A 58,488-nucleotide genomic window follows, 5' to 3' on the forward strand; every position below is an offset into this window, starting at 1 on the left:
AGGATATTATGAAAGTGAGCAACGACAAATGTGATACTTGAAACAGAAATTCAATATACAAAGCGGGCTTATACTTATCCCAATTGGCATATGAACGTATCCTTTCATAATACGCGGCTGAATCATTCAACGTCGTGTTCTCTTCGTCAATCTTATTAGTTACTACAGTCCCGCCCCCCTTTCCCCCCAAGGAAAAGAAAATAGCAAACAAAATGGCTACCGTCTTTTATTGCATTTTCCCCACTTTCGATCTTGTTTATTGTTTTACTGCACGGAGTGAATGATCTTCTACCAGACGTTTCAGATTGCTGTTTTCTAGAATAGGTCTTCGTTTTTACTATATCTTCCCTTTCTCAAATGTAAAGCACGTCCACCTATTTATGACGACTATCAGAACCATTCAGCATATGGAAGGCACATTCCATGTTTTCATGACATACCTTATAGTTTTGTATGTTGTTACGAACGAGTAACGGTCTGCAATTAGAGTAGAGTCCCATTTGGTATTCATAAGCATAAGGCGGTGTTGACTTGCGCCGTCTTTAATATTTTCCCTCCAAGAACGGCTAGCACCTTTCATCGTGTTTAACGCGTCTTACCAACTGGTTAAATGTTCGACCTTGTTATACTTTTGCATTTTTTGCTGTTGCTGGGATAATAGTTCAGAGATCCATTGTTGCAAATTTGGATGGATGGAATAACGAATGAATGATTCCTTGTTGTGATGTTTCATCAGTTGCACCAACGAACTTTGACGTACATACTTTATAGTCTCCACAGAAACGCATGCATCGACTTGCGCAATTCTGCTGATGAGCAAGTGATGTTGTCCTGATGACAGTCCAGTCCAGGCTCATCTTTGGAACTACGTTCACTGTTTGTCTTTTTACTAACAAGTAGATGTTGTTTCTTTCCTTATTTTATTTTAGCTTATCACATTTCTTACAAGTAATGATAAAATCTTCTCTACTACTCATTGGTTTGTAGCTTAATTATAGTTGTTATGGCGCAGAAGAGGCTCATCATGTCTGCATTACATGTGTTGAGGTAAAGATCGAAGTTGAAGACCAACTGTTTTAAGAGGATTTATGATTTGGAAGTTCTGTTCAATATCAGCGTTTTCTCAATGTCCTAGGTTGACAGTCACAACATCGATGATTGCCCAGCTACCGAAGTTGTGGGAGCTCGATTAAACGGTTCACATAGGAAAACACTACAAAGTCCGTATGTACATTTTCTACCTGATTTAGACCAATATTCTTTTTTAATTGCAGCCACAGTTACCGTGAAATGAATATTGAAACCCGTTGTTTAGCCCCACCTGAGACCGCTGCACATTTGATGCAGTCCTGGCCGTCTATCCCCTGAAAGTAACGACGAAGAACTACCGGCATTTGATGCATCCGCAGGGGTTTCTAGTGTTTACCTTCTTTTTTTGTGTAGTTTCTTTGGATATTATGGGGATGTTTCGGTTTAAGACATGTCATGAAGGCGAGCACATGCTTTCGCGCCATCTTCCTGAGTTGATGCTGTGCGCGAGCAGTGGTACCAGCAAGATGTCTCACTCTCGCATAACATAAATATTGCCAAATTTTTTTTCCCAAAAATATTTTATGTCGAGGCGACTCGTTTTGTAACACAGAGTGTGTTTTATCAGCCGAATTTAATGAGAAAACCGTCACTAAGGATCGTGACGTCGTGGCGCCATGGTGTCACGTGACATCACACTGTGACACGCACGTGACACCATGTACCACCATGGTGTCACGTCACGCCGTGGACATCTCGACCTCAAACGACACCGTGGCGTCAGTCATGTGACCGCGTGACATCACACACATACATTTCGAGCGTGTGCCCAGCTCTATCACAACATATTTCGTGCTCACCGGTTTTTTTTTTTTTCTTGATGATTAAGCTAGTGTAATTATTTTTTTTTATTTCCTCCAACAAACGGATTTCACCGATTTTTTTTTCTGTCATTTAACTATTATTGCTGATGGAAGCTAACATTCTTCCTTACGTGCCAACGGTAATAATATGAAGACCGTATTTTAAAAGGGACCAATGAGAGACAGAACGTTCCCTGAACAGTCAGCATGTCGTCAAAGGTCTTCTCTGCACCCCAATAGAAAGTGGAAGTTACTTCGTTTGACCTTGACGAACCACAGGGATTTTGTAACCCGCGACCGGCGCAGACGAACCACCGTAAAACAATACATTTTCCGTTTTCGTAGAGCTACTGCTGCAACGCAACACAGCTCCCTGGTCGCGCTGATTGTCTACACTGCCGTGGGGCGATGCGCAGAGCGCTGCACGTCCGGTTTAACTTACGTGACTTTCACATGACGCAGTTCCGTTGGGCACATTGGAGCCAGAACCGCCTTGTTAACAAACATGTTCTATGTTACTATATATCTGACGAAGTGGCGTTGTTTCATCATGGACCCTACGTCCGTCTAGATGGACCTCAGTCGCACAAGGTCTGTAGGTCGGTTACGGTTAACTAAGTCATTGGTCGCAATATTATACTGCAATGGGAGCGAGGCGTACGCCAGGAGCCCCGAGTCAAATCCTTGAAAGGCGACAATGCTAAGCGTTGGCTTTTGCGGCGAAGACACTAAAGCTAAGGAATTGCAAAGATGTATAGCCGTCGTGGCTTGTAAGACTGCCAATTTCGCTGAATACATTTGTTTTCCTCTCTAAGGGTATTAAGGTTTTGGCAGCGGCAAGTTGGTCTTTGTTCAAGTGGCGTCTCTACTGTAGATAGGCAGCTTCGCCAATGCGTTATGACTACTACATCATGAGTGATTACATGATCGTACACCGGTACGATCCTGATCCGGATCACCTAGCATTCCCTGGCTACCCTAACCTACTCAGTGAACACAAAAATACCAATCTTTCATAACCCCAAAAAAGCCCTGCATAAAAACAAAAATACCGTGCGTGTGTTTGCGAAGGTTCAGTTACAAGCCCGTCAAACGCGATTCAAAGTGCGCCGACGCCATTGTTTGATTTCGAAGCGACAATAAGTTACTTTGCCCAACACTTGATCTAAGCCTTGCGGCAACTTTGTGAAGCAATAAAGTAAGAGCAGTGAAAACCTCTGGTTAGCGGTGACATTGAACCCTTATTCGTTTCAGCATGGATTACGCTTTATGCGAGATAGGCGAGAGGCAGTGTATGTAAGGAGCACGGTGGAATAGCTCGTATAGTTATTGTGTGCTCAACACCTACACCGTTTTGATGTAAGAAATCATTGCATTGTGTGTATGTTTAGACATCGTAAAGTTAGTCAACCCCAATGGGCGATTGGCATCTTGGAGCTGAATGTCTGGCTAAATGCCAGTAGCACTGCACTGACATTTTACCAGTGCGGTGCCATTGCTCATCGGGGTCTTCAACGTGCATCACGCAGTGGTGATACACGACCGCACGCTAGTCTAGATCGAAACGGGCAGAAGTGGGTATTCTTGAGGTTGGCGTTTTGATTTGTCGGTTAGAGAAGATTACATCCTGCTGACGACGTCATAGCGGTCTTGGGACGGTCCTGCAAAGGCTACCACAGCAACGCTCTCGGTCGCACACGTCTCGGCGCTGACCCAGAAGAGATCATCGACGTCACCATGAGTCCCGGTGACCGTAAATGGCTGCCGGCCGATAATCAGCGGTTCTCCCTGGTTTGGCCGCCATCGTACTGGAAAGGGAAGCCTTGGCGAGGAGGGGAGATATAGAATGTCGTTCCTTCATTGCGCAATAGGGCGTTCCTCCTTCTCCTCCTCTCAACGACGGCGTGTGTATGTGTGTGTGTTTGTGGTAACTGGAGGCAATTTCCGGGCTGCCGCTACTCTGTTCCCACGGCCGGCGAGTCCAACGGCTGGGCCGTCTGCTAAAAAAACAGGTTTTTGCGTAACGATCAAGGTCAAGCTGTATTTAGGGACAGCCGTCCGTCGACCCAGTTCGACGTCTGCTTCCTCGCGCTCTTTTGGACTTCTTTTATTGTTTTTATTTCTTCGTATTATTATTTTTTGTTGTTCGTCCGCTTCCTTCCTCCGTCGCAGTCTTCAAGTTCCTACCAGGTTCTTTCCCATCTAACCGTTAGCCTCGTCGGAGGGGGAGCTCCCACAGCGAATCCGGTCGCCGACTCGCAGACGAGAAACACCCAGACCCAGTTTCCGCCATTTTCTTCCTCTATTATGTCTTCTGCTTTTCTTTTTTTTTTTTTTTCGTGTGTTTTTGTGTGTGTGCGGCGGTTTAGCTGAGGCGATGCTTCGCACTTTGCAGAAACTTCTCACGAGTGCTCGTCATTCCTTTACCAGTGTGTCCACTAGAGTATGCACGTTTTCGAGCAGCTAAGCTTCAAAAGCTGGTCTGGCTACTGTGGGTTAAATTTGGAAAACGCTTTGTTGGGGAACCAGTCTGGTAACCGCGGGCACATCTTGGAAAGGCTTGACTATCTGACTATGCAAGATAGCGGCGCCCAGGCCACACTTTCAGACGTGGATAGTTAGGGTTCCTGGTGTTCGGCGTCTATTCCTGACAGGATACAGCGTAAAGAGAAATCGGCGTTTGTTGCGTTAAAACGAATAGAAACTTATCGGTGTTTATTTTGCATGGTCGTGCTTTAAGCTCGTAAGAGAATTGAGAAAACGACCTAAATAGGCATTTAATAAATGATATAGCGCTTGAGACAAGGACAAAGGAGACTGTACAACACAGGGAGCTGACATCAACTGTTCAAACATCGTGAATCGTGAATCCGCCCTTGTCATCGTCTTAAGCGCTACCATGTTTTTGAATACCCCGTCCCAATTCTCCCAACAATCTGCCCTAAATGAGCAAACTGCGGCGCAGAATATCCAACGAAACTGCAGTGCTATATATTTAATGTAAAATTCCCCTCAGTTATAGCTTTTTGATCGCATATCGTGCTTAAAAAAAAAAAAAAAAAAAAAAAAAAAAAGAACCTGTCATAACCCGCGTCTTAATTCCCATCAACTCTAGCGCAGTAACTTATCGACATGTCATGAACAAAATGACATAAACGCCGAATAACCGATGAGATTTTCGGTTATTCTTGTTTTATCCCCCGATTTGTCGAATAACTATCCGACGTACATCTGTCGTTAGTTCTGCAGATCTTATAGTGGCGCGCCTCGTGGTGCGCAGTGCGAGTTCGTTTTGCTTGCTTCTTTGAAAGCGACCTTGATGTCTCGTACTTGCAGCGATTACTTCGGCTTCTTACGTTTGGGTTTCTAGGCTTGCTACCGCCCGTTATAAAAGGTACATACATTAGCTTCCATCCATTCGTCAAGCATACCTGTAGTCACCTAGCATCTCATTTTCGCTCAGCAGCCAATCACGCTGCAGCATTGGTCGACAAAAACACAAAAGAACCAATCGCGATGCAAGAGGTGTAAAGATCACGTCATGTGTTTCTTTATTGATCAATTAATAAGGCTTCAATTTTTTTTTTTTTTTTTTTTTACAAACGGATGTTGCGTTTTTTACTTTGGTTTATACACAAACTGGCTGGTGTATATTAGGAAGTATATTAAGATGCACAAATAGGTTATTTGAAATCTTTCTTTCGTGCTAGGTTTTACTTGAACCACGTTCTGCTTCTCAAATCGGCCACTAGTGTCGGGCGGTCGATCTGGTTGCAATTATTTGTCGGAATCAGCTCCTCCAAAATAGCATACTTGTTGGTAAAAAGGAAAAATGCTAAGAAAATATTAAAAAAAGCTTTATCATGCTGACAAAGAGTGGTAAGTACAAAATGTATGATAGGCCTTTCAGGAAAAAAGAGAAGAGCGACTGAACGGCACCGCCTATTGAAGATTCGTTGTTATTTTTGATCACACGCCGCAAGACGGCGCAGCATGACAGGAAAGACCGCGAAGCGCGCGACTGCGCCTTCGCGCGCCGTGCCAAAAAGTTTCTTTTTCTTTTTTCTTTTTTCTTTTTTTTTTTGCGTGTTTTGGTTACCGTTTTTGGGTAGCTGGGTAGCTCAGTCGTCAAAGAACTTCGCTCACAATCTCGTGGTACTGAGTTCAAATCGAAAACATACGGTTCCCTCTTATGGAAGTAGCGCTCTTCCGTGTCGGTTTTTCTTTACAGCCGGCTGTTACATCCAAACGTTACAGAACTCCATTGAAATGGGCCGATAAAGCATATTCTGTGTTAAAATGTGGCTGCTGGGTTTTCTTCGCGCGACCCATGTACATACCCCGCGCTATTGCTTCTCCGCAGTGCACACGTTTAAGAGGTGAAGCATGCTTGGCGGGCGCAGCCGAGACCCTCGGGGCGCACACTGCATCAGTCCGTATTTTGTTCCTGTCGGGGCGCCATCCACACCAGCCAGCCAAACAAACAGACAAACAAACAAACACTGCTCGAAGACACCACAAAAACACTTCGTCACTAACCTTGTTGGACGCGCGACAAGCTGTCCACGAAACAAGTTTACCGACAGTGGGTTCCGTGGAAGATTGCTTGGAGTCTCTGAGGAAGGCGATCTTTTTTCTTGTCCGCGAACAAAACGTCGGTGCGTGTTCGCATGGTGGGGCGTGCTCTTGCCCACAAGCGACTATATATATATATATTTTTTTAATGTAACTAGCTTTTTTGTAAGTAAAAAAAGCAGGCACTTGTCGACGTTTGCGGTGTATGAGAATTTTTACACCGACAGCTGTTGCTGGGAACTTTACCGGGGAATGGCGTGATCGTTCTTCGCGAAAACACCCGGTGCTTCGAGCATGCACGCGCAGCCAGAGCACTCGTCGAAAAGAATCGAGCGCGTACTGGATGACAGACGTTCGAAAAAAAAAATAACGTGCGCGTGAGGCAGATTATGGCGTTCAAAAGAGTTGTCCTGCCGCTCCCACTTTCACAGTTTCTGTAGCAGCCGACACCCCATTGTGCGGGCGCGTGCCCACGGTCATCGAGCAGATTTGCAAGTACCCTATGGCTATAAAGGGGTATCCACACGAAGAAGAAATCCGCCCCTTTCCTCCGCGGAGCGCGCATCACGTGAGACATACGTCATCCCTTTTTGACGCCTCGCTGGCCTCGCGCCGCCATTCTCCTCCGTGGCGGAGGCGCGGAGCCTTCGTACTCTTAATAGCCGATTCACACGACGGACCAAATCGCGATTTTCGTCCGCGGACCGTGTACCACGTGACCGGCACGTCACCGATTCCTGCGATCCGCGCCTCCTCCGCGGAGGCGCGGACTGATAAAGTCGAGCGCCTTTTTCACTCGCGGACGTTTGGCGGCAGACTGACTTGGAAAGCATTTAGTCTGGCAACGGTACATTGTTTTCTTTGTATTTTGCTTCTGTGGTTGCCGTTAGAAGTTAAATATAATGGAGTTACGCTCAATTGACTAAAAAGATCCCAAGCCATAGTAGAACGCTTTCATAAATTAGTATAGAGGAGGTTGCGTCGTTGCGTCGTTGCGTTTTGTGCGTTTGTTGGTTCATTTTGTCGTACGGTTCTTGGTTCCACGCGTGAGAGAAACTCCAAAAACTTTGTCCGGCTGACGCGACGCAGGTTCCGGTGCTCCTCCGGGTCCGTGTCAAGAAGCTCCCGTCAAAACTCGTCTAGCACGCCGCGATAATTCTTGCACGTCCAATCAGGATTTCACCGAGCGAGCCCTCTCTTGTGGATGTGGTGTGCTTGAGTGTTGTGCACGAGCGCGGAGTGTGTGAAGGCATCTCCAAACGCCCCTCCGCGAGCCGAGAAGTTCGTCGCGTCTACGCCGAAGCTTTCTCGGGCAGGATCATGCCTGTGTCACTGTCATGCTTTGGGTTAGTAAAGTTAGTGGCGCTTCGCGCGAAGCCTGTCCCGGTGTTTTGTTCTCGATCTGTACGTAGCAGCGGCGTACGATTCTTTATCGCGGTAGCAACCGTCGATTTCTCTCTTGGACAACGGTGCTACTGTGCGATGTGGGAGTTTCGCGGCACTGTGGGGTGCGAACAGGTTCGGTCCGTCCTCACTGGCGTCTGCTCGTCGTCTCCCTCGTGTGGATGCGCTTGCGAGACGGACGAACCGCGGATATGTCGTCACGTGATCAATCCGTCCGCGGATCAGTCCGTCGTGTGAATCGGCTATAAAGGGGTATCCACACGAAGGAGAAATCCGCTCCTTTCCTCCGCGGAGCGCGCATCACGTGAAACATACGTCATCCCTTTCTGACGCCTCGCGGCGCGTTCTCCTCCGTGGCGGAGGCGCGGAGGCTTCGCGCTGTCAGCACGAAAGCTCCGCAGGTGCACGCGGCGGAGCCGGGGACGGAGTTTCCCGGGTTGTTGACGTCATGACATCCGTCCGCGGAGTTCTCCTTCGTGTGGATACCCCTTAAGGGGTATCCACACGAGGGAGAACTCCGTGGACGGATCTCGTGACGTCAACAACCCGGGAAACTCCGTCCCCGGCTCCGCCGCGCGCACTTGCGGAGTTCTCATGCCAAGAGTACGAAGCCTCCGCGCCTCCGCCACGGAGGAGAACGAGAGAACGGCGCCACGAGGCGTCAAAAAGGGATGACGTATGTCTCACGTGATGCGCGCTCCGCGGAGGAAAGGAGCGGATTTCTCCTTCGTGTGGATACCCCTTTAGCATGAGAACTCCGCAAGTGCGCGCGGCGGAGCCGGGGACGGAGTTTCCCGGGTTGCTGACGTCACAACATCCGTCCGCGGAGTTCTCCTAGAACTCCGCAAGTGCGCGCGGCGGAGCCGGGGACGGAGTTTCCCGGGTTGCTGACGTCACAACATCCGTCCGCGGAGTTCTCCTTCGTGTGGATACCCCTTAAAGGGGTATCCACACGAAGGAGAACTCCGCGGACGGATGTCGTGACGTCAACATCCCGGGAAACTCCGTCCCCGGCTCCGCCGCGTGCACCTGCAGAGCGTTCGTGCTGTCAGCACAAAGCCTCCGCGCCTCCGCCACGGAGGAGAACGCGCCGCGAGGCGTCAAAAAGGGATGACGTATGTCTCACGTGATGCGCGATCCGCGGAGGAAAGTGGCGGATTTCTCCTTCGTGTGGATACCCCTTAAGGAGCAGTCACTGGGCACCATATTTCTGGGTGCTGTTTAGAGCGCATGCTCAGAACAAGCCCACATTAACAGGCTGTTAAGACCGTCAATCTTGCGGGTGCGGAATGCACGCTCCAAGAGGACTGCGGAAGCTCGCCGTGAGCACGCGCTCAGCAGCAGCGCACACGGATATGGCCGCCAGTGAATACTCTCTATAGACGCTTTGCAGCAGCTGTGCATGGGCGCCGCCATAACTGACCTTCAGTTTTTGTTTTCTGTTATTGAATTTTCTTCACTTTATCATTGCCATAGCAGGCCAGATTATGGCCATCTTAAGTTCTATTGCGTCCTTCTACCCAGCATTGGCCTTTCTGGAAGCTCGTCAACACCCGTTTCAGTGGCTCGGTATCTCCATAAGACAAAAGAAGGTCAGCAATGGCGGCTGTAATCTGGCGCATGTGTAAAGCGTCTATAGGGAGTATTCACTGGACGCCATATTTGTGGGAGCTGTTTAGAGCGCATGCTCAGAACGAGCTCACATCAATAGGCTGCCAAGACCGGCACTCTTGATGGTGCGGAATGCACGTTGCAAAAGAACTGTGGAAGCTCGTCGTCAGCACGCGCTCAGCATTCGCGCACACAGCTATGGCCGCCAGGGAATACTCCCTATAGAGCTCGGAAAGTTTGTACACTGGTCCGAAGAACGCGACTTTCATTTGCGGCAGAAGGACTCCCAGTAACGACAACGACGCAAATAATTGCGTTGTGTGTAAGCTTATTAAGTGGCGGCTCTAGATGATAGTCGGTGCAGTACAGACCGCTAGCCTGGGGTTTTTAAGGTGCACCACCCAGTAATGATACATGACCGCACGCGGGTACGATGCCCATCCAGATCGAAACGGGCAGGGATGGGGATGGGACCCAGGATCCCTGGGTTATGCAGCGCGAGCTTTCGCTCCATGTGCTCCGAGCTGATGTGCGCTAGCTCACTCGGCCACCGATCTCCCGACCACGACGCCACAATGATAGTAGATTATACGTAAAGGCCGAGCTGCTGCCGCTGTAATACACGTGGCGCAATAGCGTAAAGGCACTTTTTTTTTTTTTTTTTTTTGCGGGCTACACATTAGGGGCGAACCTATCTCAAGTAACTTTTATTTTTCAACCGAAATTATTTGTTTCTGCGGAAGTATTAGCGCCAAGATGTTTCGGTGGCGACCTCTTCTGGTTTCCGTTCGTGACGTCACTACCAGAGTTTGCCTCGCCATGTCGCCATGAGTTGTAATCTTGACTACTTATTATCAGTTTCGAACTAAAATTTCGATTATATGTCTAAAAATAACACTGGAAAGGTTGGAGTCCTCGCATTCTTAAACCAACATCGTCACGGTTGGCACTTTGCGCTGATTTCCGTCCATGAAAAAAAAAAAAATTAAAATAAAGACGTCACAGTGAGCGTTTGGTCAGCAACAGTATGGGTCGAGCAAGTCGCTAATATACCGGGTGGAAACTATATAGTCAGAAATATACGGTATTTAGAGTATAACACTTTTTTTGTTTTCTTCCCGTCGTTTTCAGGGACAGCGTCATGAGGACATTCTTTCTGTTGTGCCTGGTGGGCGCGTCGCTGGCGGCGTCCCCGACGTCCTCGTCGTCTTCGTCTTCGTCGGTGTCCTCCTCGTCGTCGGTGTCTTCGTCGAACGGAGCCCCGTCGACCAAGCGGGACGACTTCAGCGTGGCCGCCTCGGCGAGCCATCCGGTCTATTCGCCGTCCGCTTCGTCGGGCGCCGCGGGCTACTCCGGCTCGTCCGGGTACGGAGCCTCGGGCTCCGGCTACTCAGGCACGGGATCCGCAGGGTAACCTTATTTTTACTTCCTGTCGTTCGACAAAGAATATACACTCTACCACGGTCCTTAAATCAACTACAAAACGCCCCTAAAATTTCACGAAAGCAATGTACAGCAGAAGGGTGTGTACTTGGGCTAGTTGGTTATTCATGAATAGGAGGTAAAAGCGCTAAAAAACGACGGACAAGTTGAAGAATGACGAACACCACAGAGCGCTATGGTGTTCGTCATTCTTCAACTTGTCCGTCGTTTTTTAGCGCTTTTACCTCCTATTCAATGTACAGCAGCGAGATTTAAACAATAAAAAAATCGTTCAGCCTTTCCACTCTCGTGAAGAAGGAAGACCAGCAGAGCTGTACTCGATACCAACTGTGTGCTTCTTCTTCGTCGTTGTCTGTTTTTCGCGCTGTTTCCTACGATGAATTCCCACCAACGCGCCCAACTATCCATTCTTCTATTATAGCTGGAAATGTTACCGCCATCTACGAGCGACGGCGGAAACCATACTGGTTGTGTGCTTGCCGCCGTCGCTTATAGATGGCGGTAGCTGTCCAGGCAGGTTTGTGTCGACATACCGGACACGATCCTGGGGAACTTGGCCCTTAACAGCTCCGCTGTAAAAGGAAAAACCAAATACGATGTTGTTGTTTTTTTGTTTTTTTTTTTTTTTAATTAGATGCCAAAGGTTCAGCGCTAGCTATGATCTTATTAAAAAGTTATGTTATTTTCTTAAACTTTTAATAAAAAATGGAGCCTATTTTTGCCCATTTTTTGTAACTGGCGCCCACCATGCTGATGCCATAGAGCTCCATGTATTTAAGAGCTGTGTCGGCCGCCATTTTTTTTTTTTTTTCATTGAAAATCTAAAACAAAAAACTCACATAACTTTCGAATAAAATAACGGCTAGTGCTGCAACTTTAGTGTCTACTTCGGACCGCTAACGCTATATTTGGGCAGAGAATAGGGAGTTTTTTGTTTTTTTTTTTAGATCGCTTTCGCTGTCCCGCAACGTTCTCCGCAACCCACTACGAGATCCAGGACTCTGCAGGCGAGGCTAGCATCGCGCATGCGCAATAGTGGCGTCTTCGTTCCCGAGAGCGTACCGGAGTTGCAAAAACGGTCTACGAAAAATTCCTAATGAGCACTGTGTGATGCATAGTTTATTTTTGCGTACAAAAAAAAATTTTTAATTCTTTTGAAAGCAAACTACACATTGCCGAACGCTCAGTCTTCTTCCAAAGTAATACGCTAGCGGTCCGGACCAATGCCAACGGTTGCAGTGCTTCCCGTTACCTAAGTCAAAAGTTATTTAGTTTTAACGAAAGATGTCTTCTTGCGAAGCCCACGAATAGGTGAAGACTAATGACGTCAGCTATACCGCGGGAACGGGCCAGATTTTCCCATTCAAAGCTACAGAAAATAATTTTTGAATAAGATAACGATTAGTCTTGAAATTTCGGCATCTGGTTTTGGCCGTTAGTGCTCCATATGGGCGGAGACTAAGTATTCGGCGATGCGTGATTTTTTTTTTTTTATGACACCTTGTACTTCTAACAAATAATTATGAACACGCCAAAATCTTTAACAATGTAGTTCAGTTACGAACTGCCCGTTTTGGCTTCGAAGTCCGACCGCAATCGGATCTGATAAAACCAATCAAACGGCGCCAAAAAAAAAAAAGTGCACCGTCACCGCGCTCCTTGTTTTCTGTGGCTTTGCAATGACCTGCTAAATCAATCGCGCCCCAATTAATGCGCCGTGAACCTGCGTCTTTTTTGTTGCGCGTGATTGATTTAGCCGCCGATCGGATTGTAGCATCGGCTACGCGGTCAAACTTAAATGTGAAACGGAGTCTACCGGTAGTTCTTCGCAGTATATGGAGCGAAATTCCATGCTTTGATGCGGTTGAACGACTGCACAATTTGGCCAGACAACTGGTTCGCTTCGAATGACCGATATTAAGGCGGAAGTATTTGAACCGCATTAAAATGCGTTTCGTTTCTACAATCTCGAAATTTATTGAGAAATCACGTTCTTGTTTCGATGCTTGGGAGTATACAACCGTCACGCCACCCTTTCTGATTATCTCCATGACTCGCCCGTTTTATTACACGACACAGTCTGTGATGGGTAGCCAGACATGGGTGGTTAGTCATGCAGTCCCTCTATTACATACTTTCAGAAGTATACATTCCAGACAGCTCCGTAAATAATTTTATTTAAAAAGTAGCAGATGCGCCTTCGTTCCTTCACCTGAAACGGCTGGCTGAGAAGTTAGCTCTTCCTCTGAACACTAATGCATGCGGTAAAGCTAGCTTGCCGTTGCCCACGATGCCTCACAATATGGAGACGTCAAACACAAGATCCATTCGAGCGAAGATTGTTTGTTTATAATAATCATTTAATGCATTTCGTTACTTACAACACAAATCATTTGCATTATCGTTTCATGACGTCTTTCTCTTTTAGAATGTGTTATAACACTAGTGACAATCACAGATTTGATGTGCCATTCACGCCAAACTAAAAAATAATAAAAAAAAAAGTATGAAGGACGCTTTTAGTTTTTCCAATCGGAAACCAAAATATTTGGTTCACTTATATTGCCCAATGTCCACAAATAACCCTCCGGTTTGCCACTTTCCCTGTAACGCCTTACTCGGTTCCCGCAGGTACGGTTCCTCGGGCTCGAGCGGAGGCTACGAAGCCGCAGCCTCCAGCACAAGCTACCAGAGCCAGGCGAGCCCCAACAGCAACCTCTACTATTACTACTACCCTGTCTCCAAGAACAACCCGCAGTCCGGCGGCGGCGGAGCCGGCAGCTCCGGTGGCTCCGACGCCGACTACCAAGCAAGCGCCGCCCAGAACTACGCCGGCGTGTCCTCGCCAGGCGGAAGCTACGACCAGAGCGGCGGCGGCGGATCCTCGTCCTCCGGCTACGGCACCGGTGAGGGCAGTTCCGGCTCGGGCTACGACGGCGACTCCAACGCCGCGGCCGCCTACAACGCAGCTGCTGCGGCCAGCTACCAGCAGCAGCTCCACGCTTACGCTGCTGGACAGGGCGGAGGCTCCAGCTACGGTCCAGGACAGTACGCTCACCTCAGCCAGCTGGCCCAGCAGTACGGACCCCAGCTCGCGGCTGCGCAGCAGTATGCGCAGTACGCTCAATCTGGAGGCGCCGGCCATCACTACGGTGGCGGCGGAGGCGGTGGCGGTGGACCTTACGCGTCGCCAGCGTTCCAGGGGAACTACGACACGTCGAAGCGGTACTACGGTCTTGGTTCCATGATCATGCCGTTGTTGGCCCTCGCGGGTCTCGGCCTGCTCATCCCGACGGTGACCAGCCTGAGTGGAAAGAAGAAGAGGTCCGTGGACGACGACCGGAGGGCTCACTTGGGGGACTACGCCGAGCGGCTGGAGAGGTACTTCAAGATCTACAGAGCGGCCGTGGAGAGCGAGGAGTGCATGAACAGGATCATCTGCGAGCTGGGCGACGCCATGAGCGGGGTCCGCGGGAAATCGGCATTGCTCACGTGAGTTGTCTGTCTTTTTTCTTGGGGTATGTCTACCACCTCGATCAAGTTGGGTCTTCAACTGGGACCAGTCGAAACCAATCTAGACCTGTTACAAAAAAAGTATGTTTAGTACGTTGTACTTACTTCAAGTGGGCTAAGAAAACTTCTGCGTTACTTGAAGTCCGTTCTCTGGGTGTGTACTCAGGGGCGGATTTAGAGGGGGGGGGGGGGGGGTCCCGATGTCCTGACCCCCCTCTTGATTTCTGCATGTGTAAAATTTGGGGCGTAAAACGAAGGAGAGGGAAGGGGTTTCTAATAGGGGTGCGGGAATAGTGGTTCGAATCGAATAGCGCAGTGTCATCCCTAGCATCAACAGCGCAAAGAGAGCCAGTTGCATCGGCTTTCCTTTGTACCACAAAGGCCATGAATGACGTCGTGCTATTCGATTCGAATCGCTATTCGCACACCCCTAGTTTCTAAGCATATGGTACGCTGACCAACACCTGACCCCTCCCTCAGGAAATTCCTGCATCGGCTCCTGTGTGTACTTGTACTTTACTCAAAAGCACTTCTTTTCCAGTACTTTCCAAAGATAGTACAACTCCCGACATTGCCCAAATTTGGTCTTGTTAAATTTGTATCACAAAATTATGATTTGTCAACAAATAAGCGCGTTATAAGTTGATTGTGTTCAGTAGTATGTCAGTGAGAGTAAAACAACAACTCTGTAGCCATTTGACTTGATCCAATATTCGCCGCCATTCCTGAAAATAACTGGTGCACCCCCGACTACCCCTGGGGAAATGCATTCCCTGTTAGGATAAATAAAGAAAAACACCGTATATGGGTGTGAAAGGGCATCATGAAAAATTGTGTTAAAATGTACTTGTACTTTACTTTGAAAGTATATTGTATTTGTAGTAATTCAAGTGCATTGCGCCTGGTGTATTTACAGTTGAAGTACATAACCTCTCACTTACTTTGTACTTCAAGTACTTTTTATGTGTAATTTACTCAACACTGTGCAAAACGTAAAGCGCCGTCCGCGGAACCAAACGGAATGCCGGGAACGCTCTGTACAGAACCGGTTGTAGAAGACGGTAGGGGCGATGGAGGAAACGCGGGCGAACGGGCGAGGACAGATGTTTAACTACGCTACCTTCTCTCGCTTTCTCTCGCTCCTTTCAGTGTCACGTGATAGATCAATGGTGTATTTGGTAGACGCAGCGGGAACAACGAGGAGCTTACAGAATTTCGCTCGCCGCCTTCGGGGATTTTCGCAAAGGATTCATTTGGCCCAGTTGAAGGCAGTTGCATCATGCGAGAACCGCTGTCCTGCATTTTATAGCAACTGTGCGTACCATTCTCGCTCGCTGCTCAGAGCTCCCCGAAGCGCGCCATGCAGTGGTACGGCATTTTATTTACATAAGTTAGGTACAAGAGACGAGCGTCCGTACTTCAAACTGCTAGTCTTTTGCAACGTAAAAACTGCGTGACAAACCCCGCCCATCAAAAAAGAAAGGACGCCTGATTAATGCGCTGACTGATGCTCCATCCGTTCCGTGATGTCAGAAAAATGGCCCGCCCGTACTGGACGGCGTAGTGACGCCATTGTTTTAAAATTGGAAATTGTTTCTTGCAAAACCCGTGCTCCTAGCTTTTATACACAATAAACAACGCACTATACCAGTCTTCGGTAAGCTAATATTTCAGGGTACTACAGGTCATGAGCACGTTAGGGTGAGGGGGGGGGGGGGGGGGGTGAGTTTGGAAGTTTCGCTAAGAGTAGGAAGTATTCTCATACAAATTTACTTTTAAGGAAACATTTATGCGAGTTTGCTTTGGCGCGGTTGCAGGCAGTATCTTGTAGTTACCCCTGTTGAATTAGTAATTTTTATTATATTGGGGACATATGGTAGGAAGCTATGGTGACATTCCGGAGTTTAGGACCATGGCATGTTTCTCGACTGCCCTATTATTTTAGGATGCATGTAATAAATGTGCATGTTGCACTGTGCAGTTAATATTTGAGGATGTAGCTTACATATTGTAACTGCCTCGTTTTTTATTGTATATAGTAAATCTGTGTTACTCACTGGACAGTAAGTGATACGTGCAGGAAATGGCTTACCAAGGCTCAGGATAGGCACTACCCTAAGCCGGTCCATGGCATTGAAAACGTCCATCGCCTAGGGAAAACTACTATGTTTATGATGTTGATAGTGAACACATTGGTAGGCCTTGAAGTTTATGAATCCGTTGTAAAAGCAGCTGATGTAACAACGTGTGTTTTCTTTCGTGTTTCTGTTCTTCCGGGTTTTAGCCCGTCCGGTTTTTATTTTTAGTTTTAATGAACGGGACATGCTTACAGCAGATATGGGGCCGCGCTGGTGTTTGATTTTATAGAAGTATACAAGAAACCTCTTCTAGACGTCTTGGCTAACCCAAGACGTTAAACGTGTCGTAAATATGTCTTTTAGACGTCTCATGGAGATATCTTCTAGATGTATACTTCGAGATGTCTTGTAGACGTCTCTGGAAGGTGTCTTGCAGACGTCTCGCGCAGCCCAGTTGGTGTATAGCCCATTATGTAACTGTTTCAAGACGTCTTGTACTCAGTGGGAACATTTCTTGTGCAAAACGTTGATCTCGGTATGCGATGCGTGTGTGTAAACATTAATGATGCCAAGAAAAGAACGAGACGTGTGCCATGGGCCAACATGTCCTAATGCTTCGTCCTTTCTCTGACGACAGCTCTTTCTCTCTGTCGAACAGGGTCATGGAGAAGTTTGCTCCCGGATGGATGACCAACAAGATGGGGGTCTTCAAGTCCGCTGCCCTCACCGCAGAGACCAGCAAATGCGTCCGGTACAAGTGTTGACGGCCGCAACCTAGAACGAAAGCAGACAGACGACCCCGCACCAGGCGATTGCTCCCCACCATCCTAGACTGCACACTAAGGACCTACCTGTGGGATGTAGTCCTCAGGCCTAACCGGGCGCAATCATTACTTTTATGAGACAGCAGGATCTGTCACAGATGCCCCCTGGAACAAATGAACTGAAGGATGTTGTAGTCTGGTTAATTGAGCCGTCATGACGATGATGGCAACCTCACGTTTGATGAGTGCCACATTCTAAATCAGTTTTGTCCTGGTACAGAAGCCATTGGCATCAGGGTCAAATCTCGATAGGTCACTCTGCAGAACCGTGCCAGGTGGCCAAGCCTACCTTGGGGCGGTCCTCCGTGCGACTAGGTATGCCAGGTTAGCTTCTTTTTTTTTTTATATATAGCATTAGTCGCCATAGTTAATTTGAAAATCCCCTAACTTTGGCCAAGTCCACCCTTCAGTGTCGTCGACTAACCGAAACACATGCCCCCATTGTTCATTCATAATGCGGTACACCATTTCCATCATTGTCAGCTCCAAGTCTCTAGTAGTCCTAACAGTTACGACTATCATCACATCAGCAGCTCTTTCTCTCCCCAGCCCATCCATTGTAAGTTTATTAATGCCTTTCCTTAAGACTTTTCTCAAGCGCTCCCTAAGGCACTTCCGAGGACCTTTCCGCTTGTTCCAGAGCCACAAACGACATTTTTCCATGCGCAGAAAGCTTTCCCTTCTAGGCAAGGAACTTGGCAATAACGTACATAAATGGCCATAGCAGATTAAACTAAAACCCAATGTTTTTCAGTCGCTTAGAAAGGCTCGTGGCAGCGGATAAATTCCGAGGCGGTGCGAAAATGTTTTGGCATCTCGCTTCGACGTTACTTTGTCCTCAGCACATCATGGTCAGCGTTTTTGTCGTTGTGTTAGGTCTTGGGTTTAGGCTCTTTTCACAAAACAAGCCGCATAGACGGCACCGGAACTTTCCTTCGATAAAATACGGTCAAACTACAAGCGGGCTTTGGTTTCCAATGCCACCGCCCCCCACCTCTTACAATTTCCTCACGGGCATTTCATATTATGGTAAGCTCATTACTTAGGGTGTATTTATTTATTCACGTGACTTAGCTTTTTTTTTTTTCGTCCACATCTCCAAAATACAAATGACACGGGGAGATGCGCAATAAAAAAAGAAATGAACAAACAAACAAGTGGAAATATGTGAATGCATCTTCTTACTTCATAGAATGCCCCACCAACCACACTGACTCTTTTTTTTTTTTTTGATCCTATATGTGTGTATACTATACAATGTGTTTTCTATACCTTTTTGCCAATGTAAGAGTTACTGGAGAACTCAACAAGTGTTTGGTATCCGAACTTGTCTTCTATTTTCTTCTTCGTGTTTTGTTCTTACACAAAGTGACCTCTACGGAGAACTTCGAGATAGTTGCTTTTTCTTGTCCGGAATTCGCCTTCAAGTTTGGCAGCATGTTGCAGTAGTTACGACACGGATGCCGACACTTCAACACCGAGAGCCTTTGCAAAGGCCTACTCCATTTTTTTTTTCTCTGGAACTTCAGGTACGGTTCGTAGAACAAAGTCAATAAATACTTTTTATCAAAAAAGAAAACGAAATTGTACAGGTATTTACAAATGCTTCTTCTTGTAGTTTGTATTACTTGTGGCATAACAAAGGTAGTAGTAGTGGTAGTAGCAGTATTCATAGCAGTAACGTCATTCAAACTGCAAGCCGAAAATTTCCTCTCTTTTAACTGTACAACGGCAAGTCTCGAGCAGTAGCTCCATCATGCCCGTTTATAGTAACGTGGATTACACTAGCCCTTGTGCTTCAGAAACTACAATATGGCTGCTGACTGAAAGTGGAATAGCATATTTCAAAACTTCGAAAAGACTTTCTTTCTTTCTTTGAGCCTCAGTGTTTGCAACAACTTTGTAAAAAAGGGAAGACAAAACAAAAAGACCTCTGCTGCAGGATGATACAAATGACTTGTCCTGCTACTGACATGAGGTTGTGAGGCGGCCACCTTACAAGTACCAAAATCGCGACGCGTTTTGGATCTAGTAGTAATAGTAGTAGTCTAGTGCAGTGACCCGAACGAGAGGTCACTGGGCTGTCATTGGCCACATTTTAAAGACGCACGATAAGGCGACGAATCAGATTCGCCCTACCTTTGCCATCGGCACACGATTGGTCACACTTCGGTGGCACATAGAGGGGCGTACAACCAATCGGACTAGTCGTGCATTTCAGGCAGCCATATTGTAGCAGACTGACTCTAAACAACGGCGCAACAGAGGCACCAGAACGCAAGACTCAAACCCCGAGGTGCTAGTGCAGTTGGCAAGCGCGCACCATTACGAGCATCAGGAGTATAAAAAGGGGGGTGAAGACTTCGGAATAGACGAGATGGCGCTGTCCTTCCAGCTTGAGGCAGAGCAGCAGTTTGAAGAGGAACATGAGCAAAAGCTGGACGAAACTCCAGAGCGCACGGAACGCGCCCGCCTTGTACACGCCTTCGATGTACTGGCGGATGAAGACGATCACGCAGAAGTAGGCGTTGAGGCCGTCGCAGATAAAGAGCGACACGAACACCGTCCACCACGAGATGTCCAGGGCGCTGTCGAGCTTCAGCACCACCATCAGCGAGAACAGCATCACGGAAATCAGGTGCACGAACATCTCGAAGACTGTCATGCCCAGCCATCGGGCCAGTTCTTTGAGGGTGAACATAGTCGGACGGTCCGAGGTCTCAGGACGGCTCGGCGCGGATCTCCTGGTCCCAGTTCATGGTGGGGCGAGCGGCGACCCTCAAGAACGTAGTAGAGGTTGCCTGTCCACGTGAACATCGAGGATAAGCCCGTAGACCTGCCGAAACTCGGCAGCCAGGCACATCTTCCGCAGCTTCTCGAGAGTTTTTTGCATTTTATTGTTTTTTTAGGGAGGAAGTTGCACAGTGTTGCCGATTTTGCGTCGCGGTTGTGCCAGAATTGGTGTTGCGACGACGAAACCAGCTGAAAAGGATGACGAGGGTTCCCAACGTAGATTTCGGTCATTTAGGCGATTCAGAGCGCATTCTTGCGCGTAACTATTTTATTGCGTTAATTATGTAATTTTTTTAATTTTTTTTAGCCGACTGAATGAGTAGTTTGAGGATAGAAGCGATTCCGGAGCGCTGCCAAAACCGAAAAACATTTTACGTCTGCAAGCGAGTCCGACGAGGTGGCGTGTGGCGTGTTTCGTTTCATTTTTCTTTTTTCTCTCTATTTTGTTGTTTACTGACGGCGGCATGGCTGCGGTTTTCTTTCGCACGGTTCCGAAAAATATTCTGGTGGTTGGGGCCCGTCAGTTACGACACCACTATGCTCTTCGAATGGTAAGTTTGGTTACGTTCGTCTGCATAAATCAAAAGTGACAAAAGAATGAAACTACCCAAGACATTCGTGGCCAAGGTTGTGGTATGAATGAGCTGTGCAGACATACCGTCTGTCTGCGTGCCTTATCGGAATAACAATCTAATCGGTCTTTCCCCTTCGTCGTGCACCTTTAATGTGGAAAATAATGAACAGATTTGACCAGCCACCTCTCCCAAGGTAGCCATCAGTAGTTTTTGCGTTTTGAACATAGCGTCTAATGGGCAATTGTGCTCCATTAATATGATGTTGCCATCGTAATAATTAAGATGTCGAAAGTTTTAGTCGTGTTTAAGTTGAGCCTATCTGTCAGGCTTGGAATTATGTCAGTTGTCGTTGGGGTTTGCTGACTGACTGTTTGTAGTTTGGAATCAATATCGAATTTTCTTACTGCCTGTTACACTGCTCACAAGTTAATCAAATGAGCTAACTATAACGCACCTGCCAAAGTAGTGTCCCATAATGCTCAGTAATTACAGCAAAAATACTTCATGTGATGTGGAACAACATGTGGCTCGCAAAACTTGTTTTTTTAAGCATGCAACAAAATTTTAGAAAAACTAGCAGCAGACCGACGACTGAGCTTTAAATTGCTTCCACATGGTAAATTAGTCTTGTAGCTATAATTTAGGCTGAAGTTCGCTTAAATCCTAAGATTTACGTGTACAGAGCAAATCTTCTAAAACCAACACATACGTGTACTTGGAGCTCAGGTGACGTCTGCACTGGCATATATTTTGCTACCAGACGCTGCCCGAGGTATTTGGTTTTTCGACAGCATGCTGCTGCTTAGCTTGTGCTAATAAAATTGATGACACAAATGCTGTTCTCTAGCCGTTAGACAAAAGCAAACTTTTTTTCGAAAACGATGGCGAAGGGCCAAGTCTCAAAGACTAAAGAGAAAGACGAAAATCTCCCGTCAACGCAAACACAGAAATCGGAAGCGCTTTTACAAAATGCTAGGCACCACATTATGATCTGTTGTAGGTTCAGAATAGCAGGGCATGCTCCTTTCTGAAAGCCCTCGGCTCGCCGTGATTGGTGGTCTCCTCCTCTCCACTTTCCCCTTCTCCAGCGTTTGCTCTGCAAAAGTGGAAAGAGTGGATGGCTTTGTGGAACGAACTGGTGGCATTCTTAACCTGAAACAGACTAATAAATGGATCAAACCTACCCTAGCAGACCGACAGGACAAAACTGCCGTGGGAACCGCTGGTTTGGGGTGATAACCAAGGGCGCTGTTACACCCGCAACCAACCAAGCAAAGACTAACTACAGACTCCTCCAAGCAATGACCACAACCTCCTCCGGTTTACCTCTGCAGTGTCTGGTCACCAATTTGAACCTATGCTAGGGTCACCTAAAGTCCCTCCATACTGAAAAGTATCACTAAGCTTTGATACAGCCGCCGCGCTCCGCGAGAGGGGTGGGTGGGGGGTTAGGTTTAGGGCATGTGACCACCTGCAATCGCTTTGTCGCTTTCACATCCACGATGGCACCAGCAGGCAGAACAGCCAGGCAGGGGAGCATGTATCGAGATAGACTGAATACCAAAGGACGGTTGATTAAAACTAGGAAGTGGCCCTTGCATGTTTCATAATTATTTACACTTGAAATGGGCAGAACAATAACTCTTCTAAAAATGTTTGGTAGGGACGGGATACCCATGAAAAATTTACATGAGAAAAACCGAGCATTCGTAGCAGGTTGGCTGGTACGGTTCGCATGAGCAGAGTAGAGGTTTTGTGAATATGTTTTGCAACCTCAAGCCCATTGGTGCCTACTTTCTAGGCAGAGCATGCTTCGAAAGAAAGAAGTGAAAAGAAAAAGGAAGGGTGGTTGTCACTATCTTTTTTAATAGGGGTCCTTGTGCTACAATGCCTTATTACTAGGCCTCCATGTTTTGGAGGTTTATTTTTCCTGGAGTTCTCGGGGGTTTTTTTTTGGGGGGTTTTGTTTTTCCCTCAGATTCCATGTTCAATTTCGGTGTCGGTCAAGAAGTAGGCAATTAACGGGACTTGCATTGAAGAGGGCAAGACGTCAACACATAGTCCCCCCCCCCCCAGGAGTCATTCGCTTCATCCAAGCCCTCAAAAGATGCCCCGGTATTGATCAGAGAAGGAAACAAAATAATGGGTGCCATACCCAAAGAAAGAAGCATCCTCGCCAGCAGTTCAGTTAGGGCTGCGTTTCAAATGGCGCAAAATAATGCTGTGGGCCATTAGTTGTTCTTTTGAAGCTCTGGATGGGATGGGATGGATAGATGGAAGAACGTTAATGGCTGTGCCCTTTATAACAAGTGGTACCTTGCGCCACCTAGCCTAGAAACCAAAAGTATTTTTCCTTCCCTCGCCCTCTTAAGCCAATTTGCTTTCACTCTGCTTTTTTGTAACTATCACCAGGCAGTGTGGCGTATCGCCAGGATGACCTTTGGGGGATCAGGCAAAAAAACAACATCTAGAAAACATCATCCCCCCCCTTCCACCTTGTCCGACTGGCGAGGGAGTCTCAAATTTTCCCCTGGTCGAACCTAGTTGGCGCTACTCCAAATCTGGGGCCCACAGGGAGACAGAGTTGAGACTTCGGGCTGGAGCCATGCGGGATGGAGTCCCAATTTTCCTCTGTCCCGCCTGTCCCCAGCTATGCTAGATAGTTTTACTTCATTCAATTTTCCCTAGATAATTTCCACCAATCTTGTGACGTCCTCTTTGTGACTGTAATCCTTTTCTCCTCCATTCTTCCATCCTCGCTAGCAAAACCCAGCACCCCCGCCAGATCCGTTACCCCTTAGGAAGGGCAGGGCGAAGCCCCGTGCACTTTAAAACAAAATGTTCTAGTCTCACTCTTATTTATTACACACGGCACGTAGGGAGTCTCTCTCTTGAAATTTAGCCCTATGCGCCTCTGTTCTTAACACTCCCGTTCTCGCCTTGAACAGCAAAGAACTTATAAAGAACTTGTTGACGCGTTCACCGCCACTCCCGAGTATATACTCGTTTTGTGTTTTAACAGCTCACTCCCTGCAACTCTTACACAACTTGTGTAAAAAAAAAAGTTTTTTTTAGATTGTATATGAAGAGGTCACCTAAATACATAGAACTTGTCGGTTATTTTTAAGCGACAAGTGGAGCGCATGGTCTTTCATCTGCTCCATCACTTCACTTCGGCGGCGCAGCCATGGCGCGTCGGCATGGCATGTGTGTCTGCTTTTTGACGGACAAAACAATTTATAAACTTTTGATTGATTCCGACGAAAGCGATAACAATACGTGGGACGTCGTAGACGCAATTGTCGATCAGACAAACCTTTTCGGTGCCGAGCACTCGCCGCATTTACGTTGACGGAAAGACGCGACTGCACGCAAATTCAACATACTTCTAAGTTTGCATAACGCCGACGGCGCATGCAGGGAAGAGCTTCATCGCCGAGTTACTAGCATAAAAGGACCACAAAACCAACATGCAAACAAAGAAAAAATAAAATAAAACGGCAAAGTGTGGAAAGCAGTTGGGGGGAAAAAAAAAAAAAGACAACAGCTAGCAAACGGAATAAAAGGAAGTTCTGATTAGGGTTCTCTCGATTTTCCCCTACGTGCATAAAACCGCTCGAGGATCACTTTTCGGAGTTTGTCGGCATGCCGACGGCATGAAACTGAAAATGTAGAACCCCACCATAGTTGCTGTCGTCTCAAGAAACGCACGGTGTGGCGTATCTTCAGCATCTTGCTACCGCTCCTCAGCCAATGAAGTTTCTGTATTTGTTGACGAATTTGTGGTGGAGCGATTTGCAAGGCAAGGAGCTTGAATGCAATGAGCCGCGCCCATCGCTCCGTAAAGGGTTACTGAACCGAAATTTCGAGCTCACAAAACAAGGGTGGACTGATAGGTGCGCCACTGCAGAACCTAAAAACACCACTCGTACTGCGATATCTCTAACGGATTACCATATTTTTGGAAAAGAAGTGCGTGATTGAACACAGCCGATGAGACAAGTCACGTCACAATTCTCATTCCCTCTTGTCCTCGCTTCGTCACATCAAGCTGGTGAACCGAAGCGAGAAGGCAAGGCCACTTCCCCTCATTTTCAACTGTTCCAGGAGGATTGTGACGTCGTATCCCTCGCTTGATTGCGCCGTTCTTTTACAAAAGTATGGCCATCCGTTTAAGATACCAATGGATGAGTGATGTTTTGGAGTTTGTAGCGTCCTGTTCAACGCTTCTGCGGCCTTATTTTGCGAAATCCAACTTTCGGTTCGGTGTCCCTTTAACCTGTTAGTGAATATAATTACCTTGGCTAGGAAGACTTCTAGACATTCCTTAGACCACACACGAACGCTCATTGTCGTCTTCCCTGTTCCAGCACGCTTGTAGGTGTCTACAAGTTGCACAGGCCAATAGCCGCGTTCTCGAACGTCACAATGTTGGTCTCGGTGCCGGCGACCGTCTCAAATCCAGGGCTTTCCACGTCGGCCAGCAGCTCCAAAAGGTGGTCTCGTTCAAGCTCTCCGACATTGGAGAGGGTATCAGCGAAGTTCTCGTCAAAGAATGGTGAGTGGCAACTCTCTTGCCAGCTTGAAAGGGCAGTTCGAAGCCGACTTCGAGGTTTTTACTTTACTGTGGTCTTAACATGCGCTGGGGCTATCGTGGGAAATGGTGACCAGCTGTGGTTCCACAAAGACGTTTTGACCGTGCAAATCAGTCGAAACGATCGGCGAGCCGGTGACAGATAATTGCTCGTCTTTAAAATCGATTGGAACGATTGGTGAGCCAATCAAGCCGGTTACACAGCCTTTGATTGCAGAAGTAAAAGAAGGCACACATGCTACGCATTTTCCTTCTGTGGTTGGCCACAATGGGTGCGCAACATTGTCGTCGTGTCGGCTCTCCGATTCTTTACTCGAGTTTAGGTTTGCGCCCACCGATCGAGCCGAAAAATTTTTTTCGGTCGAGATCGAAAAAAAGAAAAAAAAAGATAATGATTGGCATCATATTTGGATGTTGCTGTGAAAAGCTTGGCCAACGAATACGACTTTTGGATCGACCATGTAGGCTAAGAAAAGCAAGACGGGCTCCCCCCACGAAGTTCTCCGCTCTTTCAGCTTCAGCGGAGCAAACGCCGGAGAGGAAGAGACCACCGGGTCATGACGAACAGGATAGGCTTATCCTGCTTTTATTAAAAGGGTAGTGCAAGGATTTTAATGTTGAAAGAATTTGCAGTTCATATTTTTTATATTGTTTATCTAGGCACAAGTGACAAAAAAAATGTGTCCCCTTTCCCAGAAAACTACTATTCCACTGCATAATCGCAAATTCAACAAAACCTGGCCCCCTCTGCTGCTACGCTCGTCGTTAGCCTCGTGACAAATCGTCTTTTGTGTCGATCACTCGCCGCGACCTTCGATGACGCTAATCTTTGAAAAGTAGATAATCGCGGAGGAAGCGGCTGGGGTCTCTGAAGAGAGAACCCAACGGGAAACCAGGCGGTCCCCTAGAGTATGTCACTCAAAAGGTGACGCATCAGTTGAGTGGCACTTTGACCTTTGATTTGTTTCATATTTTTAAATAAAAACGAGTGCGCGGAAGAGATTACAACTGTAACAAGGTGTTGACCTGGGCGAGGTGGCAAAAGTTTGACATGGTGGGTGTAACAGCTTCAAAAAACGAGGACGATAAAAGCAACAGACTTGACAGGAAAACAGCTGTACTCGCAAATGAAAGGTTTTATTTGAAAAGGAAAAGAGAACACATACATCAGTACCAGATAACGCAGTATATAATCAAACAATACACCCTCCACGAGGCCTGTGTCATCAAAAAAGGTTCACTAGATGCAACCCATGCCAGTCATGGTCTGGCGCAAAAAGGACAGCTCCTTATCACATAAGGCGACCGAGGACTCACTCACGCATCTTTATCCGAGGCACGAAATATAAAAAGCCTCAATAATTTTGCGGGTGGCCCAGACACGTAGCGAGAAGGGGAAGGGGGGAAGCGGTGGCGGCAGCGGCAGCGGCGGCGGGCCCATGGCCCTCTTTCCCCCACCCAGAAATCTTCCATTTTGCTGGGACCTCCTCTCTCCCCTCCCCCTCATACAGCATTTTGTCATGGGCAGGCCCCCCCTCGAAACAAAATCCTGGTTACGTCCCAGGGGTGGCCCTCTCTCTATGTCACCCTTCAACCATCACCTTATCAAAGGCAGGCTGACACATGCACTCTCTGCAATGCAAAAGGAGGGGTCCCCGCATCGTGGCCCTCAGCGAGTAAGCATGCTCCCAGAACCTATCGTTAAGGCACCTCCCTGTCTGGCCTGTGTAGAATTTTCCACATGACAGGGGTATCTTGTACACCATACTCGAGACGCATGACACAAAAGGTTTTGCATGCCTTTTGGTACACTTTGCCGTCACCCGATAATCGGCTCTTGCGCCCACCTTTGCACAAATCTGGCTCATTTTTTGGGGGGGCCGAGAACACTACTGGGACTCCATACCGGCCTCCAACTTGTTTAAGGTTGTGGGAGACACGGTGAATGCAGGGTTCCACCATATTTCGCTTTTTATCTAATTCGGCCCTCACCCTCTCTATCCCTTTGGCCTCCTTCAGAAGGGCACTTGCGACCTCCGTTAAAAGCACTGACGGGAACCCCGACGCCCTGAGTCTCGTAACCTGCGCTAAGAAACTGTCGTTCATCATGTGAACACATGACTTCCCAAGAGCAGAGCCGAGACAGGAAACTGCTATGCCCCTCTTCACCTGCTTGGAGTGGGATGATCTGTAGTCCAAAATCGCCTTCCTTGACCACGGACTGAAGGACCAGCATGCCTGTGTGTCCTTGAGACACAGCGCCAGATCCAGAAACCGGAGAACCATTTGGATACCATATTTTTCAGTTCTTCAAACGTAAACCTAAGTCCCCCACCACACTCACCGAAAGCACGCAAGACATTAATTAGCCTGCGTCGCCTCTCCATCCACTTTGTCAAATACCATTAGAAAATTGTCCACATAGCGAAACACCTTTTTTACATTGGAATCTCTCAGAGCAACATCAATTGCACTGTCCACAACACTGAGGAAAATGTCACTGAGAATTGGTGCCACAGTCGAGCTGATGCACACTCCCGTGTTTTGTAAGAAAAACTTATTGCGCCAGCCTACCACCATCGAGCTAAAATCGAAGCCTAAAAGCTCGAGGAACCCTTCGAGGGTGACACCACTAGTATCTCTGAATGCCACCTCCCCGTTGAATTCAATGCAGGACCTCAGTGAGGAGAGCAACTGGTCATGACGAAGAGAATAGAACAGGTCATCTACGTTTACACTAAAAGCCGACCAGCTCATTTTTTTAAGCTGTTACACCCACCATGTCAACTTTTCTGTTCTTCATTTCACAGGTGACACAGATTAATCCCACAATTAATTGCCCAAAGTCCAAAAATCGTTGCACCGCCCCTTTAACCTGCAACAGACTATAGCCTAATCGGGAAAACCTCCGCAAGCAGTCAAACACGTTAAAGTAGCTCTTCTGGATGCAACATGAAAAAAAGCCTTGTTTGCAAACTACTTTCTTCCTTTTGTTCTGGCGATCGGGCGCACGAAGCGGCGATGGACGACATGCGCTTCTCGAAGTGTCGCAGTCTTTTCTAACAGCGGCCGACGCCACTTTTTCATTTGGAAGGTATGTAAATGTCGGCGACAAGGTGAGCCAGTTCGACAGCATCTGCGAGGTCCAGAGCGACAAGGCGTCGGTGACGATCACGAGTCGCTACGACGGACGTATCGTGAAGCTCTACCATGAGGTGGACGGGATCTGCAAGGTGGGCTCTACCCTGGTGGACATCGAAATCGCCGACGACGGCGCAGGTACGTCGCGTCTTTCCTCTCTCTCTCTTTTAACGTGGAACGTGTTTCATCGGCCGACTTCCAACGTCACGTGACATTAGGATGTCACGTGACACCCCGACGTCACATTGCATAACATTGTGCTGGTCTCATGCAGTTAGTCTGCTTCTTGCTCAGGGGTTGCGATGATGTCAGAACGCCGAGCTCTTATTGGCCGATTGAAAAAAATATAGTGGGTAGACTGCTAGGGGAGATCTACCCACTATCCTTTCAATCAAAGCCAATCAGAACTCTCCGTCGTTCTGACGTCACCAAAACCCCTGTGCAAGAAGCAGACGACTTGCTCTCCGCATAGTCGCTTGCTCGCTGAAAGTCTCGCCATTCTTGTAGAGCTGGTTGACTGCAGCTCTTTCACGGGGTTTAGCACCGACTTTCTCTGTAGCTCAAATGCGGGTCACGTTACCGAGTTGCAGAGGATCTTCTTGGAAGCCTCAGAGCAGCATACAACCCTTAGTTTCCCTAAGAGCCTTTTAGCAACGTGTTGACTGCTGCTCCATGGCTTCATGTTTGTCACATTACCGAGCGTTATGTTGAGTCAGTCGTGCGAGACGTGCCTCGCGTTGTGTGATGGCTTGAGTGAGGTCGCTCGGCATTTGAACGACCTGGGAAAGGACTACCAACTAGTAAACGTTCCCACTAGTTTAACCTGGTTAAAGGGAAGCTGAAGAGCTTCTTGAATACAAAAATTAGTTTCAGGGAGTTCTAGCGTATTTTTGTCCCGCGAATAGGAACATCACGAGAGTTTGACCCGAACGTATCGATAGATAGACGCTAGAAAAACCTTTAAAAACAACAGCTGGATGCGATGTCATACGCAGAGATTTCAAGTGCATCGCGCTTGCCGCTTGTGAGGGAGTGCGTGCAGCGTTTTTTACTGCTCGGGGAAGGCTTGCTGAAGGCGCGAAAATGTCAAGATCTCTGTATAATACGTCTGGGCTCCCTCATCCCGCACCTGATGCGCCGAGAAGGAGGGGCTTCGGCACTATTTCAAAAGCACTGACTTGGAGCGTCAATCGGAAATATCGTTTTGATATTCGTGATCTCGGAGGCCGAAAGAAACTATTCAATTGCTTTTACTCAAATACAAAACTGCTCCGTTTCCCTTTAAAAAAAAAACTAAAACAAAAAAAAAAAAACAATTTCAATTTTGTTAGAACAGGAATGTCTCAAAATAAATGTTTGCCAAAAAAAATATATTATGCCCAAATTTTATGTTACAATACGAATATTTCGATGTGCAGGTGAAACCGAAATTTTACCCTTGTGGGATAACGATGATAGCGTTTACTGGTGTGCGCTCCGAGTTCGCTGGACCTCAGAGCACACACTGGTTGGGTACAAACGCTGTCATCATCATCCCACAGGGGTACGATTTCGGTTTCGCCCTCAAATCGAAAAATGTGTATTGTAACAAAAATAATGGGACAAAAACAAATGTTTTACAGCGAAGTTGCTTATGGCTAGGGTTCCGTGGATTCTTCATCCGCACCGCCCTCTCTGTCGTCGTTCCAAGCACTTGCGTGCCTAGTCTCCTTTCCCTCCACCGGGTGGCGGCCCTCTCGCGCGTGTCTAAATTCCTCCGGCTCCTCACGGCGGCGATAGTCCTCGGCATGTGTGTGCATATTTTTCATCACAATGACCGTCGATAAAGACAATAAATGTGTTCGTACCTTTGTTCAAAATTCTGTGTCACGTCTGTGTCAAGTGCTAAACAGCTTCACTGGTCATCCACCTTTGCAGAGTGGAATGGCTCATGATTTTTTTCTACAAACATTTATTTTGATGAATGTCCGTCATGCCAGTCCTAACCAGCTGAAAAAAAAATTTTTCTTCTAGGTTTTGTGTTTCTTTAAGTATCTCGTATTTAAATCCTTAAAGTAATCCGTTTTCAAAAATGAATGCTAATTGCATAGTAATAGATTTGTGTTGGTGCCTGCAGTTTATGAGAAAAATAAGGGGGAAAAAGATGTTCTATGCAAACATCATTAAAAATATCTACTCCGGCTTAAAAGAGGCAACAACCAAAGTACAGACGCTTCGCCACCTATACAGGTGGCATCTTCGATACTAACCGACACAAATGAGGCGAGAGAGGCCAGACCTGTTCAGATGGGCGGTTTATTTGGCACATCCAGATTCCTCGGACAGCGACCAGGTTCAAGATCAGGCGGTGGGGGCGCCAGCCAGCCAGACATCCGCTCCCCATTCGTCGGACGCCTCCGGCCAACTGGACAAGGTCCTCACCACTCCGGCCGTTCGCCGGATCGCCATGGAAAACAATGTGAGCGGGCGTCGCATTTCATCGTGCCGTGAGCGGACGAAGAAAGTTACGAGAGCGTGTGGCACGGGCGTCTCTCGAAGCAACCTGCGAGTCCGTTGAATACAAAACAGTTTAAGCGCTCCTATAGACCATTCTACTAGGGTGAGAAAAGAGAGGGAAATGAATCTCTTTGTTTGGGCAGCTCCGGTGGTAGGGCCCACTGGAACTGCCCAAATGAGGAATACGTCGCATGCCCTTTCCGTCTTCCACCCCACCAAATCAGTTGCAACGCCCATATAGGACGGCCAGTTTGTCGTCTGCCATCGGGATCGGGCACGTGCCCGTTTCTTGTTTTGCCCCGACAGTTCTGTTGAAGTGCCCGGACATACGTAGATGGCGCTGCTGTCGAGCAAAAAGGTGCCGCCCAGAGAGCCCTTGATGGCATTTTTTTTTATTTATGTAGTATTTGAAAACACTGTCAGCCGATAAAGAACATACATCTACTACAAGTTGGTGATCCCATTTAGGTTAACAGCCGGGTGATGGAACGTTCGAAGGACTATCCAGTCTCTATATTCCCAATTTGTTTGGTAGCAGGTACTAAGCCTCAATCGTTCTTACAAAAACTTGCTGCTCAAAGGCGTCTATTCGGTTATTGAACATTTGGACTGTTTTGGAAGTGGTTTAGTCTGCCTGACCTTTTCATTTACTTGTTTGTAATCACTGGGAGATTGGTAAACTAAACACAAAGCATCTTATTATTGCTCCTTGGTCAATGCGATTGCAGCATTAGCCGACAAGACCACCGAAGAATGAATCACGAATATAATGAGCCACTTTCTGCGAGCACTTCAGGCGCCTGCAAGCGGATCATTTGGCTACCATCGTGTCTCTACTCGTGCGGGCTAGCTTGTGCAACTGATAGCCTGTCAAAGCCACGTTTGTGTGGGTGCTGAGCACGCTTGCATGTACAGGGCACCAGTTGGGGTATCGTGCTTGGAACCATGTGCAGATGGTACCTTGATTTCTCATATAGGCTTTGAGACATCTGTTGTTGTGCCACCGGTTACACGTTGATGCAGCCCCACAATTGGACATTGGCTGCCGGCTTTGTAAGAGTCTGGGTGAACGGAGGTTGGTTGGATTTTTCTCGCAATAGTTTGCTGCGTGAAGGGGGGCCTCTGCTACGTGTCCCAATAGACGTTTCCGGAAAATCTCGCAAGGCCTCTCGTCGACCCCACTCGCGCCGCACGGAGCGGGGAATCATGGGGCCGTCTTGATGTACGCTCGTGCCGGCTAGTACGCTCCGTAAATCCTGAAAGTGGCACATCTTCTTTCCCATTGTACCTCTGCGAGTTCGGAACAAAAGCAGAGCGGAGTGAACGCATCGCAAAGCTGACACATATCCTATTCTGCCATCGTCTGGCTTTCTTTGCATGTGCTCCCTCAAGTGCCGTACGTCAAATCGCCGTGGCGCGTTAAAGAGACGATTGGGAGGCGTTGCGTATTTCCGGAATGGTCTATTAGTTTGGTCATGTACCACTTAAAATAGCACCAGCCACTGATGCCGCATTTCTGTTCGCAGATCCGACTTTCAGACGTTCAGGGCAGCGGTAAAGACGGAAGAATCATGAAGGAGGACGTCGTCAGGTACATTGAACTTCTCCAAGCACCGAGTGAGTTGCGCAGCTTTTCCCACGTCATTATCTATACTCGGCATCAACTTTTCATGCTTCATTGTTATTGCTAGCGTAAATTCCACACTGGTGCAGAGCCACACCGCTGCTCGAGAATGTGGCTTCGTCCCGCGTCTCGTTCGTGTGGGCTCACGCAAGTAGCTCTGACAGCGCTGCAGTACCTATGCTTGTCTTGACAATGTAGCACAAAAAAGGCTGATGCCAAGTGTATTACCTCTCTCTTCCTTTTTTTTAGTTGTAAATTTTTGGGAATATTTTGTCAGTTCGAGGCTCGCGAATGCCTTGTAAGCTGGACTTAGCAGCTGCCAGTATGGGCCTCAAACTAGCCCTCTGATGAACTCTTACAAAGATGTCAAATATCTGTCATCCATTGTCATTAACTTTTGTGTCGTGTGTGGAAAGTATGCAAATAAATCCGCCCATTCTGACTGAATGTCTCGCCTCATACTCAAAGGGGCACCAACAAGGTACTGTTGTGAACAGTATGAGCGGGAACGCCGGAGCGCATGGCCTTCAACACAAATTGCGCTACCTCGAGGCTGATGAAACAGCGTACTGGAGAGGGAGGGGGGGGGGGGGGGGTGCACGTCTGAGTAAGCTCGCACTCTCTTAGCCTTCTCTCCACTCCAGTTTTATCGGCTTCGAAAGGTAGCACAGCGTTTGTCAAAGGCCACGCACTCCGGCCCTTCCTCTCATTCGTTCACAATAGTACTCACACTTGCCAAGATTTTTTTCTGAAACAATCTCCAAAATCCCAACTACCTACCCAGAAAAAAAAAAAAAAAAAAAATTGTGGCTCAAAGCTTGCATTTTTTTTTTTTTTTTTTTTTTTTGCGTGATATTTGTCTTTTGAAAATTGAGTGTTCACGTGTTATCCTCGTTCTGTTTTTTCCGATGACACAGTGCACGCCATTTCTAGGCCATCTAAGGCATGTGATAATCATAAAAGTAATCGAACCCATGACACATAAATTTATTGCCACTAAAGCACCGAAAATGCGTCAATCTAGAGAAACTTTAAGCGCGCAGTCACGGCGAGCGCTGGTCCCTTGGTTTCGGATTGACTTTGTTCCTTTTTCTCAGCAAATAGTGTGTGATACTACAGCGAAAGAATATTTGGGTGGCTTCTCGACACTATAGACCCAGGGTAGTGAACAGGAGGTGCCCCTGTCGGCTGTTAGTCAGTGTAGCTGGTGGCTGAAAAGGGCAGGCCATGCCACCGAATGATGGGCACAAGGACTTTATCCAAGTTCGGCAGGGCACCCGGAGGTTCGTCCTCGAGATTTGGTCGAATTACAGCAACCGCGAGCATTCTCACAGTTGCGAAAATTTCGCACAAGGTGGCATCACCTGTCAAACCAAACTTTGTTGCCTGGTTGGTGTACCCCATTGTACAGGGTCGTCGAGATAAATCCGGAAAATTCGCCATATTCAAGAAAACACATAAAGGCAGAGAAAAAATCTAGGTCTTTGTTCATTTCCAAACTTATTATCGACCTCGCCACTCCCATTTCATCGGCGAGGTCGTTCATGCTGTGCCCTGGACCCTTCTAGATTTTTTTGCTTCAATTCGCAGAGGTATTCCTTATTTCTTTTGCGATTTGACCATTTTTTGTGCTTTGCTTTGTCTGCCGTAACGTTTTCCTGGCTGTAAACAAGGGTCTTCTTGTAGACAAACCACGCAATGATTTGCTTAGGCGATTTTCTGGTGCAAAGTGACTCGAATACAGTATTGCTGCCCTCCGGTCTTATTCCCTGCTGATTTTTGAGCAAGTCGCGAATTGTTCGTTATGCGATGGTTCGCTGTTGAACAATGGGGCCGCAGAAGCACGACACAGCCGCTTAGTTTCACTGTACTGTTTGCCAGACGAAATATGGAAGAAGTCCGGATTTATCTCCACGGCCCCGTACTGCACGAAAAAGATTCTTTTTAAGGGGCATCAGTGTCCCTCTAAAGGGCTTAGGCCCAATTGTTGCCAATTCGTAGTGCCGCTTCGAGTTGTCGCTCACCCCAACGAAGCCCGTATGCCCCAATTTAGAGGAGCCAACCGCCGCGGCGCCCAAGCCGACCGCAGCCAAGCCGCAGCCGGCTGCCAAGCCCCCGGTTGCGGCGGCAGCGAAGCCACTGCCTGTCACGGTGATCCGGTCAACACAAGATCGGGTGGAGCCACTCAAGGGGATTCGCAAGGCCATGGCCAGGACGACGACCCAATCCCTGGCCATCCCGCACTTCGGCTACTGCGACGAGATCGACGTGACGCGGCTGGTCCAGCTCAGGCCCCTGCTCAAGCCTTTCGCCGAGAGCAGAGGGGTCCGGTTGTCCTACATGCCCTTCCTCGTAAAGGTGCGGGAGCCGTGTGCCGACCGAATGTCGCAGTTTGCTTCGTTTCCTTGCTCCGCTGTTTTTTAATGCAGAACGCATTTTGCGAGTCCTTTTCTGTGAAAAAAGTTGTATGAACTATAAACGTGGACGAGCGTCGTGAACAAACGACGCACTGGGAGCTTTACACGGCCCTGAGGTTATACCATATAAAGTTTCTGTATAAAATTTGAGCCCCGGCGGGACTGAAACTCGGTTTGGTGCGGCAGGAGTAGGATACTCTAGCCACTGAACTGCGTAGCACGGCTAGTCTGAAAGATTAGGCTTCCAGCAGAATGTGCCAGCGAGAGCGGTGTGATGTAGTACAACGTTGGCAGTCAGGTCAGCTGAACACGGAAAGAGCAAGAACACGAAGAAAAGGACTGGACATTCACACCGCTGTCCAGTCCTTTCCTTCGTGTTCTTGTTTTTTCCGTGTTCACCTGACCTTATTGCCTACAGCAGGGGTTCTCAAACTTTTCGGTCTCACGGAACCCCGGGAAGCCTCAAAGACTGCCGCGGAACCCTCCCCGCCCTCCATATTTGCCTACCGAGAAGCAACAGATGCACAATTGTAGGCAATTTTGCTTGTGTTGCTTCCCATATATCCCCACCATATCAATCGCAATGTCAGTGCGAAGTGAGATGGAGGCGCTTTGCATGGTCCTGCTGCGTAGCCTGCGGCGTGGGGGGGTAGGGTGAGGGGAGGGGGTTGCAATTTGGGTGTTCACGGAACCCATGAGACCAGCTCGTGGAACCCCTGTGTTCCCCGGAACCCAGTTTGAGAACCCCTGGCCTACAGTGTGTACCAACTAGCTCAACTAAAACCCGTAACTTAGTACAATGTGACCGCTCACCTTGTTGACGTCACACATCGCGCCAGAGTCACATGAGGTAGCACCCAGGCAGCACGTCCATTCACTTGTTCTCTCTCGCCTTGGCTGACATCTGTGGTGCACAATGAAAAGAACTAGCACAGACCACACGCAAAGTGTGGTTTGTACTAGTGTCACGCGCAGCCTGTGCGGCACACGGGACGCATTCCATGCTCTTTGGTCTTCGTCAGCATAATTGAGCGAACGCAGTTGTTTTTTGTTTTTTTTTGTGCTCTTGTTGCGATTCATAGTCTCGGGGCAAAGACAAGGAGGCGCACCAGCCGGCCGCTTGTTGGTGCTTCCGGTGGCCGAAAAGGGCAACTACGGGCAGGCCACGCCACCGAACCATCGGACACGAACGCTGAATTGCAGTTCAACAGGGCGCTCGGACGCTCTAGTTGAGACTGGATCCAACGATTGCGGCCGTGAGCCTTCTCAGACTTGCGAAAATTCCGCATAACATGGCACCACCCGTCAAAGCGAACTTCATTGCCCTATCGGTTTGGGTCACAGCAAGTGCCCGTGACCCACGGCATGCGTGCTGTGGTGTTATCTTTCCACTGTTTGGTAGTCAAAGAGTCGTGTGAATTATTTCCACAGGGATTGTTTTTGAAGTTCCGTTAGAATGCTAATACGTGATTCGTCTGCTTCGTGAAATGGAAGTCACGACGACACTGAGTGTGCCCAAATCCGTCTCGATGACGTGGGCTTCCCAGTGAAATCGTTCTCGTCGAAGTCAGCTAGGCATGCTCGCCGACTTCAGGGCCAGTCTGTCTTGGAGTAAACACTCAATGAGGCGTACTTGGTGATGCAGAAATCTAATTGAGCTATACACAGCAAAGAAATCTCGCCGAGGTTTCTGTGTCTGTCCGTTCTCTTAATTCAATCTTCCTCAGTCTCGCGTTGCCTTCAGAGAAGCACACTAGCTCACTTGCCTTATCACTTTGTCACCAATGCCAAACACAGGGTGTTCTCATGTGCTGTTTGGTCGTAAAAGAAATATGTAGAAATAAGCCAATAGACGGAGTGCGCTGGAACGTTTCACGGAGGTGTCTCCAGGGGGTTCATTCGTCGCACCCAATTTTCGTGAATGTGGGTTTCTGGAGAAAGATGAGAGAAAAGAGAAATGTGTCATTCCTGTGCGCAAGGAGACACGGAAACAATTCGTCCAGTCGGATTCCCCGGACACCCTCAAGCTGTCTTTGACAGCTTTCATTTCTGGGGGTCTCCCAACACCATGTTGGAAATAAACAAATTAAATTGAATTGAAAACTCTCAGACGTACCGCACACACTCGGATCTGCTGTATCTGCTTTCTGGTGTTCATCTCAAAGAAGCTTTCACGTTCTTGTTTCCTCTTGTGCTTTCTGTAAATAGCAACATCAACCAGATTTCTCTCTTCTTTTTTTTTTCCCCCTGCGCATAGGAATAAGATGTTTTCTTTTTTTGTGTTTGCTTCCAGGAATGTAAACTCACGAAATTTGAGTATGATTAATGCACCACCTAAAGGCACCTTTGGGGAAATTATTATTGCACTCTGTTCATCAACTTGTGTATGCTCTTTTTTTTTTTTTTTTTTTTTTTTTTTTTGCAACTGAGTGGCACTTGGAGACGCCTTGTAGGTTGGAAGTCTTCCGAGCGGTCACATTTTGGTTTGACGTTGGTTGTTCCGTTTCAGGCCCTGTCGGTCGCCCTGCACGAATACCCCGACCTCAACGCCCACTTTGACGACAAGGCGGAGAACCTCACCATAAAGGTGAGCAGATCGCCTCGTCTACTTGCCGACTTCCCGCCCACCCCACCTCGACCTTCCTTGTTGTACCGAAACGAGGCAGGTACGATTGGCGGTGCTGCGGAAAATGTTAGCGCCGAGATGCTTCGGTGGCAGCCTTTCATTTCCTTTTTATTTATTTATTTTATTTTATTGCATTGCCAGCCAATATGTATTCAAACTTGGGACAAAGCCAACTGTAGACAGAAGCGGTTGGAGCTGATAGTGGCAGCCGGGTTCTTTGTCACCAAGGTTATCTTTCGAGTTGCTCACAATGCCGCCAGAGGCAAATTTAAAGGCGATCTGCAAAGGAAAACATTTTTGCTTTTAAACAGCCTGGATGGAAAAATAAGTATGCAACGAAAAAGATAAATTATCAAAGTTATATTTACGTTGCGAAACAAATTTGTAGTTAGCTTTTGCTGGGGGCCGTGGAAAAGTTGCAACTAGCAGTCATGTGACTGGCCACTAGTCATGTGGTGCTTGCGCTTTTCTGGGAACTTCCTATGGGCCCTAAAAGTTACTTATCAAGTGTCCTCTCATCATCATCATCATTGCCATAGGTGTGGGTACCGGTTGACGACATTGAACCTCAAAACGTAACGTTAGGCCTAACATCATGCCAGTGCACCCTTGTGTCCCCCCCTTGCATCAAACAGCTGCGTGTTCTGGTTGACGACGTTAGACCTCAAAGCGTAACAATAGGCCTAACGTTAGGCCAGCGCATACCCGCGTCCACCCCTCCCGCTGCACCGCCCACAGTTCGGCCGGCCCTTTAGCAAAAATGATGCTGTTGCTATGAAGCCACATGACGCATCACAGCCAATGTGAATTTAGGTGCCATTTTTCGCTGCTACAAACAATGTCTGCTACGGTTCATGGGGTAGTTAGTGCTTTTGCATTAAAATAAGATTAATAAGTAGAACTTATAGAGGCCATAAGAAGCTCCCGAAAGAGTGCAAGCACCATGTGACCAGTGGCCAGTCACGTGATTGCTAGTTGCCACTTTTCCACGGGCTCCCACGGGTGCCTACTACAAATTCGTTTTGCGCTGTAAATATAGCTAAAAAAGTTGTGTAATTGCAAAATCATTTAATGACACCAGTTTTCCATCCAGACTGTTTAAAAAATATTTTTTTTCCTTTGCATATTTTTTTGAGATTCAAAGGGGGAGTCACTCAAGGTCAAGCTCTAATGAAAAAAATTACATACACAGTTTTTTTTTTATGTTTGTCTTTTGGTGAAATGTTATTTAGGTCAACAAAATAGATCTGGAAAATGCTTCACCAATGACATCACATCCTTGCAGAGCCCCCCCTTCCCTCCCTCCCGCCCCAAGCATGACCCATAGATCTGCCCCTGAATGCCACTGGGTAGATTGAAATGCTCGGTACTTCCATTAAAACTAGGCGGTGGCGTCCCCAGTGTCTTCTCTTTCTTGCCGTACGAGCTTGTGAGGCCGAACGAACCAAGAGGCATGAGAAAGGGGGTATCAAAGGACCCTCTCTCATTTCTGTACACTGGGCTGCTAGAATTGTCGTATGGGATCGCTCCCATGTGGGGGATGAGAAGTCTACACTGAGCGACCGTTCAGCGCAACCGCCCTTCCTTGGTCCATAGATGCTGAAGGGTCATGTGATCTCGCCCACAGACCCCTTACAATTTTTCTTAAAGGTCACATGCTCTCCTGGAAAAGGTCTAGATAGACCCCAGGGACCTCTCAAAACTCTTGGTGGATCATACAGAATTTTTTTCAATAGGCATTTTGCAAAGCGTGCATTGTAGTCCACGGTTCCGTGAGGATTGCCGAGAGTCTAAGGTATAACCGGTTGGCGATCCAAATAATCGTGCGTTTTATTGTGCCCCCAAACAGCTGGTAGGCCTTAGGAAAGGGTGCACGTACAAGAGGCAAATCAATATTCTGTCTTTTAATTCAATCAAGTATGGTCCATTCGTCTGGATGTTTTCGATTATATTTCCGCTTAGAGATCACGTACGATGCTGAAAAGTGCCCGTAATATTAAAAGTATATAAAATATATATAAATAAAAACAGAAATGTAGCGGACGACAGAGGCGACCTTGGGGCAGACGTCGAGTGGGCGAAGGCAGGCAAGCAGCTGGGTTACCCTCTTGCGCTCTCTTGTTTAACGTGGGGCCAAGAAGCAGCGTACAGGACTCTGCGCGCGGCGTTGAGGTATTTTTGCAAAAGGAATAAAGGGCTTCCCCTCGAACCAGGGTTTATTATGTGCAACCAGTTTTTCAAGTCACCATAATCCAATCCGATCCAGGTGCCAAAGCAATTGTGCACAGTTTAAGGGGGGACACTACCCAAAAAAGTAAATTTTTGAACCACTCGTCTGATTTAAATTATATGTACAGGGGCTTGTTTCTGTTGATGTTGAGAACATTTCTGCCAAATTTTGTTAACCTGGGTGAAGTACAAAAAAAAACTGCAAACGCTCAAAGATGAAAGTGGGCATGCCTGCGTAGGAAAACTATCATTTTGAAATTACTTATAAATTTGTTGTTTTCATGTGTTACATTGCATTAAGATAGTTCAGAGCAGATAACTTTGGAGCTATATTTCTAATTTATACCATCTTTCATGACCAAAAAGCCACATAAACAGAAATACAGCTTTTAGATTTCCATTCTTTGTGCAAAATTTTTGTTTTTGAGCGCGAAAAATGACAAAATTAAAAAATACAAGCTCATAGTTATCTTCTCCTTAAAATTTCACCCCAGAAAAACTCATAAAAATGAATCCAAGTTATGCAATAACAAAACGAGAGTTTTCCTCAAGTGAAATTTATGCCAGGAAGTGGAATGGAGAAAAATGTGTTCAAAGTGCTCCAACCTCTACCTTTTCTTTAGGATCGGTGCGCCAAAATTAATTTATAAAAAAAAAACTATGCAGTACAATCTAATGAAACTTTCTGGGAATACCCTCTAGATTTTGGTGGATGTAAATATAACATTTTTCAGAATGAATGTTTTTTTGCAGAAATTGTTTTTTCTGGGTAGTGTCCCCCCTTAAGGGGCGAAGCTCCTTAGGGTCTAGCCTTGTCCGGCGTCCGTGCTCTCATCGATTGCCATCCCATTTGTCTTAATTAACGCAGATGGGATTGCCATCCCATCTGCGTTAAACTTTGCATGCATTGGCTCAATGTTTATAGACGAGAGGGCGCTGTGGTCAATGCTCAAAAAATCAGTATCATCAGCACCATCAGGGTTTCACCCCAATCAACGTCATTCACCACGTGGAGATGCGGTCATTTTTTCTTTCTTTTTTTTTTTTTTGTTTAATTTGTGTTAGATTGTGATTGTCCGACGCGAAAAGCTAAGCCAGAAGCTTTCATAGTTTTCTACACCGAGAAGCGCTTATCTCTCTTCAATCTTGTATGATGGTTGAGGAGCCCCTTCCGGTCTCTGCATTAATGCAATAGCATTGCAGAAGTTGACAGATGTTGTAAGGCATAGTGCCCACTCTAGAGCGTGTTTAACACATACAGGGTGTCCCCCCAAAAAATTACATAATTTTTCTGTGCCGCAAAAATAAACTACCCTATGCATCGCCGGATGCTCATTCTCGGCCGAAATGCACCGCTAGTGGTCCGTCTCAGTACTAACCGTTGTCTTATTCAAAAGTTGTGTGTGCGTGTGTTTTTTTTTTTTTTTTATTTATAGAATTGGATGGCGCTCATTTGGGCAGAGAATACGAGTTTGGCAACACATAGTTTGTTTTTGCGGTGAAAAAAAAAACCTGTACATTTTTTTGGGGGGGACGCGTACTAGGTTATGCTTTAGTGGGTGGTTCAGCTCCGCTGAAGTAATGCCTAAACTGGAAGGACAGGAACAGTTGAGAAAATTTAGGTGCTCGGAGAACGTATGGGCTAAGCCACTGCGATCCAGTTCGACCCAGGTGCCTAGGTAATTGTGCTTATGTTTTTGTCTTGTCTTCCTTTTCTTTTCTCACTAAACACGTCACTTCACGAGAAAAATAAAGCAAGTTTTGCTCGTTGCTCATACGTCGCCCGGCGACGTAGTTCTTACAAGATTCGGTTGTTGGGGGAAGAAGTGATGCTTTTTGTAATTGAAACTCATATGTCTTGATAAGATCACATGTACCTAATCTAAAATGCTCCTACATATACAAGAGGGGACCCAGAATGAAGCCGAGTTTATTTTTACATATTTATATTACGTATTTATGTTTACACGCTCAAATTTCACGCACCTTCAGAGTACTCTTCGACTGATGCAATGCACTTATTTATTTATTTATTTATTTATTTATTCTGCTTAATGTGCCCACAAACAGCTCGAGGCCCTATTAGTGCAACTTGTCGAGGTGTTTCTTTCAGTCATTAAAACATCCTTTTAAACTCGTCGATCTTAATGCCTTTCAGTGCTTCTGCCACTTTTTGTTTCACCTTTTTCACATCAACAAACCATTTTCCTTTTAAAACTTTTTTTCATCTGGGGGAAAAAAACAAAAAAAAGTCACACGGGGCAAGGTCGGGCATATAGGGAGGGTGGGGCATGGGAATCCTCCCGATTTTGTTAAAAAACTGCTGGACACTCCGCGCGGTGTGGGCGGGCGCGTTGTTGTGGTGAATGAACCGATCTAGGAAGAACTCGGGTTGTCATTCTGCCCGCACCGGGCTGAGTGTTTCGGCAATTTTTGTCTGAAAATGGCATCCATCCACCCTACCTACTTACCCAACCCCGCCCCGTGTGACTTTTCGGTTTCCCCAGATGAAGAAAGTTCTCAAAGTGCAACAGTTTGCCGACATAGAAGAGGTGGAACGAAAAGCAGCAGAAATACCGAAAGGCATCAAAATCAACGAATTTCAAGGCTATTTTGAGTGGTGCAAGAAGATGTATTGCATCAGGTGGAGAGCACTGTGAAGGTGACTAAAATTTTAATGTGTAAAAATATATACACGATTTAGTAAAAATAAAATTCCGGATCTATTCGGGTCTCTCCTCGTATCTTAATTGTCCACAGAAAGGGGAAAATCAGTCATTCTTTGCGAGGAGCAGGACTTTTTTTTACTACGGTTCTTGAACTGAAACTAAGCATAAATGAAGTTTCTTTTTCAAATCGATCACCCGACGCAAAGTGCTAAGCCGCCGCGACCCAATTTGATCCAGGGCGCCCACCACATCGGCATAGCCATGGACACGCCCAGCGGCCTGGTGGTGCCCAACGTGAAGAATGTGGAGTCCAAGAGCATCCTGGAGGTGGCCGCAGACCTCAACCGGCTCCAGGAGCTGGGCATGGCGGGGCAGCTATCCAGCGCCGACCTCACAGGAACCACCTTCACCCTCTCCAACATTGGCACGGTGAGTTGGTGCTTTCTTGTCGAGACACTCGTTGCATTCGCGACAGCAAAGAACAGAGGTTTTCTGCGAGTTGACGTTTCGCCAAATTACCCAAGCACTTTGGAGAATGCTGGGAACGTAGGTACACGTGCTGTGCATGCTCGCCTCATCAGTAGTATTATGTGTTCTAAGTAAGGTAATTAAATTAAGTCATTGATGAATTCGGATGCCAATTTAGAGCCACTTAGGTTTTCGCTTCTGAACAGTTGACTGCCGCGCACCAGCACGTGCAGCATCTGAAACTACATTTGCAGCATGCCTCTTGGTGGTAGGTAACTTGGTGAAAGGTCTAGTTGCAGGTCTCACAAATCAACTGCATGTTGATTACATGTTGGCTACCTGTTAACAGCTTCTTTACTGCCTGCTGACTGCGCATTGACTGTCTATTGTTTGCCTAATTATTGCCTACAGACTGCCTTCTGATCACCTGGTGATTGCTTGTTGACAGTTAATTTCCTGTTGATTTCTCAACTCAATAGGTGGGCGTTCGTTCGCGACTTTATGACAGTTATACCGAACACAATGTAGCACGGGAGTTTCCAGTATCTCCAAGGCATTTGGTTATACACGCGTGTAGTTCTTTTTTTGTGCGTAAACAAATCACAAAGGACAATTTGATTATAACCCCACCTTCAGTAACCATCTTACCGTCTTTAGTGCCGTTTCGTTCTCTTCCGAGCCATGAATGAAAAAGCCAAATTGTGGCGACAATCTTTCCAGGTGGGTGGGACGTACGCCAAGCCCATCATTGTGCAGCCCATGGTTTGCATCGGTGCCGTCGGCCAGATCAAGGTTTGTTTGTTTCTTTCACAATTTTAGCCAGAGTATCGAAGAAATTGTTTCTGTCTTCGTCTTTGAGGCTAAGTTTGCTCTTGTGTCTTGTCTGACGTTACAGCCTAAGTCAATCTATAAATGCCAGGAGCCTTTCATCCACAATTTATTTTGTTTTTGTTTTGTAAAGGGTATGAAGCACCATTTGGTTGCTCCTAAATTCATGAGCAACCATTAACTACCAACACCCCCTGTGAATTTATGAGGGGTGTTGGGCGCCGCACACATCTGTCATAGACGTGCTCCTAGAACCGTAGTCACGAGGAGCACAGTCACAGCTGCGTCGCTTCGGAGAAGAAAGTGCTTTTCTTACGCAAGTGCCATAGTGGTGTTGTCTCCGACAGCGCAAACTGCACACAACCCACAGAGTGCAGGAGCACTCTAATGAGTGACAGGATGAGAACAAGAGGGAGGTAGTTCAGTTGTCCCGCCTCCAGTGCAAGACAGATTGCATGCAGCGAATGCGCCGCGATCCTTTTTTTTTTTCTCTGCACGATTGGTTTAGCAAAAGATGGCAAACGCACAAATACGACGAGCAACGAGCAACATGATAATGCGCTTTTGGGGCCGCCTGAATAGCTTCGTCGAAGCATAGTGTCGACTGCGGTCGGACTTGGTGTGAAACGGAGTGTGTTAGGTCATTTTTCGCTCGCTTTTGACGACGTACCTTTCATTGCAGCTGCTCCCACGCTTCGACAAGGAAGAAAATCTCATCAAGGCGCACATAATGCAAGTCAGCTGGTCGGCCGACCACAGGGTCATAGACGGCGCCACCATGTCGCGCTTCTCCAACCTCTGGAAGACATACCTCGAGACGCCGGCAGTCATGTTGGTGCATCTAAAGTAGACGTCGGCGGCCACATTGGTGCACCCGAAGTAGAGCCCACCGAGTCGTGGCATGTTGACCCGCGCGCCCAGCCAAGCGAACGGACGCCAGCCATGCGCTGGACTACTTGTTTCTCGGGTCGTCTGCTCTGAGATGAAGGAGAGGACAGGAGGTTCTGAAACAATGGTTTATGTTTTGCATTTTGTTTCTAGCTGTCTTTGTGTACATAGAGTGGGAAACCTGAACCTTAAATAATAGATCCTGAGAATCGATTTCTTATGCTAGACCTCTGTCGTTTGCCGTGCAGGTGTGGCTAGGAGGAGCATTTGCTCTGTGAACGTACCAAAAGAAAAGATCTTTTATGAATCAAGTTATTAACAGAAACCACGATTTTCGTAGACTGATATGGAGTTATAAGCCTTGCTTATTTCAATCTGAAGTTTTGTAAGCTTATTGATTTAACATAATCGGGTAGGCCAAAAGAAAAAATAATTCCGACGAAAAAAAAAAGGCTTAACTCTATATTGGCCCATGGTCAAATTTTTAATTTTATGTGTAACTTTAATTTGAGGCCTGTTTTTGCTTTGCCATTTTCAGGATCCAAATTCTCCCACCTGGCATCATCTTCGTGGTAGATCACAGTGTGGTAGCAATCGAAGCAGATTTTTACGGTTCGTTTTAAGTATGCTAGATCCGTTTGGTCCACCCCGTGTGTTCGAAGACTCGTCTTGGTTGGGTGGGCCCTCTGTCCCACCTGGAGCGTGGCTGGACGTCCGACAAGTCTTGAGACTTTGAAACTGCAGTTTTTGATTTCGTTGCGACTCTCGCAGATCCATCATCCAGATGGAGGGTTGACTGTCGTGGTGGCTCCACATCTGCCACAACTTTGGGTGATCTGGTATACTCGTACACTTGCAGAATGAATGGATGAGCCGCGATACGTTGCTTCCTAGCATGCATGGTACGGGGAGGCGGGGATCACTATGTTGGCTGTTTGGGTTCAAGTAGAGCTTGTGTAAATGTATGTTCACGGACTATCACATCAAAATAAGGTGCATTTGTTGTTACTTATTGTTTTTATGCAATTATTGCAGGATGTTGGGTTGACTGCTTCGGCTCGCAGCGTCCTCTTAGGTCGTTGTAAGGTGAAGATACAGACAGAACAAATAGTTGATCGGAACATTTGAGGTTGACAGTTGTGTGCAGATGAATGAGCACTATGTGAAAGTGGAGGGAAGTGTGTAAGATGTGGAGGGTGGTGTGGTAGGTGTGAAAATATATTGCAGATGAGATAACTAACTGGCGCAGCTTTTATTTTGATTTTTTTATTGGGTTATTTTTTTTTTCTTCTTTTTTATAGGACCTCTTTTAGTTGAGGTCCCATTCCGCAGCCAATTCCAGAAGTGCAAGCAACTGCAAGACAAAGTTCACAGATGGGTTTCATTCTGCACTGTTTCTACTCTTTGTTGTTTTTCCTCTTTCCTTTTTAAACCTGCAGCTTATCTGCACAATGAATGAGCTTAGGGGGAAATAATGTTGGTTAATGGTGTTAGGATTGGGAGCAAAATAAAGTGTACCGGCATCTTTGCTGTCTTGATCGCTTTGACATTGCGCTAACCCGTTTTTCCTGGAAAAGTATAGAGCAGGCCATGGTACATTTTGATGAATGTACCACTCTTGCTAAATGTAACCTCACATTTCAAAAAGACAGTTTATAATAGATCTGACTTTTTTTTTTTTTTTTTTTACGTTTACTTTCTGTAATGATGTGCAACACTGTTGCGGCTGCTAACGCGAGCAGCTGCAAAATCTCTTTTAGCAACAATTTCGGAGTGTAAAAATCATTTGCACGTGCGTTCATGCAACTATGGTGCCTTGAACGCGTCTTCGATTACTGGTGTGTTTACCGCGTCCTAAAAAATGGTCCCTCAATTTCCGCCTGATGACGTCATAGTCACGCCGGTGCCGGCCGCGACCCTGGCAGTGTCCCAGCAGTGGTGATGCGTGTGGCAGACGCCTGTTCTGCTGCAGGTCGCTGCTCAATGTGACAGTTCGCGGAAGCTTCGGCACAGAAGTTGGGACGTCGTGACGACAGTGACACTTGCGTTTGTTTGTGCTTTTCGCCAGCAGTTTTTTGACCAACCGCCAGGATCAAGGCATGCAACAGCATGACACTCCGGTTTCTGCGTTGTCATTTGTTGCCACCTGGGGACCACTTTTGATGTATGGGTGGCATAGGGCGCTAAACACACCAGTCGGAGATACGCGCTTTAGGCACCATAGTGCAACTAAGCCACGTGCTCTGTTGGGGCCCCGTGCATAGGGATATACCATGCAAGGAGCTCTCATCAGTGGCGCCCAGAGATGCCTCTAAAATGTATTGTAACCGTGCTTTTCCTTTTTTTTTTTTCTTTTTAGAGCGCAGTTTTTAGGCGTTTGTTACCGGGTTGGTTCGCGTAACCGCGCATTGCATTATGTGACTTTCCCATTGACGTCACGAGGGTAAAGTTCCGCCATAAATTTGTCGGGAAAATTGTTCACTAAATCTGGCGGGAAATTTTTCAGCTAAATTTAGCGGGGCAATTTCCATAATGACTTCGTGAATTTTCAAGTCACGTGACGTCGCACGTGAAATTGAGGTGTGACGTCAGTTTAGCGAAAAAATTTCCCCGCTAAATTTAGCGAAAATTATCCGCTAAATGGGATGGGAGCAGCAGAGGAGGAAGATGGGAGGGGAAGGAGGAGCATACCCTAGCTCTCCTCCTCCTCAAGAGCTGCACTCCAGTTCGGCACGGCAACGGTTTGCTAATGGTCCCTACAAAAAATTGTAAACTTCTTTATTTTTTTTTTTTTCAATGCATTTGTTTTTATATGTGTCGCGTGAATAAGTTTCCCGCCTCCAGCTTTGCATTGGCTTGTGCTTCTTCATCACCTTTTCCTTTGTAATCCCGCGATGTATGAATCGGAAACTGTAAAGGGCGGTGACGTGAACCTACGAAAGAAAACACTGCGATGTTCAAGACAGTTACCCACCATCGTGACGCCATAACGATCGAGTAAATTGGCGGGAAAGACGTCCACCTTTGAAGGAACCGAAAGCACACCGGTACCCACCATATTGCATTGAATTTATATATATATATATATATATATATATATATATATATATATATGCACGCGTTTTAGAGAGTTTTTGCGCGAGCACCAGTGCGTGCTTTGATGCCATTTCCCCGCCCAAAAGTTTATCTACATCTTGACCGGCACCGCATCCTTGCGATGCTCAATCCAACAAAAAATGCCATTCTCACTGGTCGAGTGGGCTAGCTAGCGCACACCAGCTCGTAGCCTGCCCGTTTCGATGTGGACGAGCATCGTACCGGCGTGCGGTCGTGTATCACTACCGCGTGATTAAATTTCTCGTCTACAGCTGTAAGACAAGTCTCCCCCTCACTATAATCCGAGACTGCGGTAGGAGTGCTACGGAGGACTCGCGACAGTTGATAACGTCACACCTCACGCGGAATCGCACCGCCCGAGGCACGCGCGGGGTCTTTGAGCATGCTCGAGATCGATGTCGGCTGCCGCCGCTGTTGATTTACATTCGAAAGGATCCGATCCCGGTAAGTGCTCTAATCGTCTGCGAACCCCTCTGCGCCGCCCGAGGGGGTCAGCGCGGGTGGCGAAGGTCAGCGCTACGTCGGGGTCGAGGGGAACACTTTCCCACGGGCACAGCTGGAGCCGAGGCAGGTTTCCGCTGGAAGACCTTGTTGCCGCCAAGCGCTCTAAGGGAGCGCCGAAGGAGCCCAAAAAATACCGAAGACACTGAAACGGCGTGCCAGTAAACTGTCGACCACTTCCCCAATCTCCGATGCCTGCTGTCGGTCGACCGTTGTGATTATTCGGCACCGACGTGGCGCGTGTGACTAAGGTCCAGTGCTAAGATATGGCACCGGCTGGCAGACCAATGAATAACTTTTTGTTTCGGTGGAGCTGCGTAGTACGTACGTACAGTACGTACATCAAGTAGACGTGCTGATTAACTTAGCTTGGTGGCTAGGCGGCGTAAGCTAACGCCCGATCCAAAGGGCTCAGCCGGATTCATCCATTCATCCAGCATAGATTTTACGCCATTTTTACAATGATTAGGTTTGCATCGTGCTTAGCTGCATGAAGGTATGGCATCGCGGACTGCTCAAGTTTCTATCCACTCGTCGTCTGCTGAGCAAACCGAGCAGTCGTCTGTATCTGCAGTTGCTCGCTTTGCTGCCTCGGCCTCCTCGACTGGAAATTGGGGAAGTTTTGAGAACCACACCCGTGTCGCGACAATCAGCAGATGCGCTAAAGCGGATTGAGGCAGAGATCGTCTAGTCTCTTGTTACCGTCATTTTTCAAGGGGTCATGACCAATTACGCATGACAAAGCAAACTTAGAAGAAAATAACCTGGCATTTTTCAATTAATTCTGCTGCTACGCCGCCATGTTCATCCTAAAACCTGTAGTCACGCTTGTAACTTTTTGCTTGCCTCTTCTAAAAAGCGCAGTGCTTGTTTTTCCTGGGAACACTGTCGGGATCTCAAGCAAAAAATAATAATATATATATGCATATATATATATATATATATATAGAGAGAGAGAGAGAGAGAGAGTCGCAGGTTGAAAACCACCAGACAAGCTCAGTCTCACACAAGGCCCTCCGCTCTTTCCACTTTAGCAGAGCGAACGCTGGAGAGGAGGAAACTGACAATTGTGGCGAACTGGGAGCTTTGTGGCAGGGGCTTGTTGTTCATACTTGAGGCAGTGATATACGGGGCTATGAACCTGCGCCACGATTGCCTCTACATCCTTTTCCGACTACACCGCTAACGACAACTGTTCAGACTGGAGGTGGTATAACTGCCAAAAAGCACTAATTGTTTTCAATCAACTTCTAATGTCTCGCAATTGCGTTAGAGAGTCGCTCGTGTACGTTATAAGTTATAACGTTGAAATTTACAATTTAGTTCGGACAAAGATAGACTGTAACACTTTGGAGAGTCTACGCAGTTTCGAGACATTTCAGGATAAACTTAAATACTTAAAAAGAATGCGTGCGTGCAAAGGGTGCTTCGCACTAAGATGAAGCAATTTCGCTTGACACCGACCTGGAAAAATAAATGCGGCTATCATGTCTACATTGTTTCGTTCGTGTCGTCTGCTACAAACCTGGCGTCGTCTGCTACTACTCCGAAAACGAAACTGCCTCAGCGCCCGCCCATCGCCACGGCGTGGATATCCAATCCGAAAACTGCCTTTGACTCCTAACACTATCCAAGCCAATCCAATCCGGATAAAAAAAAAAGAGAGAGAAAACAAGATTTCTTCTTATTCTTTATCTCCTTTTTTATTGTCGTCTGCTCTTGCTCTTGTTACTGGTTCTGCAAGCTTCTGCGCCGTGACCCACATGATCGCGCCTGTACAAGGATATAAAAAGAAATTCTAACGGGTGCATCACGTATAAAAACATGTCTTCCCTGCGGAATTCCATGAGCTCGGACTGGTTCAAGAAGCACACGACTCTTGAAATAACGACCTGCGCGTCGCTGTTACATTCTGTTCGTTATTTTTGCGTTTTTGTTACTCTTATTCTCGACCGTTTCTAGCGAGAGAACTGGCCACCCTTGTCTGGTTGCTTTATCGAGAAGAGTTTCTTAATAACACGTATTTATTGGAGGGACTTCGCAGCACCGCGGAGATCTTAGCAAACCGAAAACCGGTCCGCGCCTCTTCTCTCGATACCAGAAACCGGAAGCTAGCCCCGAAAGTGCACGATACGTACGACGACACTATCCCTTAATCCTTACTAAGCCGCCCTGGTCAGTGGACCCTACAGCCTGAGGCCAGGGCTCGACACTTCCAGATCCCGCTGTAGATAAACATCGGCGAACGCCCAAGAGACCTTAGGCCATCTCGCGATGTCGATGACCTCTCCCAAGACGAACTCTTGGGGGACATCGGCGCGAAGAGAAAATGACGTCGCCAAATGACGCGCGCCCTTCTCGATGCTCTTGACTGACGTAGGCGTGGTGTGGGTATGCGCTCGCAGAGAAAACTTGTTTTGGGGCTGGGCGTCCAACTTGGTGATTACATTATGCGATTCGAGGGGGTGTCAGTGTCAGCCGTCTCTCTGGCACTTTTTTTTTTTTTTTTTCGTGTTTTGCCGTTTTTGTGGCACTTTTTTTTTATGTTGTTTTTTAACCGGGGAGGATATACTGTAATGCCCAAGCCAAACTAAAGCGACAAACAAACAAACAAAAAAAAAAGCGCGACAACCGACGAGTTTCCTTCAAACGTGCAGCATGCACGCGATAGTACCTTAAATTTGGAATTTCTCGGTGCTCGTGAAGTGAGTACGAGTGATTGAAAGTCTGCCAAAGATAAATTCGCGTGCATGCTGTGTGTTTGTCGGTGTCGGTTGTTTCTGTTGGTCGTTCCAGTGGGACTCGGGCAGTAGGGTCTCAACCATCTCTACTATAAAACCCATGGCCTAGGGGCAACACCTTGCGAAAGGGGCACCCTAAGTAGCAGACGTAAAATTAGTCATAAACAAAAATTAAGAAACATAAATTTATTTTAGTGAAAAACCCGAGGCTGCGGTTAATGACAGAGGACGACAAGGAAGAGAAGGAGAACGCTTGAGACGTTCTCCTTCTCTTCCTTGTCGTCCTCTGTCATTACCGCAGTCTCGGGTTTTTCACTAAAATGTTTAATATACACCAGCTCACCTGCGCCCTTACGTTCTGCTCATAAATTTATGCTTGTGTCTTTGCCCCCCCCCCCCCCCCCCCCCTTTCCCGGGGCACCTCCCTCTCTCTCTTTCTCTTTCTGTGAAGCAGAAAGGAAAACGAGTGAAGTTTACCATGTTAGAGACCACATGCCCTAGTTTCATGAATAGTCTCATATCGTAACGTCGTATGGTAGATATATAGTTTAGTTCAGTATACATGTCAAGAGGCCTGCAGGACAGTACACGTTGTCATATGCAGAATACTTCTGCGATAAAACAGCGTCGTTCCCTAAAAATGCACAGTAAATGCCACAATTAACGTAACCGAGTGAATAAAATAAAATAAAAAAAATGTGTCATCCCGTAAAAAAAAAACAAAAAAACATCAGATTGTATGTTTGTTGCAACCGTGTCGTTGGACACCTGGAACGAATAGACGCTTTGCACACGAGCCGGATTCCAGCCGCCATTGCTGACTTTCTCTGGTCTGCCTTACCCAGATGCCGAGCCACGGTGAAGTGGGCGTTGACGAGCCTCCACAAAGGCCAATGCTGGGGAGAAGGACACACTAGAATCTAAACTGGCAATAACCTGCCCTACTGTTGTGACGAAGCGAAGTAGACCTAATAAGAGGAGACAAAAATTGAAGGTCGGTTATGGCGGCGCCCATGTACACGGGTAGACATTTGCACCGTGCGCAACTTGGTGTACAAACAATCCCGTACGTCTTGCTGATTTTTGTTTTGTCTTTTTTACTGGTTAAAAACAAAAATTACCTACTTTCTGTTGCGGGCCAAGCCCCCGTTCAAACGCCGAAAGCTGCCGGCGCTCGGCGTTTTAACAGTGAGTAGCGACAAAGGCCGCTAAATTAGTGAGTAGTAGCAGCGTTTGAACATCGAGCAGAGACAAGGGCTGCTGGCCTTTGCCGTCTGCCCTGAAATCATTCCAATCAGAACTCGGTAAAATAGGAAGTCGCGCGCTTCTCGACCAGATATAATGTATGTCCTCCTCCTCTGCCTTCATGGTGTCTGTCATCATGTCCACAGCGAACGCCGTGTCTTTTGTATATGACGTGCGAGCAGTGTGAGACCGGCTTGAGGGATGTCGCTGGAGGAGCAGCAGGGGAGGGCGCCCCTGGTGCGCTCCCACTACTCCATGGACTCGGGCCACGAGAGCAGCTACGGCTCCGTGAGGACTGTCGACTCGGAGGCCGCCCGTGAGGCCTGGGCCCGCCACCCGTACTACAGCAGCCAGGAGGAGGCCCGGAGGGCCGCCCAGCCGACCTCGTCCGCCCACAGGGTCGAAGCCAAGGGCTCGCGCTCGTCCAAGACGCACAAGAAGCATCGCAAGAGCAGCAAGCAAGGCTCGGTAAGAATCTTCTTTAGATAAAAAAAAACTTTGTTTTTTCGGGAAGTCTAAATGCGCTTTAAAAACACGTAGCGAGAGGCGTGAGCGCATGCGCGTGAACTCCCGGCTGCTCCCAGCTGAGCGGGGAGGGCCGCCATTTTTATTCATTCGCCCGGTGAAATGCATAGGATCGACATCCAAATTTCAGTTCTTTCTTTTTATTTGGCAGGCACTGTCAAGAAAATTATATAGTGTTATTCCTCGGTGGCTTAAATAGTTAACGAATGAAGTTTCTCCGCGTTTGAAAGCAGACTTTTATTCAGGCGAAAAAGAAGTCGGCCCGTAGCAGACGACGCGTGGCCTCAACAGTGCTCTGCGCCGACAGCGTGTTGCGTCAAAATGGCGGTCGTCTCCTCTTTGCTTCCTTCTTCCTCTCTCGCTCCTTCAGCGCTCTCATCCTTTTCCTTCACTTTTCTCCTCTTCAGCGCCTTCGTCGCCACACCCCCTGGCTGCAGACTCTGCCAATATACTGCTCTGGGGGTTGTTTGTGAATAGCGTCTCCTGTCGCCATTATGCTACCTGACGTCACGATGACAAGTGAAACTATGAGGTGGCACCGGGTCACCTCACGTGGCGTCACAGTGTCCCGTGCTACACCACGACGGCACATGACACTGTGACGCCATAATGCCACGTGATGTAACGTGAAAAAGAAACCGATGATCCGAGTGTTTTCTCTCTTGGGGCTCGTGAGCTGTTCCAGCACCACGGTCAGACAACAACTGTTGTGAACACTGTGACGTCACCATCGTGGCTACTACATACGAGCACGGACAAGGAAACGCTAAGAGGTCGCCTTATAAATAGGGTTCCATATGTTTTCTGCGTTCATTTTTTCTGCCGGATTCGGGGTGTTTTTCCCCCACAGATTCGGTGTTGTTTTATGTAAATTTGTTATGTAACTTAAACAATTTACACAAAAACACGGCATCTGTAAAATATTACACCCCCCCCCCCCCCTTGAAAAAATAAAAAAAAACAATCCAGAATTCGGAAAAAAAAAATATATATATATATAAACTTTGAAAACAATTAACTCTACCTATATAAATGCTATGCATTGAAAAATCCCGGCGTTTTAATTGGACTCAGTCTAGGGGGGTTAGCGCAATGAGCGATCGTTAGAATTAAAAAATGCGACTTCCCGAGTTCTAAACACGGAGTCGGGAAGTTCAAGCGATATCATTCTTTCTCTGTTAATTGCGTACTGTCTGAAAGTGTTGCTGGGGTGCAGAAAAGCGCCTCCTGCGATATGTCAGATAGCACTTCAAAATCGAACGGGCAACAATATATATTCCAAGCATCGACGTGGCCCTTTGCTCCATCCTAGAGTGAGAAAAAGCATAACTACGATCAGAAGCGGTGCGTGCAACCATTACAAAATAGCAGACGGCAAGTTGGCAACACAGGCCGCAACGTCCAGCCGCACGCACCAGTTTTGCGTAGTAATCTTTTTAACCCTCGTCTTTTTTTGTCTTTTTTTTTTTTTTCATCGGGAGTGTGCGTGTAGTACACAGGAAGACGTATACAAATATATAAAAAAATGAAAACAATAACTGGGTTTCGCATTTTCCTTTCGATTAAACGACGACGGCGACGTTCTGCGAAAGCGAGCGGTGCATGTGGCCTCCCTCCTCAGGCGGAAACGATCGGCCATTGCGTGCCAATTGTTATTGCCTGGCACGAATAACGAAAGAGCCGTTGATGAATGGGACAGGTCGATAAGGGCAGAGGAGAACTGAAGAGAACGACCGAAGTAACATACATTTGAGAAAAAAAAATAGTCGTTACAGAACATTAAACGGCTCTTCCGTCGCCATTTTGTTTCCTTGGTTTTTCATCGGCTGCCTTCATTGCAATGTGACGCTTGGCGATTCGCGAAAGCGGAAGGGGATTTCTTTGTGTGAGATCATCCCAACGTTCAAGATGTAATCAGATTTCTTTTCTTTTTTTTTTATGGTTGTGGTTATTGAAAATTGCATAATAAAATAGAAGAGATGGTCGTTCATCCCTTATACGCCTGCTTGCAGTTTGCCGGCTGCGCAGCGAATGCCTTTAAAAAAAAGTGGTATAATTAAAAAAAAATGATTTAGTGTGGTAAAATATTGGTTCTTTGGACTTACTATGGTTTACTATGCCGCCTGATGCCTTACCAACAATAGTCTTTCTCTTTTTTGTATCTATATAGTTCTGCTGACCTGCCTGTTCTCAAGCACCTGGTGTGCATGCCTGCACTATATATGCCTCTATGTATGCTGTATATGTGACTGTAGGGTCTACTATATTTCGCTCTAATATGGACGAATCCAGGCGGTCCTAAAACAAGCTAACGTTTTTGTTGTTCCCTAGCACAATCTTAGAACTATATACGTTGCGTTCTCTGTGTCATCGGATACTCAAGGCGGCACCATTGTGGAAATAGTATGTCTGCAAAACATTGCGACAGTCGTCTGTTAGTATTCAACTTCCAAGACTTGTTCAAGGGCCACATACTTTTTGTATTTCTTAGTTTATTTCTATACGTGAGCACAAAGTTCTCAAGTACGAAAAAAAGGAGGTAGTCAAGAAGTCTCCCGGACGCCTATGTGGTTTAGGTTAGGGTTAAGGTCACCCAAGCCCATCGTTGCCTACGCCCAACGGAAAAATGACAAAAATTTTGTTGAAACAAGCCACTCTTGGGATTAGATTTCATTGACTGCTGAGTCTTGAGTATAAATACTCAGAAGAAACGCCGTCAGTAGCTGGTTTTTGGTATTAAAGGGATACTACAACGTAATTTCGGCGCTCATTTTTTGGTCTATATCTGTTCAAAAGAGCAGTATCACATGGAACATACCAATATCTTGTTAAAAAAAGTCTCGAAAAGGAATTTTAAAACGAATTAAACGATTAGCAAAGAGCACCTGGTGGATGTCGCTAACGCCTCGTTTGTAATGCTCGTCTAGGAACCTTGACAGCTAGTGACGGAGGTTGTCTCGTCTCCGGCCACGACGAGAGAAGGGGGGAAGGAGGAACTCCCCTCTTCCCGAGAATCCCTTTTGTGTGTCGCAGAAGTCGCTATTGTCCCTCTAGAAGATTATAGAAGATTAACCCGTCACTCAAAATTCGTACAAAAGCAGCCGCTTCGGTGGCTGGAACAACTAGGCCATACTCTCGACGTCAGCCTCGCCGTAGCTTTGCTCGTCTTGAGACGACCTACGTCACGATTGCGTTGAATGTCACCTGGTCTCAGCTGGACCTTCTCCGAGCGCTTGCCAGAGTGGGCCGTTTATAACGAAAAATACAGCCACCAGGATCAAAATACAAACGTGCGATTGTCATTTACGGGTATTGTGGATCATATTCAACCTATTTTTGAACTGGACGGGAATATTTCAAATTTCGTTGAAGTATCCCTTTAAGACGAGGCCTTTTCTCCACCAGACTGGCAGTAAGGGCGCAGCCAGGGCAGCGGCTGTGGGAGACGGCGCGTCCTCCATCCCGGACAAGACCACACTGAAGCACCAGATCGACCAGAACCGCGACGCCATGATGATGAAGCAGAAGCAACTCCAGAAGAAGCAGCAGGAATACGCCCGCTACCGCGCTCTCAGTGCCGCGGGACCACCGTAAGTTCAAAAAATTAGTTTCATGTTCCAACTTTTTTTTTTTAAACTCGTATTTTGTCTAGTGGTAAAAGGGTCTGATACGTATACCGTATCAGACCCATTTACCTCTAAACAAAAGTCCTGCCACGTACCAGACCATATCGGTGTCCGTTTTGCTCGCTTTCCAAAGGAACGAACACGGATTTGGTCAACGACACATGGAAGACAACGCCTATACGCATGACAACGTCGTTGTGAGACGCTAGTCTGTGTATTCGTAGAACAAAGTCTACTCTTATAAACTAGAAAGTTATAACGAGCAAAACGATCAACTGAATCGAGCCAAAAAATCTCATTTCTCTTCTTTACTAACAAGGAACCCTTGATCTGAAACGTGGTTCCTGCAGGGGCTCTAAGCTGAACACTCGGTGAGATTTATTCCGACCGTCGCGACTAGCCAGCGTCACGGTCAAGCGCGGCGCTCAGCCAATCGCAGCGGTCAGAAACTTTCTCTCCGAGTGTCCAGCTTATGGAGCCCTAGGATAACGCCTGCGATAATTGCGCAGATCTTACGCGGCCATGATAGTCGTCTGCATCTGGATCACCCTGGTGGCTGGCTTCTCCATCCTGGCGTTCGGCTGGCTGTTCAGCGTGTTCGTCCAGGCCACACCGTTCTTCTATGTCTCCCTGGGCACGGGCTCGAGCCTCGTGCTCCTCGGGGCCTTCCTCACAATCTTCCGTAGCAAGCCTGCCAGCTCCGCCTTCGGCTTTTAAGCACGTCGACGCCGAGAGAACGGACGAACGAGCCTGTGCGCTACCATGGACCCGTTTCCCTGATACCCCAGTCCCACTATAAAGCAGCAAACAATACAATCAGCACCGACAGGTCTCAAGCACGTGCAGCGTGCACCTGAAGGCACCCAATTGGTACGTTCGGGATCATCCGCGCTTACTTCACGAGCACCAAGCGACTGCAAGCCTACTAATGGTACCTTCGCGTGCATGCGGCACCTGTTTGAGGCCTGTTGGTGTCGGCTGTTTTAGCTTGTCGCTTTAGTGAGACCCGGGCATAAGAGCTCCCTTCACACCAGTCCACAAAGAGAGCGCCGAACGCCGAACGCTGAACGTTGAAACGGTGAATTGGGCACCCGGATATGACGGTTCAGCCGCTTCCGGTCGTTTTTCGACCCCGTCAAAACGGCTAAGGTTTCTAGACGCCCGAGGAGTTCGAAGACCTGCACTCATGACGTGGGCCAACGGAAGGGCTCAAATGTTTCCGAAACTTCACATCCTGTCGCCAAATTCGCCGCGCAACGTTTAGCGCGTCTCGTTAGGCTTGGTAGGCTTATCTCCTTAGGCCTATCTCCCTAGTCAGTGAGGCCTATCCACTTGGGCCTTACCTGTTCTACTCTTTTTTTTTTTTTTTTTTCCCTGGGTCCCCAGCAAGTGAAGCGGGGCTGTGGGACGCTGCAAGTGCTTCGTGTGCCGTTTTGGCTGATCCAGCGACCTCGGCTACCGCAATTCCTGGTGAATTGGTGTCTTTTTTTTTTTTTTTTTTCTCGGCGTGTATTAAAAATAATAATAAAAAAGTACGAGTTGGTGACCTCCTGACATGAGAAAACGTTTTTGTTTGTTCTTTTTTACGAAAAGGAATACAATTTTTTTTCTGAAGCAAGCTTTATTTATTTTAGGTGGGACATGCATGCTAGAAAGGAAGCTGCGTGTCTCCAGATTTTGTCCTTTGTACACCAGACTTTACAGAAAAAATCAACAAAATACTTCCGATCATGGCCTCGACACAAAATGAAAGTACCATCCTTAGGGGTCCGCGACCTGGGCAATCGCGCAGGGCGCCATCAAATTTGTTTTAGCTTTCTTCATTTCTTTGAGATCGCCGGGTCCTCGGCTGACAATACGCTCATGATGTACCACTACTCACATGTTTACTAACAACGAAATGTCGTGCCTAGTAGATATGGGCGTATAAAAAGGAAAGGTATAATGTCGCCTTGAAGAATTCTAAACGAGAGCACTAGGCTTCATTATCAATCAAAACAGACTTAAAATTTCCGGATGGCAAATCTTGTCTCGTCAGTGGGCGA

At 47.2% G+C, this 58,488-nt stretch overlaps 4 protein-coding genes across 4 annotated transcripts; 3 read left to right on the forward strand and 1 right to left on the reverse strand.

The window, feature by feature from the left end:
* Positions 1-10,619: 10,619 nt before the first annotated feature.
* Positions 10,620-18,919, forward strand: LOC8051104 (spidroin-2-like). The gene is made up of 3 exons (XM_029992068.3): positions 10,620-10,892; positions 13,557-14,417; positions 17,175-18,919. The coding sequence occupies exons 1-3, from the start codon at positions 10,624-10,626 to the stop codon at positions 17,278-17,280; spliced, it is 1,236 nt and encodes a 411-aa protein (XP_029847928.1). The 5' UTR covers positions 10,620-10,623; the 3' UTR covers positions 17,281-18,919.
* LOC8051105 (transmembrane protein 203) lies at positions 18,885-20,294 on the reverse strand. The gene has a single exon (XM_029992069.4). The coding sequence runs from the start codon at positions 20,039-20,041 to the stop codon at positions 19,640-19,642; it is 402 nt and encodes a 133-aa protein (XP_029847929.1). The 5' UTR covers positions 20,042-20,294; the 3' UTR covers positions 18,885-19,639.
* Positions 20,295-20,316: 22 nt separating this feature from the next.
* LOC8051106 (lipoamide acyltransferase component of branched-chain alpha-keto acid dehydrogenase complex, mitochondrial) lies at positions 20,317-46,216 on the forward strand. The gene is made up of 10 exons (XM_029992067.4): positions 20,317-20,684; positions 25,079-25,266; positions 28,397-28,581; positions 30,756-30,901; positions 32,466-32,556; positions 34,617-34,921; positions 37,490-37,567; positions 42,742-42,933; positions 43,693-43,764; positions 44,483-46,216. The coding sequence occupies exons 1-10, from the start codon at positions 20,598-20,600 to the stop codon at positions 44,648-44,650; spliced, it is 1,512 nt and encodes a 503-aa protein (XP_029847927.2). The 5' UTR covers positions 20,317-20,597; the 3' UTR covers positions 44,651-46,216.
* Positions 46,217-48,169: 1,953 nt separating this feature from the next.
* LOC8051107 lies at positions 48,170-57,281 on the forward strand. The gene is made up of 4 exons (XM_029992050.4): positions 48,170-48,249; positions 52,475-52,760; positions 56,223-56,407; positions 56,953-57,281. Exons 2-4 carry the CDS (start codon positions 52,494-52,496, stop codon positions 57,158-57,160), a joined length of 660 nt encoding a protein of 219 aa, XP_029847910.2. The 5' UTR covers positions 48,170-48,249; positions 52,475-52,493; the 3' UTR covers positions 57,161-57,281.
* Positions 57,282-58,488: the final 1,207 nt, after the last annotated feature.

Source organism: Ixodes scapularis, unplaced genomic scaffold (genome assembly GCF_016920785.2).
Source record: "Ixodes scapularis isolate PalLabHiFi unplaced genomic scaffold, ASM1692078v2 PGA_scaffold12__126_contigs__length_90152505, whole genome shotgun sequence".
Classification (NCBI taxonomy): domain Eukaryota; kingdom Metazoa; phylum Arthropoda; class Arachnida; order Ixodida; family Ixodidae; genus Ixodes; species Ixodes scapularis.

Excerpts from the sequence above, each read along its gene's own strand:
- LOC8051104 (XM_029992068.3), top strand. The coding sequence starts at position 10,624 with ATGAGGACATTCTTTCTGTTGTGCCTGGTGGGCGCGTCGCTGGCGGCG. Across the intron at positions 10,893-13,556 it reads TCAGGCACGGGATCCGCAGG|GTACGGTTCCTCGGGCTCGA; the intron begins GTAACCTTATTT and ends CGGTTCCCGCAG. Across the intron at positions 14,418-17,174 it reads GGGAAATCGGCATTGCTCAC|GGTCATGGAGAAGTTTGCTC; the intron begins GTGAGTTGTCTG and ends TCTGTCGAACAG.
- LOC8051105 (XM_029992069.4), bottom strand. The coding sequence starts at position 20,041 with ATGTTCACCCTCAAAGAACTGGCCCGATGGCTGGGCATGACAGTCTTC.
- LOC8051106 (XM_029992067.4), top strand. The coding sequence starts at position 20,598 with ATGGCTGCGGTTTTCTTTCGCACGGTTCCGAAAAATATTCTGGTGGTT. Across the intron at positions 37,568-42,741 it reads CGGAGAACCTCACCATAAAG|GGCGCCCACCACATCGGCAT; the intron begins GTGAGCAGATCG and ends AATTTGATCCAG. Across the intron at positions 43,765-44,482 it reads GTGCCGTCGGCCAGATCAAG|CTGCTCCCACGCTTCGACAA; the intron begins GTTTGTTTGTTT and ends CTTTCATTGCAG.
- LOC8051107 (XM_029992050.4), top strand. The coding sequence starts at position 52,494 with ATGTCGCTGGAGGAGCAGCAGGGGAGGGCGCCCCTGGTGCGCTCCCAC. Across the intron at positions 52,761-56,222 it reads AGAGCAGCAAGCAAGGCTCG|ACTGGCAGTAAGGGCGCAGC; the intron begins GTAAGAATCTTC and ends TTTCTCCACCAG. Across the intron at positions 56,408-56,952 it reads CTCAGTGCCGCGGGACCACC|ATCTTACGCGGCCATGATAG; the intron begins GTAAGTTCAAAA and ends ATAATTGCGCAG.